This window comes from Pongo abelii, chromosome 20, assembly GCF_028885655.2.
Source record: "Pongo abelii isolate AG06213 chromosome 20, NHGRI_mPonAbe1-v2.0_pri, whole genome shotgun sequence".
Lineage (NCBI taxonomy): Eukaryota > Metazoa > Chordata > Mammalia > Primates > Hominidae > Pongo > Pongo abelii.
The window spans coordinates 51,982,265-52,048,479 of NC_072005.2; the positions used below are offsets into that span (position 1 = coordinate 51,982,265).

Sequence of the window (66,215 nt, forward strand, 5' to 3'; positions counted from 1 at the left end):
TTTGTCTGTTTTTTGAGATGGAGTCTCGCTCTGTCTCCAGGCTGGAGTGCAGTAGCACGATTTCAGCTCACTGCAATCTCTGCCTCCTGGGTTCAAGCGATTCTTCTGCCTCAGCCTCCCGAGTAGCTGGGATTCCAGGCGCACGCCACCATGCCTAGCTAATTTTTGTATTTTTAGTAGAGATGGGGTTTCACCATGTTGTCCAGGACAGTCTCGATTTTTTGACCTCGTGATCTTCCTGCCTTGGCCTCCCAAAGTGCTATGAGTCACTGTGCCCAGCCTTAGTTCTATGTGATGTAATTTATTTCCCAACAAAAGATATTGAAACTTTTTTTTTTTTTTTTTTTGAGGCGGAGTCTTGCTGTGTCACCCAGGCTGGAGTGCAGTGGCGCGATCCCGGCTCACTGCAATCTCCACCTCCCGGGTTCAAGCGATTCTCATGCCTCAGCCTCCCGAGTAGCTGGGATTACAGGCACACACCACCACGCCCAGCTCATTTTTGTATTTTTAGTAGAGATGGGATTTCACCATGTTGGCCAGGCTCGTCTCAAACTCCTGACCTCAGGTGATCCACCTGTCTCGGCCTCCCAAAGTGCTGGGATTACAGGGGTGAACTACTGTGTCCCGCCGATACTGAACATTTTCATTACCCCAAATGTATTAAGCCACCGTTCTCGCATTGCTATAAAGAAATACCTGAGGCCGGGTGCAGTGGCTCACACCTGTAATCCCAGCACTTTGGGAGGCCGAGGAGGGTGGATCACGAGGTTACGAGTTCGAGACCAGCCTGGCCAACACGGTGAAACCCCATCTCCATTAAATATACAAAAATTAGCCAGGTGTGGTGGCGGGTGCCTGTAATCCCAGCTACTCGGGAGGCTAAGGCAGGAGAATTGCTTGAATTCTGGAGGCGGAGGTTGCAGTGAGCTGAGATCATGCCGCTGCATTCCAGCCTGGGCGACAGAATGAGACTACATCTCAAAAAAAAAAAAAAGAAAGAAAGAAATATCTGAGCCAAGTGTGACTGTAATCCTAGAACTTTGGGAGGCCAAGGCGCGACTGCTTAAACCCAGGAGTTCAAGACCAGCCTGGGTAACAGGGAGAGACCCTGTTTCTACAAAAGATACAAAAAATTGGCTAGATGTGGTGGCACACTCCTGTGATCCCATCTACTCAGGAAGCTGAGGCAGGAGCATCATTTCAACTCGGGAGGTAGAGGTTGCAGTGAGCCGTGATTGTGCCACTGCACTCCAGCCTGGGTGACAGGGCAAGACACTGTCTCAAAAAAAAAAAAAAAAAAAAGAAAAAAGAAAAGAAATACCTGAGACTGGGTAGTGTATAAGAAAAGAACTGCTCACAGTTCTGCAGGCTTGGTGGGGAGGTGCCACTCAACCTCATCTCAGGAGAACTCACTGTCATGACAGCACCAAGCCATGAGAGATCCACCCTCATGATTCAGGCCCCTCCCACCAGGCCCCACCTCCATTGAGGACTACATTTCAACGTGAGATTTGGCAGGGACATAGATTCAAACGATATCACCAAGGATCACCCATGTGATCCTTCTATTACCACACCCTCTTCTCTCCTGGCCCCTACTTCATCCCCAGCACTACTCTATTAACGATTTCGATAATTCTGTTATTTTCAAGAATGTTACATGGTATGGTTTGGCTGTGTCCCCACCCAGATCTCATCTTTTTTTTTTTGTGCGACAGACTCTTACCCTGTGATGCCCAGGCTGGAGTGCAGTGGTGCGATCTCAGCTCACTGCAACCTCTGCCTCCCAGGTTCAAGCGATTCTCTCACCTCAGCCACTCAAGAAGCTGGAATTACAGGTGCATGTGCCACCATGCTTGGCTAATTTTTTTTTTTTTTTTTGAGATGGCGTTTCACTCTTGTTGCCCAGGTTGGAGTGCAATGGTGAGATCTTGGCTCACCTCAGCCTCAGCCTCCCAGGTTCAAGCGATTCTCCTGCCTCAGCCTCCTGAATAGCTGGGATTACAGGCTCACGCCACCACTCCTGGCTAATTTTGTATTTTTAGTAGAGATGGGGTTTCTCTATGCTGGTCAGGCTGGTCTTGAACTCCCAACCTCAGGTGATCCACCTGCCTCGGCCTCCCAAAGTGCTGGGATTACTGGCATGAGCCACCGTGCCTGGCCCATGTTTGGCTAGGTTTTTTGTATCTTTTGGTAGAGATGGGCTTTCACCAAGTTGGCCACCAAGTTGGCCACCAAGTTGAACTCCTGACCTCAAGTGATCAGCCCACCTTGGCCTCCCAAAGTACTGGGATTACAGGCATGAGCCCCAGATCTCATCTTGAATTGTAATCCCCATAATCCCCACATGTGGAAGATGGGAGGTAATTGAATCACAGGGGCAGTTTCCCCCGTGCTGTTCTCGTGATAGTTAGTTCCCAAAAGATCTGATGGTTTTGTAAGCGTCTGGCATTTCCCCTGCTCCCTCCCTCCTGAGGCCTTGTGAAGAAGGTGGTTGCTTCCCCTTCACCTTCTGCTATGATTGTAAGTTTCCTGAGGCGCTTAGCCATGTTTCCTGTTAAGCCTGAGGAACTGTGAGTTAACTAAACCTCTTTCCTTTGTAGTTACCCAGTCTCAGGTAGTATTCTTTTTGGCAATGTGAGCACAGACTAATAAACTACAGAAGTAGAATAATACAGTATGCAACCTTTTGGGATTGGCTTTTTTTAATACCATAGTTCTCTGGAAATTCATCCAAGCTGTTGTAGGTAACCAACCCTTCTTTCCTTTTTATGGCTAAGTAGTATTGCATAGCGTGAATGTACCACAGGCTCTTTGAGATAGAGTCTCTTTCTGTCACCCAGGCTGGAGTGCAGTGGTGTGATAACGGCTCACTGCAGCTTCAACCTCCCGGGCTCCAGCAATCCTCCCACCTCGGTCTCCTGAGTTGTTGGGACCACAGGTGTGTGCTACTATGCTCAGCTAATTTTTGTATTTTTCGTAGCGACGGGGTCTCTATAGGGTCTTGCTATGCTGCCCAGGCTGGTCTCGAATGCCTAGGCTTCAGCGATTCTCCTGTGTCCTCAGGCTCCCAAAGTGTTGGGATGACAGGTGTGAACCACCCACCATGAAGGCCACTCATCTTTCTTTACAATTACACACATAAATTTGACACCCTGATAGCATCCTGCCCCTCAGCTTCCCGCTGGGTAGCTTCCATTCGCTCCCGCAGACTCATTTTTCTCTTCCCAGTGCTCTCTGTCCTCGGTGCTGACCTATACAGATCGCATCAGCAGGATCCAGGCTTTCTAGGGTTTCAGCCAATGCTCACCACCTCACGAGATGGGAGGGAGAGGGGAGAGAGAGAAGCAGACAGGGAGGGCCTCCAGGAACTATAGGAATCTAATCAACTTGAGCAATCACTTTTTTTTTTTCCCTCAGACGGAATCTCGCTCTGTCACCCAGACTGGAGTGCAGTGGCACGATCTCGGCTCACTGCAACCTCTGCCTCCCAGGTTCACGCCATTCTCCTGCCTCAGCCTCCTGTGTAGCTGGGACTATAGGTGCCTGCCACCATGCCTGGCTAATTTTTTGTATTTTTAGTAGAGACGGGGTTTCACCGTGTTAGCCAGGATGGTCTCGATCTCATGACCTCATGATCTGCTCGTCTCGGCCTCCCAAAGTGCTGGGATTACAGGCATGAGCCACCGCGCCCGGCCACACCCGGCTAATTTTTTAAAAATATTTATTTATTTATTTTTGAGACGAAGTCTCATTCTTGTCGCCCAGGCTGGAGTGCAATGATGAGATCTCAGCTCACTGCAACCTCTGCCTCCTGGGTTTAAGAGATTCTCCTGCCTTAGCCTCCCTCAAGGGTAGCTGGGATTACAGGCGCCTGCCACCACGCCTGGCTAATTTTTTTGTATTTTTAGTAGAGATGCGTTTTCGCCATGTTGGCCAGGCTGGTCTCAAACTGCTGACCTCAGGTGATCCACCTGTCTCGTCCTCCCAAAGTGCTGGGATTACAGGCGTGAGCCACTGCGCCCAGCCCTGTCTTCCTCTAGGTATTTATTCATATGTCACATTTTCAGTGCCGCCTTTCCTGTGTACGTTATTGAAAGCTGTAGTGTCCCCTCTTCCAGTACTTTCAATTTCCCTTCTCTGCCTTATTTTTCTTCATAACATGTATTAATCATCTAGTGTACTCTATAAGTTATTCATTTATTTTGGTTATTGCTTCTTTTCCCCAGTACTGTATAAGCTCCCCGGGATAGGGAAATTTGTTTTCTTTTGTTTTCTGGTGAACCTCAGTGTTTATAATAGTCCCTGGCACATGGTGGGTGCTTAATAAATTTTTTTTTTTTTTTGAGATGAGTTTCACTCTGTCACCCAGGCTGGAGTGCAGTGGAGCAATCTCGGCTCACTGCAACCTCCACCTCCTGGGTTCAAGCGATTCTCCTGCCTCAGCTTCCTGAGTAGCTGGGATTACAGGCGCCTGCCACCGCGCTCTGCTAATTTCTGTATTTTCAGTAGAGACAGGGTTTCACCATCTTGGCCAGGCTAGTCTTGAACTCCTGACCTTGTGTTCCACCCGCCTTGGCCTCCCAAAGTGCTGGGATTACAGGCGTGAGCCACTGTGCCCGGCCAATAAATGTATTTTTTTAAATGACTAGGTACTTCCTGAGAAGGATGCAGCTCCATTTCCCTACAGTTGGAAGCTCATTGGTTAAGAGAAAGAACAGTGAAGAGAAAATGCGGTCGAGATGGCCGCAGCTTTCTGGAAAGTAAAGCTGAGTGGTCAATTACTTCTGGCCAACTGAGGGCCCTACTCTGCTCCAAACCGAAACCATAATCCCCACCTGTGGTCACTCCAACTCTAGCCAGTAACTCACCGGTCTCTTTTGGTTCACGTTGCCTACCTGGAGGTGCTTGATCTTTCCACCTGCAGGGAAAGCAGCTGAGAAATGCCAAAGCATGGGTCCTGTTCCTGGCTTGTCTGTGGAGCTAGGGGACACCCATGTCTTCCCTCTCCTTCCTCTTCTTCCTTAGGGCTCTGAGCCTCTGGTTCAGCTGAGAATGGGGTGGTCAAGAGGGAGATCCCCGATAGTAAGGTTGGAACTGAGGATGAGGATGATGGTGAGGCAGGGGGCTATGAGAATTGGCACTGGTCATACAGGCGGTGACCAAGAAAAAGGACAGAGAAGGCCATAGAGATGGAAGAACTGAAATACAACGAGCGTGGAAGCCAGGCACCGTGGCTCGCCTGTAATGCCAGCACTGTGGAAGGCCGAGGCAGGTGGATCACCTGAGGTCAGGAGTTCGAGACCAGCCTGGCCAACGTGGCAAAACCCCATCTCTACTAAAAATACAAAAATTAGCTAGGCGTGGTGGTGGGTGCCTGTAGTCCCAGCTACTCGGGAGGCTGAGGCAGGAGAATCGCGGAGGTTGCACTGAGCCGAGATTGCGCCATTGCACCCCAGTCTGGGCGACAGAGCGAGACTGCCTCAAACTAAACAAAAACAAAAACAAATCCTGGAGAGTGAAAAAGATGGGGGGAAAAAAAACAAACCAAGGAGACAGAACACACACAAAGACAGCAAGTGAGATATACATGCACGTAAAAACAGAGATGGGCAGAGAGAGAGGGCGTGCAACCACGGGGAGAAGGTGTGGCGCCTCTCAACATCTATTCCACTCTCCTAGCGCACCTTCCCGCGACTGCAGCGGCTGGAGGGCTCAAAACTACGTTTCCCAGAATGCCTTGTGGCTGCGCATGTGGACGAAGGTTAGGTTCCACCAATCAGGTGCCTCCGCGGGAAGCTTGAATTTCTTACCGGAGTAAGCTGGGCCAGAGGCAGCCCGGAGGCCAGTGCAGATCCCGGCGAGACGCTGCGGCGGTGGAGCCGGCTGGCGGCTTCCTGATCGCGCAGGAGGAGCAGCGGTTCCTGGACGGCCCTTTCTGAGCGCTGGATTTGAGAGTGCCCTGGAGGCTCGGCCTAGATTCTGTTTCTTCTGAGAGGCTCTGTGTCCCTTAATAAGTCCTTTTTGCTTACACTGTCCCAAGTGAATTCTGTTCGCTGCCTCTGAGCAACGATGGGTACACAGACAGGGAGAAATAGATGCAGACACGGACAGAGACAGGGAAAGTGATTCAGGGAGACACACAGAGATCCCATCCCTGCGAAGAGACAAGGAGAAAGACAATTCTGCAGAGGTGGGGTGGAGATACAGGAAAAAAAAATCAATGGGAGAAGGAAGACCTGGTTAGACAGACACTCAGAGAAATACAGAAGATAACAGGCAGAGAGGAGTGAGAGGCAAGGGCAGGTGGGCCAGAAACAGGGACACGGAGACCTCACTAGAATGCTGGCGTGAAGGTGTTGGTTGAGAGGCCTCATTTTAAATATTTATTTATTTATTTATTTATTTATTTATTTATTTAGGGACGGACTCTCGGTCTGTCGCCCAGGCTGGAGTGTAGTGGCGCAATCTCCCCTCACTGCAACCTCCACCTCCGGGTTCAGCGATTCTCCTGCCTCAGCCTCCTGAGTAGCTGGGATTACAGGCGTCCGCCACCTCGCCTGGCTAATTTTTGTATTATTAGTAGAGACGGGGTTTCACCATGTTGGCCAGGCTGGTCTCGAACTCCTGACCTCAAGTGATCCACCCGCCTTGGCCTCCCAAAGTGCCGGGATTACAGGTGTGAGCCACCGCGCCCGGCTGGAGGGGCCTCTTTAGAGAACAGACTTCTCTGAAGGCATGGCAGTTGAAGGCAGGAGAATGGAGGGGACTTTGGAGAGATCTCTGACTTGCTAGACTCTGATTTTGGTGGCAGCGAGCATTTGCCTGGCAGAACATCTCTTTGTCCCAGCACCTATTCCCAGCCCAAAGCTTCATCAGCTCTGACTGCGGAGGGAGTAGTGCCCCTGAAAGTGTTTCCCATTCTCCATCACTTGCCCCTCAGGCCTTGTCCCCCCAAAACCAGCCCCCACTTGACAGCTTGGTAGGGGTGAGAACAGTGACTCAACTGGTTTTAATGTATGAGGCAGATTCCAGGAGTAGTGACTGACTGAGGAACTAAGAGGAGTTGGGGGTGGCGGGAGGGACAGAAGGACTGCAAAACAGGGACACCAACGGAAAAAGAGAGGGAAACGTAGGGACAGAAAGCAGGGAGAGTGTGAGGCAGGGAAAATGTAGACTGAGAAACTAGGGGCAGAGAGAGGGAGGGATCCGGGGCTGAGAGAGGGGACAGAGGGGAGACAGAGGTGGGGGCAGAGGGACAGAGAGGAGGGGCAGAGGAGGGGGACAGAAGGACAGAGAGAGGGAGGATGAACAGAGAGAGGGAGACAGAGGGACAGAGCGGGGATAGAGGGACAGAGTGGGGGGCAGAGGGACAGAGGGAGGGAGGATGGAGGAACATAGGGGACAGAGAGATGGGGGGCACAGAGGGACAGAGAAAGGTGACAGAAGGGCAGAGAGGAAAGGGATACAGGAGTTATGGGCAGTAAGCTGGGCATGCCCCAGTTGGGATTCCAGATGGTGGACGCCTCGGCTCCTTTAACCAGTTCTCCTGGCTTTTTTTGTTGCCCCTCAGATTTCTTTTTGTTTTCCTCCACCTAAGGTTGCCAGGTAAAATACAGGATGTCCAGTTTCATTTGAATTTTAGATAAGCAACAATTTATATTGTAGCATACGTATTGCCCAAATATTGCATGGGACATTTTTACACTTTTTTTTTTTTTTTTTTGAGATGGAGTTTAACTCTGTCACCCAGGCTGGAGTGCCGTGGTTCGATCTCGGCTCATTGCAACCTCTGCTTCTTGGGTTCAAACGATTCTCCTGCCTCAGCATCCCGAGTAGCTGGAAGTACAGGCGTGTGCCACCACGCCCGGCTAATTTTTGTATTTTTAGTAGAGATGGGGGTTTCACCATGTTGGCCAGGCTGGTCTCAAACTCACTCCTGACCTCAGGTGATCTGCCCGCCTTGGCCTCCCAAATTGCTGGGATTATAGGTGTGAGCCACCGCGCCCGGCCTAAAAAGTTCTTTTAATCTGGAATTCAAATGCCACTGGACACACAGTATTTTTATTTGCTAAACCTTGGCAACTTTATCTCTGTCACCTTCCAGTTTCTGCCTCTTTTTCATTTTCTGTTTGTGTGTGCCTGCCTCTCCCTCTCTTCTAGTTCATCTCCACCATCTCTATTCTCCTTCCTCTGTTTTTTATTTTTGTTTGAGACAGGGTCTTCCTCTGTTACTCAGGCTGGAGCGCAGTGGTGTGATCTCACTGCAAACTCTGCCTCCAGGGATCAAGCGATCCTTCCAACTCAGCCTCCCAAGGAGCTGGGACTACAGGCACGCACCACTACACCTAGCTAACTTTTGTGTTTTTTGTAGAAACAGGGTTTCGTCATGTTGCTCAGGATGGCCTCAAACTCCTGAGCTCACGAGATTCTCCCACCTCTGCCTCCCAAAGTGCTGGGATTACAGGCATGAGCCACCGCGCCTGGCCTCCCAGTCCCCTCTTAATGACCTGGCTCCTCTGATGTGTAGAGACCTCTCTTGAGACACCCCCACCAGGTCCCTGCCTAGGCCCCTTCCTCCCTCCTTCCTCCTTCCCAGCCCTCTTTCTAGGGCTGTCTCTGTGCTCCAGGCAACTTCTCTGTCTTCTTTCTTCATCTCTCTTCTCATTCAGATCCCCCACCTTTGCAATTCTCTCTACACCCCACTCACCCCTGCCCAGAGGAGGTTTGGGAGCTTTGAGGGAGCTAGGAATCTCCCATTACTCACCTTCATCCTGACCTCATCTCCTTTCCTTTCCATTTCCTGGGCCAGAGAGGTCATGAGGGTTTTCCAAAGCTACACAGCAGAACAGAAACACCCGCCCTCTCCCTCCAAATCCCTTCCAACTTCCCAGCTTCTTGGTGGAAAATTCCTTTACTCTTCCTGAAAATGGCCTGGCTTGGCAATGTTTCTGAATACCAGGCAATGCTTGAGGGTCACAGGCCAGGACCAGAGGAGCCTGTGGCTCATGGGATGGTAGACTTTTGGGCACCTACTATGTGCTGAGAGTGAGGGATATGGCCTGTGGGCTGTAAATACAAGAACAGTGATGTGTCCTGGGCATCACCGTATCCTTAGGCCCAGAACACAGTAGGTGTTCAATAAATACCTGTTGAATGAATGAATGAGTGGATGGACACATCCCCAGCAGTTGCAGCCTCATCTCCATGTCTGCCCTCCTCTTCATCCGTATCGCTCTTGCTTACTTTATCCTAGCCTGAGTCCCCCTTCTCCTTCCATCCCCCTCTGTTGGGCTTGTCCTTTTCTGGAGTCCTGTTATTGTTATTTTTATCAGCTGGAGGGGGTCTCTGGTGACTACCATGCGCTGAGTGTTTTCTCTATGTCAGGTATTGAAGGGGTGAGTCACATGTAGAATCCTTCTGGAAGATTCCAGAAGGCAAGTACAGCTTTCTAGGGCGTTCTCCAGATGTGGAAATTGGGAGCCAGGGAGAGGAAGCGAAAGTGCCTTGGGTCACACCAGAATCCAAGCGTCTGGCCTCACCCCACCCAGCCTCCTTGTCCTTGGTCTCTTGTTTCTCTGTCATTATCTGCCAAGCTGCATCTCTGACACCTCCAAAATGTAAGGCAATTACTTATCTTTTTTTTTTGTTTGTTTTTTGAGACAGGGTCTTGCTCTGTTGCCCAGGCTGGAGTGCAGTGGTGCAATCACAGCTCACTGCAGCCTCAACCTCTCAGGCTCAAGCGATCCTCCTGCCTCAGCCTCCCAAGTAGCTGGGACTATAGGCATGTACTAACACACCTGGCTAATTTTTAAGTTTTTTTGAGACAGAGTCTCAAACTCCTGGGCTCAAGTGATTCTCCTGCCATGGCTTCCCAAAGTGCTGGGATTACAGGTGTGAGCCACCACCTCCAGCCAGGCTAATTTTTTTTTTTTTTTGAGACGGAGTCTCGCTCTGTTGCCCAAGCTGGAGTGCAGTGGTGCAGTCTTGGCTCACTGCAGCCTCCGCTTCCTGGGTTCCAGTGATTCTCCTGCCTCAGTGTTCTGAGCAGCTGGGATTACACCCACCTGCCACCATGTCCAGCTAATTTTTGTATTTTTAGTAAAGAAATGGTTTCACCATGTTGGCTGGTCTCGAACTCCTGACCTCAAGTGATCCGCCCGCCTCAGCCTCCCAAAGTGCTGGGATTACAGGTGTGAGCCACCACACCCGGCCAGGCTAGTAATTTTTAAATATTTGCTCGGGACATCTTGCAAATGTCCAGAGCCTAGGCATGTGACATAAATGAGCAGTGCAGGTCAGGAAGGGGCTAAGCCTCTCTGCCCTGGGTGAGTGGCAGTGGCTGCCCCAGGCCAGCCCATTATGCGCAGGTGGCAATTGCAATCAAAGCTATCACATGGCATTTCTCAAGAGGGTCTTGAAACCCATGTTTTCAAAAGTCTCCCAATGTTTAAATGCTGGCAACAATTCCACAAAACACTGTTCGGGTCAAATGAAATTATGGGTACCGCACCTGCCTGTTGGCCGATGGTTTGCAACCTCTGAATTCATTTTAGTCCCACGTGTCAGGTTTTGTGTTAAGAAGAATTTCCCAATTCCAGTAGACTGTATGCTCCAAAAAGCCAGAGATACCTGGGTCTGTTTTGTTCATTGCTTTATCTTCAGCACCTAGAACGGTGCCTTATGCATCATAGGTCTTCAGTAATCATTTTTTAAAAAGTGAATAGTGTATTGATCCAAGCATAAGCCATATGATGTAGAAATAACAATTTTAAAAATCCCCATGTTACAGATGGGGACATGAAGGCTCAGAGGAGCAAAGGACTGAGGGTAACACAGCAGCACTGGGATCTAAACCCGTAGCTCACCTGACTCGAAAACCTGTACCTTGGCCTATCCTGATTCTACCTGGTGTTGTGTATTTGCAGGGCTGTGTGTGGGGATGTGCGTCCAAGACAAGAGCCTGTTTGTGGGACTGTGGCTCTGCATATGTGTGTGGTGGTGGTGGTGTCGGTTCTCCTGACTGGACACTGAGGCCCTGGAAGCTACATTATTATTATTTTTTTTTGAGACAGTCTTGCTTTGTTGCCCAAGCTGGAGTGCAATGGTGTGATCTTGGCTCACTGCAACTTCCGTCTCCCAGGTTTAAGCAATTCTCCTGCCTCAGCCTCCCAAGTAGCTGGGACTATAGGCACGTGCCAACACGCCTAGCTAATTTTTTGTATTTTAGTGGAGACTGGGTTTCACCATGTTGGCCAGGCTGGTATCGAACTCCTGAGCTCAGGTGATCTGACCGCCTCAGCCTCCCAAAGTGCTGGGATTACAGGCGTGAGCCACTGCGCCCGGCCTCTGGAAGCTAAACTTGAGCACCTGCTTCTCTTCAATCACAGTTACTCCGGATGCTCACCCCGTCCAGAGAGAACAGTCCTCCCTCCCCAGCTCCCCCATCTGGGACCATCCTTAGGGGTCCCCCCACCCTCTTCCCCTAAATGCCCAGAGCCCTGGGGGAAAGGGGGAAAGAATTTAGGATGAGGGTGGAGGTGCAGGGAGGAGGGAGAGGGAAGGGGATGGGTTAAGAAGGAGTGTGTGATGTCAAGCAAAAAAGACAACATTAGACACAGATGCTGAGATGGCGTTTATCGCGGCAAAAAAAGGTGAAGTCGCCGAGGGGGAAGGGGTGGGGAAAGGGGGTGTGGTGGGGGCTGGGGTGGGGGCCATGGAAGCTAATACATGGTGCACTAGGTCACACAACGGACACTGGGGGTGGGTGAGTGGGTGGGGTGGGCGTGGCCCAGGCATGGCAATGTGGGGAGTGGGAGGAGACGGCAGTGCACCCCAGCCAGGAGCTTCTGGAGGTGGTGGGGAAGAGGCGGGCGGCGTCTCTGGTCGCAGAGGATGGAAGGAATCAGTTAGAGGGGGTTGAATGGAGGCACTGGAGGCATGGCCACATTCCAAGAAATGGAATGAAGGAGTGGGACAGCAGGCAGGGGGCCAGCCTGGGGCCTGGGCCTTTTAATCTAAGAACTGGGGAGAACCAAGGGACCTTAGAGGTCCTCCAGTCCTCCCCATATTCCAAGAGGGAGAACAAGCCTGGAGGAGAGGAGGCTACCTTGAGGTCCTAAGAAGGATTTAGCAATCGGTTCTCCAAAGATGGCCCTGCAGCCTCCCCGGCCCCCCGTTCTTCTCCTACCCTGTCTCCAACAGAGAAAGGGGGAAGAGAGGTTCTAGCTCCTCTGACTCCACCATTGTCTCACTGAGGCTCCTCAGGGAAACTGGAGGATGAATCCATTTCACAGAAGGGGAAAACGGAGGCATCCTCCCAGACTACACCTTTCCACACCTCTCCCACCTCCCTGCTGGGGAATCTATGCACCCCATCCCTCTACAGTAATACTGATAGCTTGAAATCCTTAGCGATGGGGGCAGGTGAGGGGACATACCTTAAAATTCTCCCAAATCGACCCGGGATGTGGGCCATGCCTCCAGTGGCCTGAGATGCCAACATAAAGAAAAGAAAAATGACTCCCCACGTCCCCTGGCTCAAACCCAGTACAAAAGTGACTATTTACAATGAAGGCGTGGGGAGTGTGTGGGGGGCACTGGAAGGAGGGGGTCAGAGTGAGCGCTCCATTTGAGGGAGGCCACGCCCCTGGACCCGCCTTTTAAAGGGACAAAGCCAAATAGCATAGATATTTATAGAGGATCTCAATCCCCAGGGTGGGGCAGACCCTAGGGGTGAGGGATGGGGGTGGGGCATGGGATGGGGTGCGGGTGGGGAGGCATGGGTGGTGGGAGGAGATGGAGGAAAGGTAGCAACTGCCCCTAGCCTCCCCCCTCCCCCCTGCCGGACACACAGTTTTCCGTGGGATGAACACAGAAAGGGTTAATCAAAAAGAGTTCGATGAGCGAGTCTGACGGTCGAGTGGGGCGGGCTGGAGCAATGAGGCCGCAGGTCCCGGTGGCCGGTGGTGATGGAGTCACTTAGAAGATGAGAGGTTGGTGGTTTTGAGGGGAGAGGTGGGGTAGGGAAAGGGGTGGGGGAGGGGGGTTAGGCAGTCCCCCCTAGTTATCTGTGGGAGACAAGTGTCCTGGACTGGTTGAGAAGGGATTAAAAACCAGCAGCCTTCACCACCATGACCCCACAGATTCTTTTCCCATTTCCCTCCCTGCCACCCAGCAATCTCCAATGCAACTTACAGGGGACACTAAGACGGACCATACACACCAGCAGCGGCGCCCGGAGAGAAGCCTTCTCCAACCACGGCGTGGAGACAGCTGACCACAGTGCAAAGGGATCGCGATAGCAGGGCTGGGTGTTGTCACCCCAGTAAACCAGTGTCCCTGTGCCCCAACTTGGGTATCGCGATCCCGTTCTCCTCATCGTGACATCCAGTCCAGGCTTTCAGGACAGCCAGCCCGGGTTCCAGGCAGGTGCTCGTCGAAGGCCTGGCTGGCTGTACCGACAGGCGGGCACTCAGTCAGCAGCCTGGACGCCCCTACTGCCATCCTCATCGCCACTCTTGTTAATACTTTTGCCACTGCACAGTCTATCACAGCCTCTAATCCCGGTCCTGAAACAGCAATCATCCATTCAGGGGGACTCCTCTCATTTTCCAAACAATTGGCCACCAATCAAAACAAAGTAAGAAGGAGGATGTGGGATGGAGGAACAGGGAGGAGAAACAGAACGAGGGGATATTGAAGGATTTGGTGGTCCAGAGGGGAGAGGAAATACACCTCAGAGATAAGCGTCACCCTAGTGTTCCAAGTAGAGGTCCCCAACCATCTATAGGTCGGCTTTTATCAACATCCACTTGGGATACCCATAATTCCCACCTACAAGTCCAGGGTAGGCGTTAGGGCAGATAGAAACGGCAAAATCCCTGTCTTCTGATCACCACCCCTACTAATTATTGCAGTGAAGCCTCCTTGCCCATGTAGAGATGGCTGGGACAGGGCAGAAGAAGGTGGCTGGGCAGGTTGGCTCAGAGCCCCCTGAGATGGGGGATGAAGGAGGTTAATTTGGCACATCGAACCCCCTCTTCTCATAGGTGCTTTGAGGTCCTTCTCTTGAATCCAGTTGGTACCGCCCCTTGGGCTAGCAGAGGAGGAGTTGAGCTTGTCTCCTCCCCCCCAATTTCCATAGATTTGCCAGGAAGTTGGCAAGTGGGATTCTCCTTGGCTGGTGGAATTTGGGGGGACCCAAAAGGATAGGGGTAAGTTGAAAAGGAGAGCTTTTTTCTGTCTTTTTTTTTTTTTCTTACAAAGATTCTAAGAAAAACTCAGGGTGGGAGGGCTGTGGAAGGGGGACCCAATTTAGCTCCATGTCCACACTTTTTCAATGCCTCTTAGGGACCTCCTCAAAGAGAAATGGTCCCATTTCCTCCCCTCTATCCAAGGTCCTCTCCCCCCAGAGCGGCTCAGTTCCAAGGAAGTTTGGCACTTTTTTTTTTTTTAAATGGGGAAGTTGGGGAGAGAGAGTTGAGACATTTGAGGAGAGGAGGAAGACAGACAAAGACTAAGATAGAGACAGGACAGAAAACAATGGGAACCACACGGAGGGAAAAAAAAAACAGAAAGTCATAGGGAGCCAGACAAAGAAAGGCAGGAAGACACTTGGAGAACGTATGGGAAGCTAGAGGGCAAATGAGAAGGAATAGGGAGATAATTCAATGCAGCAAACACTTATTAAGCACCTACTGGGTGCTGAAGAGAAGGGTGCAAGGAGGCCACTCAGAGACTCTGAGATCGGATTGGCTAATAGGGAGACGGGGCAAAAAAAAAAAAAAAAGAGGTGATGGGTTTTTCAATAATCCTCATCCCTGACCCCACATCTGTGTCCCCCCTGGACAAACTGCAGCACAAAAGATTGAGGTCAGATTGCAGAAGGGACTTTCAAGAGATGGCAAAGATGGTGGAGTGAGTTTCCCAGGGTAAAATGGGGAAAGGTGTGTGGCTCTCCGCTCACCAACATGGTGAGTGAACTAGCTCACTGAGCTAGCAAAGTATACCTTTCAGATCATCCTGGCTGGCTGGGTAGGGGGTCCCTAAGAAATATGAATAGGGAGGGGTTGTTACACAGACACCCCAAGCAAACACTTTTCAGGAGGCCCAGCCTCCGGAGATGTGTCTGTGTGAGAGGAGTCCTGGACCCGGCTGATTGGGACCCAGACTCCAGTGAATGGGTTTGTAGAAAGCGGCTGCCAAGCGGAGGATGCAAATGATATGCAAATGAGCTCATTCAGATCCCACCTCCCCAGTCCCAGACCTTACTTCACCTCTCCCTGGCTCCTTCCCCTCCTCATAGGGGCCTGGGGGGCTGTAGGGGGATATTCCAGCTAGATACTGTAATACTCATGTGCGGGTAGAGATACTGTGAAATACTGTAAGGTCTTTTGAGAGGTGGAGGGGAGCAATGGCCCACAGAGCCGCCCCCACCTCTAACCCCAAGAGCCCCCAACGGTAGTAGAAGATATGTACAAAGTTACATCAAGAATTGTTTTGGCACTCAGATCTCCATCTGGGTTCAGTCTGGAGATTAGGGGTGGGGCAACAATAATGGGAAGTGGGGGATAGGGGAGGGGAAGTGGGGCCTGCCCCCCACCCTGGAGATGACAAGGGCATGGAAAAAGTCACCCCAGTGCCCAAGTTACAGCCTCCCATCAGGTGGAAGGGCCGGGGTGGGAAATTCAGTGCAAGGTACCTCGAAGGCTATTGCTTTCTAGGGATTTTCACATTTTGATTTGGAGGTGGCTCTCTAGCAAGGGAGAGGGATCTCCTAGGCTTTAGGGGCAGGAATTGTCTCTGTGGCTTTTCTTCCCTCCTTTTTTAGGAGAGAGACAAGGAGGCTGGATTTCCCCCAAAGCCATAGAGAAGAGAAGGGTTTGGAAGACCTAGGAGGCGGACAAATGGGGGAGAGGGTGGGCATGGGGCGCCCCTCCCCCAGAGATGCTGATGATGGAACCAGGGCACTGGGCGCCCTGCTTTGGGTTGGAGAAAGTGGAGGTGGTCTCCAAGGAAGAGGGGGAGATGGGTGGGGGTAGAGGGAGGTCTCAGCTATCCTAGTCTATATGGTTGTCAGGCCCTGAAATCTCAGTCTGCCAACAGGTCCTTAGAGCTGACCACAGCCACAGCACTCAGGGAGCCACTCCTAAACCAACTCTCAAGGCCGCCTGGCTTGTCAGACTCCATCAGAACATTCTAGTTCTCCAGAGCCCCTGGTGAGCACACCAAAACGTTCTGATCCATCAGACATCACCAAAGTATGCCAGCTTGCTGGAAGCCACCAAACCAATCTAACCTATCAGACCACACAAAGCATTCTGGCCCAAGGGACCCTACTATGGCTCACTGAACTCTACACCTGGCCATACTGGCCTGACAGAGCCACCACACATTTGGCTCACCCGATTCAATGAAACAAAGCCACGCAGACACAGGCATGCACACAAAAGGCAGGGGTGGGAAGGGAGGTCTTTAACAGTAGTTTGCACTAGGTCCATCTCCCACCCCTCCCTCCAGGGCGAGTTCGCAGACTTGACTTGTTTGAAAGGAGATGACCCTGACAATATTGGGTTTTTTCCATTAGAGTCCTCCAGATTGGATTCAAGTCCCGTGCCTTATTCTCTTCCTAGGAAGACCCCCAGGCCAACACCCACCAAAGAAGGGTGTGGAGGGAGAAGGCAGGTCAGAGACTGGTCACTGTCCAATATAGGAAGTACACGCTTCAGCCTAATGACATCACAGGATGTGACCTCTAGGCACCACCGGAAGTACATCTTCCCATGATATCACCAAAGTGACCTTCAAGGAAGAACTCATTGAGACATCACAGGAAGTACCTGCTCTCTTATGTTCACAGGAAGTAACCTCTGGGGAACTGCTTCCTGTGACATCATAAGGGGTGCCCAGAAGCACCCCAGAAAGTACTCAGTGACATCACAACAGAGACCCTCATTGCCATTACTCTAAGCCATCAGAGATACCACACGAAGTTGATCCAGCCTCTTGCAAGTCTTGCCCACAGGACTGGCCCAATCCCAGAGCTGGCATCCTTCCCAGCAGCACTGTCCCTGCCCCCCCATACAACCTGACAACAAAAGAGTGAACATTCCCACCTAGGAGGGACAGCTCCAGTGGGAGGAGAGTAGCTGAGAAGATCTGGGAACTCTGGGATCCCTGCTCCAAATGCCCCATTTCAGCTCAGACGCCTCTGCTACCTCTATTCCCATGACTTCCCTCAGATCTAGAACTGAAAGCAGAGAGGTGGGGTGTTGTGTATTGGGAAGGCCCCTCATTCTGGGTGACCCAGAGGCTCCCTCCCCTCCTCCCATATGGAAACAAAAACTTATAAAGGGGGAAAAAATCCTTACCAAAAAAAGAGAAAAAAAAAGGAGGGAAAGAAAGAGAAAATAACGCTTTGTTTTCTATTAAAATCAACAAAATGCAATATATACAGATATCACACAGACCTGGGCCCTGGGACAGGAAGGGTCAGGCCCAGCCAAGCACAGGGAGGGAGGAAGGAGGGGTCAGTTCCGGGCCGGGGAGGGGGCTTCTGAGCCCCCTTCCCAACCGTCACTCAATCCTGCCTATGACTACCAGAAGGGGAGGGTGCAGTCGGGCCTACCCCAGCCCCATCCCAAGAGGAGCAGGACTACACCAAGCTGAGGTCAGGAGTTGGGGCGGTGGGGAGAGGAGGAGAGGAAAGAGGAGGAGATGGGAGGAGAGAGAAGGGTGGGAGCACACACCACAGGCCTCATCCCACTTTCTGGGGGTTTGAGGCCCTCACTCCCTGCTCGTAGGTGACCCGCTGACTGATGAGGTATTGAGCGGCTTGCGTGGCCGCGGGGCTGCCCGTGATGGTGACCCGCCGGTTCCGCGTGCCTGGCAGGAACTCGCCCTTCTTGGAGATCTGGATGCGAGCGCCCGTCAGCTCCTGGTACTCCACCAACGTCTTGCCCCCCTTCCCCAGGATGGCTCCCACCAGGTTCTCAGGCACCGCAATCTCCACCAGCTCCTTGGCACTCTCAGCCGCCAGCTTCTCCGCTGTCAGGAAGCCCCCGGCCGCCCCGGCCGCGGCTGCAGCGGCCACCAGCGGGCCGCCCCCTCCGCCCGCCCCGCCGCCCGCCCCGGCCCCGAGGTAGCCGTTGGCGGCTGCGGCCAACGCAAAGGACCCCAGGGCTCCGGGAGGCGGGGGCGGCGGCGGGGCGGCCCCTCCGGCTGGCCCGGCCCCGGCCTCGCCCGCGTAGGATGCCAGGAGGTTGGCGGCGGCGGCGGCTGCTGGGTTGGCCCCGGCGGCCACGGCGGCCAGGACGCCGGAGGCTGCGGCCGAGTTGAGGCCCAGGCCCAGGGAGTTGGTGTTGTAGCCGTAACTGGCCAGCGTGTTAAGCGCCGTGCTGATGGCCAGCAGGTCGGTGCCTGAGAAGGCGGGCAGCGCGGCGGGAAAGGCCCCCACGCCAGCCAGCCCGGCGGGGCCCAGCAGGCCGGAGGCGGCGGCGGCCGACGCTGCGGCCGCGGCTGGCAGCACATCCGCGGGGCTGGCGTACGGAGAGCCGGTGGGGTTGGAGTTGGCAACGGGGCCTGCCACGTTGGCGTAACTGATGTTGAGGCAGCTGCTGCTCTGGGGGTCTTCTTGTACCTTCTGCACAATGGCGCTCACGGCCTTGTGCACCTGCTCGGGCTCGCCGCTGACCGTCACCACGCGCTCCTGCAGATTGATGCCCTCCGGCTTTTGGGACAGCTGCACCCATGCTCCTGACTGTTCCATCACGGCTTTCACCGTGGCGCCCCCCTTGCCGATGATCAGGCCCGCCGTGCTGTTGGGGACGATCAGCTTGGCCTGCGTGGGGAGCAAAAAGGAGGGTCTTTAATTTTATTTTATTTTTTAATTAAATTAAATTAGGCTGGGCACGGTGGCTCTCGCCTGTAATCCCAGCACTTTGGGGGGCTGAGGCAGGCAGATCACTTGAGGTCAGGAGTTCCAGACTAGCCTGGCCAACATGGTGAAACTCCGTCTCTACTAAAAATCCAAAAATTAGCCAGCTGTGTGTTGGCACATGCCTGTAATCCCAGCTACTCAGGAGGCCGAAGCAGGAGAATCGCTTGAACCCAGGAGGTGGAGGATGCAGTGAGCTGAGCTCGTGCCAAATTGCACTCCAGTCTGAGTGACAGAGGGAGACCCTGTCTCAAAATAAAATAAAATAATATATATATATATAATTTTGTCTATCTATATTAGTAGAGGCGGGGCCTTGTGATGTTGCCCAGGCTGGTCTTGAACTCTTGGCCTCAAGGGATCTCCTGCCTTAGCCTCCTAAAGTGTTGGGATTACAGATTTGAGCCACCAAACTGGCGAAGGGAGGGTCTTTACAGTGGCTGGAGACTGAGAAGCCTCAGGTCATTCCCTACCCCTCCTCTCCAGCGTCCAAAATCAGGCCCGGCATGGCCTTTTGATATGCACCAGTATGGTCCAACTGGTTGTTAACAATATTGAAATATTTCAGGTCAGGTGCAATGGCTCAGGCCTGTAATCCCAGCACTTTGACAGGCTGGGGTGGGAGGATAACTTGAGCCCAGGAGTTTGAGACCAGCCTGGGCAACATAGCGAGACCTTGCCTCTAACATTAAAATTTTTTTTTAAAAATTGAAATATGTCCACAATGGTTGGTTAATGAATAGCCAGTATTCGAGGTCCCCTCAGTAGCCACTCAACCACCCTGTCCCATGTACCTGGGACTCTTAGTACTTCCTCTGCATCCAGCATCTAAAAGCTTAATGGCTGATCCAATGAGGTCCTCCAGGATCTCACTCCAAGCTTGCACCATGGCCCACCCATGCCTTCTAGTGTTACGTACTCTGACTTCCAGCCCTGGAAAAGCCTTCATTAAGCCTTACTTTACAGATGAGCCTCTTGAGGCCCAAGAGGTGAAAGGACTTGTCCTAAGGTTCCCCAGTTAGTGACAGAGCTGAAATCTAGGCTCTTGGGTTCCTGATCCATTGTGCTCCCCTAGACATGGTCTTCTCGTTTAACTCTCTGTTGTTATGGGCTGAAATTGTGTCCCCTTCAAATTCATATGTTGAAGGCGTAACTCCCAGTACTTTAGAATTTGACTATATTTGGAGAGAGGGTCTTTAAAGAGATAATTAAGGTAAAATGGGGTTATTAGGGCGGGCCCTAATTTACTGACTGGTGTCCTTATAAGCAGAGGAGATTAGGACACAGATGCACACAGAGGGAAGACTGTGTGAAGACACAGGGAGAAGAAGGTCAAGGAGAGAGGCCTCAGAAGAAACCAACCCTGCTGACACCTTGATCTTGGACTTCTGGCCTCCAGAATCATGAGATATAAATACTTGTTGTTTAGACCATCCAGTCTCTGGCACTTTGTTATGGCAGCCCTAGCAGACTAATCTAGTTGTCCTATCTGTAAAATGAAGATAACATGAAGGCTTTTGTCTGAGAAGGCAGACGTAAGTGGATGTCTTGGATGTCACACAATGGATCAGGAACCCAAGAACCTAGATTTCAATCTCCTTCTAACTCCTGGGGCGAGAACTCTCCAGGATGAAGAAGTTGGTCATTTGAATATGGTGACCTCCCCTTTCTCAGTTGCAGAGCAGCCATCCTTCAACCACCCATCTGTCCAAGCATCTGCAAGTCTGATCAATCTTAATTCCTGTGGAGACATTTCAAAACCAGTTATCTCCTTTTGCACCTCTGAGAGCATTTCTACACATAAATTCCTCCCTCTCAAAAATCCTTCCCATGTCCCCTTAAACCCTGGGGGTGTCTGAGAAATTCGTAGGGGTGGCGGTTTTGGTTGTTGCAAGGACTGGGGGGAGATGTGGACTGTCAGTGGGGAGGACCATAGGTGTCTGTACCCCACAATGGAGAGTCAGTCCCTCACAAGAAAGAGCTGTCCCAGGCCCTATATGTCTACTTTTTTTTTTTTTTTTTGAGACGGAGTCTCACTGTGTCACCCAGGCTGGTATGCAGTGGTGCGATCTCGGCTCACTGCAATCTCCACCTCCTGGGTTCAAGGCATTCTGCCACCTCAGCCTCCCTAGTAGCTGGGATTACAGGCGCCCACCACCATGCCCAGCTAATTTTTTTGTATTTTTAGTAGAGACAGGGTTTCACCATGTTGGCCAGGCCAGTCTCGAACTCCTGGCCTCAAGTGATCCAGCCGCCTCAGCCTCCCAAAGTGCTGGGATTACAGGCGTGAGCCACCGCACCCGGCCACTATATGACTACTTTTGAATGTCCTGTTGGACATTCATGCTGATGAAGAGCCTGTTTTTAAATCTCTGAGCCCACGTCTGGGCACAGTGGCTCACGCCTGTAATCCCAGCACCTCGGGAGGCCAAGGTGGGAGGATCACTTGAGCCCAGGAGTTGTAGACCTGCCTGGGTAACATGGCATGACCCCATCTCTACAAAAAAAAATTAAAAACATTAGCTGGCCTGGTGGCACATGCCTGTAGTTCCAGCTACTCAGGAGGCTGAGGTGGGAGTATCACTTGAGCCTGGGAGGTATAGCCTGCAGTGAGCTGTAATTGTGCCACTGCACTTCAACCTGGGCAACACAGTGAAACCCTGACTCAAAAAAAAAAAAAAAAAAAGAAAAGTCTCTGAGCCCAGAACCCAACCGACACAGTGAGACCCTATCCCCCCCAAAAAATAAATAAATAAAATAAATAACAAAATAAAAAAAATCTCTGAGCTCAGAGCCCAACCCCATGATACATGTAAGTACCAAGTATTGTTTGCATGGTTTTAAGAGCTACTGAAATTTCCAGGAATGCAACTACCAGTAAATCAAGAGCAGACTGTGCTTTGTTTTGCTCTGCACTTCACTAAAAGTTTTCATCATTTTAGAAAACCCGGCATCAGTAACAACAGCATTTGTATTATTTAAGTCTCCAGTATTATACTCTGGATCACTTTACATTTGTAGTTGTCTCTCTTAGCTATGCTTAGGTGTGAGCAGCTGCCTAATTCATTATTCCTTCTATTGTGGTCCCGACTATTTATTTACATATTAAAATTCACCTTGGCTGGGCACGGTGACTCACACCTGTAATCCCAGCACTTTGGGAGGCTGAGGCAGGGTAAATCACTTGAGCCCAGGAGTTCAAGACCAGCCTGGGCATCATGATGAAACCCCGTCTCTAGTAAAAATACAAAAAATAGCCAGGTGTGGTGGCATCTGCCTGTGTTCCCAGCTACTTGGGAGGCTGAGGTGGGAGGATCACTTGAGCCCAGGAGGTTGAGGCTGCAGTGAGCTGTGATTGTGCCACTGTACTCCAGCCTGGGCAACAGAGCAGACTCTGTTTCAAAAACAAAACAAAACAAAAAACAAAAACAACAAAGAAGCAAAAAATAAAATTCATCTTGTTTTATAACAAATCACCTTCCTTTTATTTCTTCTTTATTTAAAAAAGTCTCATAGGATAAATAAAACATGGTATATCCATACAATGGAATATTACTTGGCAATACATTGAATGAACAAAGTACTGATACATGCTATAGCGTGGATGAATCTAGAAAAAATTATGCTAAGTGAAAGAAGCCAGTTACAAAAGACCACAGCGAGTTCATTTACAGAAATGTCCAGAATATGCAGATCCACAGAGCCAAAAAGGTAGATTAGTGGTTGCCAGGGAATGAGAGGAAGGGGATTGGGGGTAACTGCCTACAGGTGTAGGATTTCTTTTGGGTAATAGATACATTCTGGAATTCAATAGTGTTGATGATTGACCACATACTGTGTGATTCCTTTTACAGAAATGTCCAGAATAGGCAAATCTATAGACACAGAAAGTAGATTTGTGGTGGCTTGGGGATAGGGAGAGGGTGAGCTGAGGTGGGAGATCGAGGGGTCATAGCTAAGACAATCAAGATTTCTTTTGGCAGCCAGGCTCGGTGGCTTATGCCTGTAATCCAGCACTTTGGGAGGCAGAGGCCAAAGGACTGCTTGAGCCCAGGAGTTAGAGATCAGCCTGGGCAAGATGGTAAAACCTCATCTCTACAAAAAATAAAAATGAATTAGCTGGATGCAGTGGTGTGCACCTGTAGTCTCAGCCACTTAGGAGGCTAAGGGATCGCTTGAGCCCAGGAGTTTGAGGCTGCAGTGAGCTATAACAGGTGCCACTACACTCCAGCCTGGGTGACAGTGCAAGACCCTGCCTCTAAAAAAAGAAAGAAAAAAAAAAAGGATTTATTTTGAAGGCAATGCAAATGTTTGAAAATGGATTGTGGCAATAGGTGTACAACTATGTGACTATAATAAAAGCCAATGAACTGTACACTTTATCATGTATTTTATGTTTCTTTTTTTTAAAATAGGGTCTTGCTCTGATACCCAGGCTGGAGTGCAGTGGTGCGATCAGAGCTCACTGCAGCCTTGTACTCCTGGGCTCAAGTGATCCTCCTGCCTCGGCCTCCTAAAGTGCTGGGATTACAGGCATGAGCCCCCATACTGGGCCTAGAGCTGTATACCTTAAAAGGGTGAGTTGTATGTATGTGAATTATATCTCAATAAAGCTGTCAAAAAGTCTTACGAGTGTAGGTATGTCTATATGTGTATATATGAATATGAACAGTATTTCAGAGAGTCAAGTGAACATGACAAAATATTTGTAGGAGAAAGGGGGTGTTGCTGTGACAGAGCTCCCCATGCTCTGTTCCCTATTGGTCTCCCTGACTTTATTATTATTATTATTTTTTTTTTTTGAGACACAGTCTTGCTCTGTCACTCAGGCTGGAGTGCAGTGGCACCATCTCAGCTCACTGCAACCTCCACCTCCCGGGTTCAAGCGATTCTCAAGTGAGCCGAGATCGTGCCACTGCCCTCCAGCCTGAGTGACAGATTGAAACTCCATCTCAAAAAAAAAAAAAAAAGGCCAGCCGTGGTGGCTCATGCCTGTAATCCCAGCACTTTGGGATGCTGAGGTGAGCAGATCGCTTGAGCTCACAAGTTGTACTGCCTGGACAACATGGCAAAACCTCATCTCTACAAAAAGTACAAAAATTAACTGAGTGTGGTGGTGCATGCCTATAGTCCCAGCTACTTGGGAGGCTGAGGAGGGAGGATGGCTTGAGCCCAAAAGGTGGAGGTTGCAGTGAGCCAAAATGGCATCACTACACTCCAGTCTGGATAATAGAGCCAGACCTTGTGAACAAGAAAAAAGAATCTTCATTTATTCTAGAGTAAAAGAGACTAATGAGGTGTAACAATCAAATGCAAAGCACGAATGTTGACTGAATCTCAGATTGAAAAATCCTCTATAGCTATAAAAGATATTTTAGGGCAATTTGAATATGGACTTTCCAATGAGACAATAGTATAGAATTAGCATTTTTGTTTGTTTGTTTTTGTTTTTAGGTGTGATGACAGTAATACAATAATGTAGGAGATTGTCCTTGGAAGATACATGTTAAAGTACTTAGGAGTAAAGAGTCCTGAGGTCAGCCAGGCACAGTGGCTCACACCTGTAATCCCAGCACTTTGGGAGGCCAAGGCAGGCGGATCACAAGGTCAGGAGATCGAGACCATCCTGGCTAACATGGTGAAACCCCATTTCTACGAAAAATACAAAAATTAGCCAGGCGTGGTGGCGCACGCCTGTAGTCCCGGCTATTCGGGAGGCTGAGACAGGAGAATTGCTTGAACCTGGGAGGCGGAGGTTGCAGTGAGCCGAGATCATCGCACCACTGCATTCCAGCCTGGTGACTGAGCAAGACTCCATCTCAAAAAAATAAAAATAAAAAAAATTAAAAAAAATCAAGACAAAAATTGTGTGTGTGCGCGCTCATGTACACACATGCATGCACGTGTTCATGCATGCACAAATGTTAACAACTGGTGAATCTAAGTGCAGTGTATGGGGACTATTCCTTAAACATTTTCAAAATAAAAAGGAAAAAAATCTATGCCCTAACATTCCCTTTTCCTCTTCTCTGCTTTATTTTTCTTCATAGTATTTTTCACTCTCTAACATCCTCTATATTTTACTTATCTCCTTATTTATTTTGTGTTTCTCTATAAAATAATTTCAAATCCACGAGGTTAGAGATTTTTGCTTGTATTATTACTGCTGGGTTCTCAGCGCCTAGAAAAGTGCCTGGAACACAGTAGATACTCAGCAAAGGGACTGAAGGATGACACGCCCACAGGCCCAAGCAGGAAGGCGAATGGGTGGAGGCAGCAGGTGTATCTTACCTGATGGGGGTGGGGAGTGGTAGAGTACTGTGCAATTGGGCAGCCAAACTAAGCCTGATGGACGTTTTCCAGATGAGTTGGAAATGCTGATTTGTAAAATGTGAAGCATCCTAGTTTTTTTTTTTTTCTTTTTTTTTGAGACGGAGTTTCGCTCTTTTGCCCAGGCTAGGGTGCAGTGGTGCAATCTCAGCTCACTGCAACCTCCGCTTTCCAGTTTCAAGCGATTCTCCTTCCTCAGCCTCCTGAGTAGCTGGGATTACAGGCACCCATCACCACGCCCAGCTAATTTTTGTATTTTTAGTAGAGATGGGGTTTTACCATGTTGGCCAGGCTCGTCTCGAACTCCTGCCCTCGTGATCCGCCTGCCTCAGCCTCCCAAAGTACTGGGATTACAGGCCTGAGCCACCACACCCGGCCAGCATCCTAGTTTTTAAATGTTGGCAATCTCTTCAAAATGTCTAAGATTTGTGTAGTAGAAACAATACAATGTACTAGCCAGGCTACCCATTTGCAATCTGTGCATACCAGTCCCTGAAAAGCTGCCTTGGACTCTGGACCTCACCTGCTTGGGTTTAAATCCTGGCTCCCCATCTGATGCTGGGCAAGGGACCTAACCTCCTTGAGACTCAGTTTTCTCATCTGTAAAACAAGGATATTCAGACCTCCTCATAGGACTATGATGAAGCTTAATTGAGCTTATGCATGTAGCGGTGGGCTTGAAATCCAAGCATGACCACAAGTAGCTGGAACTGAGTGTGAGTGCCCTTCAGGTGACTCACAACTGCTACCATTGGCAGATTACACCTCAGTCCCCATGTTTCTGCTTGGCCGTGTGGGTGAAGTCATCATCTATTCATTCAAATAAGCAACATGTGCTGAGCACCTACTATGTGCCAAGCATAGGGCATCATGTATGTGTGCAATTAATATAAGCCCATAGAAGCACTCAAGAAATGATTATTGTCAGCTGGGCATGGTGGCTCATGCCTGTAATCCCAGCACTTTGGGAAGCCAAGGTGGGCAGATCACGGGGTCAGGAGATCAAGACCATCCTGGCTAACACAGTGAAACCCCGTCTCTACTAAAAATACAAAAAAATTAGCCAGGCATGGTGGCGGGTGCCTGTAGTCCCAGCTACTCAGCAGGCTGAGGCAGGAGAGTGGTGTGAACCCAGGAGGCAGAGTTTGCAGTGAGCTGAGATTGCACCACTGCACTCCAGCCTGGGCGACAGAGCGAGACTCTGTCTCAAAAAAAAAAAAAAAAAAGAAAAAGAAATGATTATTGTCATTGTTATCCCCATGGATGGAGCTGGATTTAAATCCCACGTCTGTGGTACAGCTATTATGGAAAACAGTCTGGCAGTTCTTCAAAAAGTTGAACATAGATTTATCATATGTCCCAACAATTCCACCCTAGGTATCTACCCAAGAGAGCTGGAAATATATATCTACAAAAAGACTTGTACATGAATGTTCAGAAGCATTATTCATCATAGCTAAAAAGGAGAAACAACCCAAATGTCTATCAACTGATGAACAGACAAGCAAAATGTGTTCTATCCATACAATGAAACATTATTTGTCTATAAAAAGGAGTAAAGTTTTGACACATGCTACAATACAGATAAACCTCGAAAGTATTACGTCAAGTGAAAAAAGCCAGACACAAAAGACCGTATATTATATGATTCTGTTTATATAAAAGATCCAGAATAGGCAAGTCCACAGAGACCAAAAGTAGATTAGTGGCTGGAAGAGGTTGAGATTGGGATCTGAGGGAATGGTGAGTGACTGCTCATGGGCACAGGGTTTCTTTTTGGCATGATGAAAATGTTCTGGAATTAGATGGTAACTGATGTACGACTCTGTGAACATACAACAAAACTACTAAACTGTACACTTCTAAACAGTAAAGCTTATAGTATGTGAATTACAGCTCAACAGAGCTGTTATTTAAAAAAAATCACCAGGAAAAACAAACAGCCTGACAAATCAAGAAGATGGAACAGCATGTTCACAACCACAACCAGGAGTGGTACTTAGTCTGTGATGCAGTATTTTAGAGCAGTGAAGAAAGGATAGATTGGCCAAGAAAAGGTTTGAGGACAAGGGGTTAACCATGTGGGAAAAATAAAGTTAGGTTTTAAGAAAATTTCTACCTCTTCCACCTCCTAGCTGGTGGCCTATGAGAAAGTCCCTTTACTTCTCAGAGCCTGTTTTTCCATATCTGTAAAATGGGCATACTATTCCTGATCCATATGATTTGTGCAAATATTCAGTGAGACACTGGCAGCCTGCTCTCTGGTAGTCACTCAGTCAGCAGGGTTGCTGTTTCTACAACATAGCAAGGTCCAAATTGTAGGTTGTTTTTGTTTTTGTTTTTGTTTTTTTTGAGGCAAAGTCCTGCTCTGTCAGCCAGGCTGGAGTGCGGTGGTGCAATCTTGGCTCACTGCAACCTCTGCCTCTCAGGTTCAAGCGATTCTCCTGCCTCAGCCTCTGGGGTAGCTGGGATTACAGGCGCCTGCCACCATGTCTGGCTGATTTTTGTATTTTTAGTAGAGATGGGGTTTCACCATGTTGGCCAGGCTGGTCTTGAACTCCTGGCCTCAAGTAATCCGCCCACCTCGGCCTCCCAAGGTGCTGAGATTACAGGCATGAGCCACTACGTCCAGCCTCCTAGTTTATTCTTTAGTAACTGTGTGACCTTAGGCAAATGCCTTCACCTCTCTGTGCCTTACCTTCCTCATCTCCAGTATTAGCATAACCACACCTACCCTATATTATTATTGGAAACATTCTTTTTTATTTTTTTTATTTTTTTACAGAGTCTTGCTCTGTCACCCAGGTTGGAGTGCAGTGGCGCGATCTTGGCTCACTGCAACCTCCGCCTCCCAGGTTCAAGCGATTCTTCTGCCTCAGCCTCCTGAATAGCTGAGACTACAGGTGTGCACCACCATGGCCAGCTAATTTTTTGTATTTTTAGTAGAGATGGGGTTTTGGCATGTTGGCCACGCTGGTCTCGAACTCCTGACCTCAGGTGATCCACCCACCTTGGCCTTTCAAAGTGTTGGAATTACAGGCATGAGCCACTGCTCCCGACCTGTTATTGGAAGCATTCAATGACTAAAGTGATGCCCAGTGCCTGGCACATGGGAAGCGCTAAGACAATGGCAGCTGCCTTCATGATAGACCCTGAATTGTAGAACCACAGCATCTTAGAAAGATCTGCAGATGCAGACTCATAGAATCTTGGAATCCCAGGACATTAGAACAGTAGAATCTTAGATAATACATGCTTAGAATCTTGGAATCACAGAGCCATAGAACTGTTGAAGTTTTAGAGCCAGAAGGACCAGAGACCGTCTGCCCCAGTGATTTGCAAGCCCATGGAAATTTGCAAATACTACTACACCACCGCCAACAATAACAACAAAAGCAGCATCAACAGCTAACAGTTTAATAGAGTAACTTATCTAGGTTCCACCACAGCCCTAAGATAGGTGTTATTATTACCCCATTTTCTAGATTGGGAAATGGAGGCACAAAGAAAGAACTTACACAAGTTCTTTCTTTTTTTTTTTTGAGACGGAGTCTTGCTCTGTTGCCCAGGCTGGAGTGCAGTGGCGTGATCTCGGCTCACTGCAAGCTCCGTCTCCCGGGTTCACGCCATTCTCCTGCCTCAGCCTCCCAAGTAGCTGGGACTACAGGCGCCCGCCATCACGCCCGGCTAATTTTTTGTACATTTAGTAGAGACGGGGTTTCACCATGTTAGCCAGGATGGTCTCGATCTCCTGACCTCATGATCCACCCACCTCGGCCTCCCAAAGTGCCGGGATTACAGGCGTGAGCCACCACGCCCAGCCTGCACAAGTTCTTTCACAGGTAATGAGCAGTAGAGTCAGGATCTGATCCCGGGCCAGAGTTTATGCTCAGATTCCTAAGCCTTACCAGAAATATTGATTCAGTGGTTCTGGGACAGGACCCATGAATCTGCATTTTAAGCTACCCAGATGACTCAGATATCAGCTAGGGGTGAGAGCTACTGGTATAACCCAGAAGTGGCAATCTGGTGATCCTCAGGCCCCAGTCAGCCTACAGCCATATATATTTTTTTGACCTTCATAGTGTTTTAAAAACAGAGTTGGCCTGGTGCAATGGCTCATGCCTGTAATCCCAGCACTTTGGGAAGCTGAGGCAGGTGGATTGCTTGAGTCCAGGAGTTTGGGAACAGCCCGCAACATGGTGAAACTCTGTCTCTACAAAAAATACAAAAATTAGCCAGGGGCCGGGCATGGTGGCTCATGCCTGTAATCCCAGCACTTTGGGAGGCCGAGGAAGGCAGATCACCTGAGGTCAGGAATTCGAGACCAGCATGGCCAACATGGTGAAACCCCATCTCTACTAAAAATACAAAAAATTAGCCAGGCGTGGTAACAGGCGCCTGTAATCCCAGCTACTTGGGAGGCCAAGGCAGGAGAGTCGCTTGAACCCGGGAGGTGTAGGTTGCAGTGAGCTGAGACCAGGCCATTGCACTCCATCCTGGGCAACAAGAGCAAAACTCTGTCTCAAAAAAAAAAAAAAATTAGCCAGGCATGGTCATGTTCACCTGTAGTCCCAGCTATTCAGTGGGCTGAGGTGGGAGGATCGCTTGAGCCTGGGAGGTCGAGGCTCCCAGTGAGCCTAGATCATACCACTGCACTCCAGCCTGGGTGACAGAGTGTGACTCTGTCTCAGACAAATATATATAAAATAATAATAATAAAAACATTTTAAAATCAGTTGATCTAAAAAATTTATGGCTTCTTTTGAAAAATTTGGAAGATGTGGTAGCACTATGTTCATGTTCCCAAAGTGCAATAATTCGGTGGAGTTGAGTGGCAGCTTCTCCCTTTAAAGATGGCATACCCTCTCCAGAGAGCAACAACCCTCAAGGCTTTTGTTACCTTTTTCAATACTTTAGTTATTTAATTTATAATCCCTGGTTTGGCCCAGCTGCTGCACTGTAATAAAAGAGAAACTGAGGTCTACAGAAGGAAAGGGGCTCTGAGTAACACAGCAAGTCCAAGGCAGAAAAGAAGTAGACCTGTTTCCTGACTCAAAAATCCCATAATAACAACAGAGAATATTTTTGGGGCTAACTTTCTATGCATTATACATACAAGTTATGTGCTTTTCAAACATCAACGAACACTAACCATCACCCTTAAGGAGGCATCATAATGAATCTCATTTTACAGGTGAGAAAAATGAGGCTTGGAGAAATCAAAGTCACTTGCTCAAGGTCACATAGGACATAAGTACTGTACGGAGAAGGATTCAACTAAACAACAGAGCCCAGAGCCTGAGTCTTCAGCTATGATCTCCCTCAGTCTTTGGAACACTCCAGTAATAAGGCAGAGAATAAATCCTGGTTCTATAACCTTTCGACTCCACTGTCTCAGAGCTCCTGTGGATTAGGGGGAGGCGGTAGAAGGCTCAGGCACAGATGGTGCTGACCCCATTTTCCTTGCAACATTCACAAACTCCTGATGAACCCTGAGTCCCTTGTGGCCACGACCAAGGCGGAGGGAAGAGGCAATGCCCTCGCCTCCCTGTAAACTGTGAATAACTTGTGCCCTGCTGGTGGGAAGGGATTCGGGAGAAACCTGGCGGGGAGCGAGGAGCTTCAGCACCAAGGACAGCGGCCGCGCTCCAAGCCCCAAGCCTTGCTGTCTTTTTTGGGAGCGCTCCACCCTGCAGCGCTCCTCCAGGCTTCTCCGCCCACCGTTTCCCCATGAGCTTAGGGGAACTCAGGCCTGTGCTCTGCCCCACCTCAGGGCAACGACAGGACCCAAGAATTCCAGATTCCTTTTACCGACGCCCTCTCTCCTGTCTTTGCCTCTAGGTAGACGTTAAAGAGCCCTCGCAAGGGGCCCTCCGGTCAGCCCAGGGGTTCTCGCCCCATTGCACCGAGTACGCATGCATAGGGGAGTTGGGACGGGAGAGAAAACGGGAGCCAGCCCCGCGTTTCCGTTCCCTTACGCACTTCCGGGTCCGGACAGCGCAGCCCGCAGCTTTGATGGGCGCCCACCTGCCCGGTGCGCGCCGTCGTCATGGCAACCGGAGAGGCCCGGGAAGCGATTGGCCACTCCCTGCCACGCCCCTACGCCACTGCTTCCCCGTAACTGAGGCAACGGAGGGGCGCTGCCTTCCCCCTTCCATTCCTTCCTGGAGAGGGCTGTGTAGGAGAGGGACCCACCTCTTCTCTCGCTAATGAAACACCACCTCTACCCCCATACGTTAATTATGGAGGGAAGGAGGATGAGAGGCCATTTGTAAACTCTTCTGGATGTGGCTGAACTGTCACTGAGGTCACTTCCGGTGATAACAGGAAGTGGGAGGCAGGTCGTTCAGAGAGACAATGGGATGAGGTGGAAGGGAGAAAAGGAACTAGAGAATCCTAGGAAGAAAGGATTGAACAGTAGGGAATCGTGCCACATTCTCCCAGACCTTCACTCCCTCTCTGAATCAAGCCCACTCTAAATGGTCTGGAGTCCTTTCTATTCTATTAGAGCTGACTCCCTAAGAATAATACTAACCACTACCATGTGGTCTTTGACTGATGAGATTTTTATCAGCTTTGTCCCATTGAACCTCACAGTAAGCAGTGATGTGGGAGGGATGTTTCTTTGTGAATGTCAACAGCTTTGCAACCCAGTCTCTGCCCCAGCTGACCTGCTTGGCTCTGTCGGGGTTCATCGTGGTTTGGGGTTGAAGGATGTTGACCACCTCAGGCTTGGTCATCGCTTGTGGGATTTCTCGGACCTTCTCGGCAATAAAGCTGTGCACAGCATTCAAGGCCTCTGCCGTGCCCTGTACTAGGCATACCCGCTCTGTGGTTCCTGTTGAGCAAGGGAGAGAGAGGGCACACTCATGAGACAGGAATGGGGACATTCCTGAGAGACAGGCCCCATTTAATGGAAGAGGAAAGCTGAGGTCCAGAGAGTGTACCTGACTGATCACACGGTGAGCCTGGAGGAGCGGGCATGGGCTAGCAGGCCATGATGGGCAGCTGGGAGAATGAGTGCAATCCTGTTTTATAATCTGCACTTCATCTCCCTCCCCTACAACAACCTCTAGGGATGGAAGAATGATGCTTAAATGTTTTGCGATGCCCACAGCAGCTCTGGGCAGGGAAGACAGGGCTCAGCTGCCTCTTCTCAGTTCTTGCGGCTCCCTGGTTGCTTTGGCAACCATTCACTCACTCCACCCCCCTCCCCTTCTGGAAGCAGAGAGCTCAGGCCTGCAACGGTTGCCACAGTAACTGGAACCCCCTTATCGGTCTGGCTGGCCGGGTCCTCAGCCCACCCCCAGGGGGACGAGGGACGAGGCCCTGTTGTCATGGCAACCCCTGAAAGCCTGCAGCGTCAGCCTCTGGGCTTTTTGGAGAGGATGGGGGAAGAGCTGGGGGATGGGGGAGGCAAAGGAGAGGCCTGAGTGCCTGTCTGAACCCACCAGATGGAGGGCTGAGGGGTGGGGGAGGGCAGGGGTGTGGACAGGGAAGAGCAGGGTGGGTCAAAGACTACTCATGGAGGAGTGGGGACCAAGGAACTGGGGAGGGAGGAAGGTGGGTGTCTTTCCTGTCTCCAGATACTGGCTGTGGCCCTGTCCTGGGCATCCTTCTCATTTCTGCATGAGAGTGTTAGGGAGTGGGGGCACAGGGGAGAGAGAAACTGGGGGATGTTGGGATATGTGTGTGAAAGAGATTCTGGGTGACACTGTGACCAGTGTGTGTGTCTGCGAGGCTGTTTGGTGAGTGGTGTGTGTGTGTGTGTGTGTGTACTTGAGCAGGACTGGCTAGATGATCCTAATCTGTGTTTGTAGAAGATAAAGTGCAGAGACTGCCGTATGAACAGACTATGTGACACAGTGATTCCAGTGAAGATGTTCGTGTGTGCCCTTGTGTGTGGGACAGACTTTGGTGTCGCTTTGATGATGAAGGTTATGTAGACTCTGTGAGACAGAGCTGAGAGTATGTGAGAGTTTGACAGAAAGAAACAAAAGAATCTCACAAAGTGGGATCAAGGCTGTACAATGAATATATACCACTTTGAGACTGGATGGCAGTGTATGTGTCTGCATTTGTGTGTGTATGTGTGTTTGTGAAAGTGAAAGAGAGACACACTTCTGGATGTTTCTAAGACTATTTGGATGACCAGTGTGTATATACACATATGTATAGGAGACAGGAAAGACCCTATGACTGGTGTGTGTGAACCTGAGAAGGAGAGAGAGAGACAGACAGGTAGACTCAGGTGTCAGTTTGTAGGACTTTTTGGATGACTGGTGTGTTTGTGTATGTGTGTGTGTCTGAACATGTGAATTACAGCGAGACAAAGAAAACTTGACTTGTCAGTGTGAGAATGTGCGTGCCTGGGTGAGCCGGGATGTGTGTGATGTGTGGAGTGTGAGTGTGTCTCTCTCTCCTTGAAGGGGATTCTGCCCCTGAGAATGCAAAAGGTCTTGAGCGTGTCTGGGTGCGGTGGCTCACGCTTGTAACCCCAGCACTTTGGGAGGCCGAGGTGGGCAGATCACGAGGTCAAGAGATCGAGACCATCCTGGGCAACATGGTGAAACCCTGTTTCTACTAAAAATACAAAAATTAGCTGGGCATGGTGGCACCCGCCTGTAGTCCCAGCTACACGGGAGGCTGAGGCAGCAGAATCGCTTGAACCTGGGAAGCGGAGGTTGCAGTGAGCCGAGATCATGCTACTGCACTCCAGCCTGGCAACAGAGCGAGACTCCGTCTCAAAAAAAAAAAAAAAGAAAAAAAACAAGAAGTGTCTTGAGTGTGCACCAGGCGCCGTGTGGCTGTGTACCTGTGTGTCTGGGATACCTGGGGTGTGTGTCAGTGTCCAGCAAGCACTTCAGTGCAGCACGCTGGTGCCACGACCCTGACTCCTCAATTGCCATTTCCCAGTCTGGCAGGCCAACCTTGCCATGTGTCTGGGCGTCACTGTCTGTGGGTCACTTGTATAGCTGACATCCCCCACCCGCTTTGGGCCATGTTCCTCACTCTTACTACCCCCCCTACCCCAGAACAATGGCTTGGTCTGAGCCAAGGGTGAGTCAGCCTGCAGTCTGCCTCCGTCTGGTGTAAATAGGAAAGGGTGTGGGTTGGGGTGGGAACTAGCGGGCGGGGTAGGGGGAGGTGGATGCCCCAGGAAGAGCTGGCCGAGGGTTTGCCTCTCTGTGAAGCTTCCTTCCAACTCAGGAAGTCTTTGACTTTCCATCCCCTTGTAGTTTTTACAAGGGGGCCCACAGGGGCTTTTGGGGAGGTTGGTTAAGCCCCAAAAGAGTGTCTAATAATAGCTGACCCTTATACAACCCAAGCGTCAGGCACCATTCTAAGCACTTTTTTTTTTTTCCTGAGACAAGAGTCTCACTCTGTCGCCCAGGCTGGAGTGCAGTGGTGTGATCTCAGATCACCGCAACCTCTGCCTCCCAGTTCAAGTGATTCTCATACCTAAGCCTCCTGAGTAGCTGGCATTACAGGCATGTGCCACCATGCCCGTCTAAGTTTTGCATTTTTTTGTAGAGATGGGATTTCACCATGTTGGCCAGGCTGGCCTCAAGTGATCCACCCGCCTCGGTCTCCCAAAGTGTTGGGATTACAGATGTGAGCCATCACACCTGACCAAAGCACTTTATACATACATGTTCACTTAATATATGAAGTAGGCAATATTATTATTGTCCCTGATTCCCTGCTAAGGACCCCGAGGCACAGAGAGGGCTCAAGATTTGTTCAAGTTCTCTTAGATGGTAGTGGATGTTCAGAGATTTGAACCCAGGTGTCTGGCTTCAGAGTCTGTGCATTCTGCTAAATTTGGGGTGCATGGAGTGATATCAGCTCTATGTGTGTATCTTGGAGGGAGGCATAAAATGATGACAGTTTTATTTTTGTATTTTTGATATTAAAAAGAATATGAATGTACTGAGTAGTCATTCAAGAGTTTGCACTTTGATGGAGGTACGTTATAAAACTTTAAAAATGTTTTTTAAAGTGTGTGTGGTGGGGCACAGTGGCTCATGCCTGCAATCCCGTCACTTTAGGAGGCCAAGGTGGATGGAGGGCTTGAACTCAGGAGTTCAGCCTGGGCAATATAGTGAGACCCCATCTCTACAAAAAAAATATACAGGCCAGGCGCAGTGGCTCATGCCTGTAATCCCAGCACTTTGGGAGGCCAAGGCGGGTGGATCACCTGAGGTCTGGAGTCCGAGGCCAGCCTGCTAACATGGTGAAACCCCGTCTCTACTAAAAATACAAAAAATTAGCTGGGCATGGTAATGGATGCCTGTGATCCCAGCTACTTGGGAGGCTGAGGCAGGAGAATCACTTGAACCTGGGAGGTGGAGGTTGCAGTGAGCCGAGATCGCGCCATTGCACTCCAGCCTGGGCAACAACAGCGAATCTCTGTCTCAAAAAAAAAAAAAAAAAAGGAGCTGCTGGGCCTGGTGGTGCACACCTGTAGTTCCAGTTACTCAGGAGGCTGAGGTGGGAGAATCACCTGAGCCCAGGAGGTTGAGGTTGCAGCGAGCCACGATTGTGCCACTGCATTCCAGCCTGGGTAACAGAGGAAGACCCTGCCTCAATATAAATAAATAAATACAAAATAAAAAGTGTGTGTGTGTCTGTGCTTTTCTTCAGCAGTTAGGGTATAAAGCTTCAAGCAGATGTTCAACATCAGATGGTGTTTTAGAATCCCTAGGGTGGCCGGTCGCGGTGGCTCAAGCCTAGCACTTTGGGAGGCCGAGGCGGATGGATCACGAGGTCAGGAGATCAAGACCATCCTGGCCAACATGGTGAAACCCTGTCTCTACTAAAATACAAAAAAATAAAAATGAAAACAAATTAGTCGGGCATAGTGGCACATGCCTGTAGTCCCAGCTACTCGGGAGGCTGAGGCAGGGGACTCGCTTGGACCCAGGAGGCAGGGGTTGCAGTGAGCCGAGATCACGCCACTGCACTGCAGCCTGGTGACAGAGCAAGACTCCGTCTCAAAAAAAATAGAATCCCCAGGGTGGATCTGGGCTGACACAAGGGAGTCTGTGTGGCCCTTGGGCAGGTACTTGCCTTTTTCTGCATTTCAGTTGCTCCATGTATGACCTGGATGGATTGAATCTAGGGCTTTGGGATCCACCACAAAGGAGGGGAGGTTATTTGTGTGTTCTGCCCTTCCCTTGGAGTTAAGTGCCAGGTAGGTTATTATTTCATGTAGTAGACACCCAAGTGCAGTGTGTGTGTGTGTGTGTGTGTGAGAGAGAGTGTGTGTGTGTGAGAGAGAGAGTGTATGAGTGTGTGGGAGAATGTGTGTGTGTGAGTGTGTGGGAGAATGTGTGTGTGTGAGTGTGTGGGAGAATGTGTGTGTGAGTGGGGTGTGTGTGAGTGTGTGAGTGTGAATGAGTGTGTGTGAGAGCATGTGTGTGCAAGCGTGTGTGAGTGGGGTGTGTGAGCGTGTGTGTATGTGTGAGTGTGTAAGCATGTGTGACAGTGTGAGTGTGTGTGAGCGTGTGTGACTGTGTGTGACCATGTGTGACAGTGTGAGTGTGTGTAAGCGTGTGTGTGAGTGTGTGTGAGCATGTGTGAGTGTGTGTAAGCGTGTGTGGGTGTGAGTGTGTGTGTGAATGAGTGAGTGTGTGAGCATGACAGTGTGCGTGTAAGCGTGTGTGTGAGTGTGAGCGTGTGAGAGTGCGTGTAAGCACGTGTGTGAGTGTGAGCGTGTGAGACTGTGTGAGTGTGCATGTGAGAGTGTGAGTGTGTGAGAGTGTGTGTGCATGCGAACCTACTAGGCCCAGAGTGCCCTTTCAGTTTCTCCACTGTCATTTCTCACATGTTCTGTCTGCTTTGGCTACATTGACCAAACTGCTCAGCAGCCTCTGAGTATGCCATTTTGTCTTCCTGGGCACACTTCCCTGCACTTTACCTCGCTCATCCTTCCCTACCACTCTGGTCGTCTCTTCCAGGAAGCTCTTCCTGACCTCCCTGGGCTGGGTCCTTTGTGCCACCTGGGCTCCAACTACCAACCTCTGGACTCCCGTCCCAGCCCTGACCACTCTGGGTCATCACTGGTGTGACGTCTGCTTCCCTGACTGGGATGTGAGAACCAAGGAAGCAAGGCTGGGACATTTCAGCCACTGCTATTGTCCCCATTTCTGTCCAGCACAGGGCTGGCATAGAGGAAGTGCTCAGAGAATGTGTGTTGAATGAATGAGTGAATGAATGAATGACAGGGTGTCACGCCAGGAGTGGAGGGAAATGTTTTTTTGTCTCCTGCAGTAGCTTTTCCATTTTCCTACATTCTTGTGGGGTTCTGGGGACAGGACTAGGACGTAGGGGGCTGTGTCCTGCTTCTCTGAGTCAGCAGCCGGCTCATGCTGTATGATCTGGAAGTTGCACGCCAGGAGTGGGGATGGGGGCTGACCACATGTCCAGGGGCTGAGGAAAGACGCTGGCTCCTGTTGCTTGTCTGAATACTGTTTGACCTGGTAGGACCAATGTCTGTCCCGCCTTCTGGGTTTCCCAGCTGCCTGGCCTGTGCGGTGTTATCAATGGGCTGGGAGGGGACGACATGTCTTGTGGCACAGAATGTGATCCAGGAGCAAGGAACCAAGTGTCCTCGGAGGAACATTCCGAAGAGAGGTCTTATGCATATCTTGTGGGCTACAGGGGAGTGGGGAAAACTGGGCCAGGGTGGAAGAGAAAAGGAGGAGGTGTGCCTGGTTCACTCGATTTTTCTCTAAACCTCTTGCCAAAGCTGCTTAGTGAGATGGGAGGCTGGGGGCGGGGTGGATGGTGGAGAGAGAGAGAGAGAAGAGGAGAGAAGAGAGAGAGACAGCAGAGAGAGAATGAGAGAGAAGAGAGAGGGAGGAGAGAGGGAAAGATAGGAAAGAGGAGAGAGAGGGGGTGGGGAGAGAGAGAGAGACAGAGAGAGAGAGAGAGAAAGAGAGAGAGAGAAAATGAGCGCGTACTGACCCTGGGCTCCAGCTCTGGTGTTTGACCTAAAAAATCCAAGGGGATTAAGGATGAACTAGAACCAGCACTGGACCAAAGATGCAATTCAGGAGGCCTTCCCTGGAGTCCTAGATGTCGATGCTTGTCGGGCATTGGTCTTGGGAGGGAGATAGGGAGAGGTGAGAGATTTTGGAGGGAATAGAGAGAGTGGAGGGGACTTGGAAAATGTATGGTTGGGGGAGAAAGATGGAGCAGGGGGAGAGGCAGAAAAGGGACTGGGTTTGGAGGAAGGGAAGAAAAAACCAGGAGGGAGCTGAGACTTAGGAAAAAAGACACAGGAAGGGAGAGACAGACAAGCAGAGGCAGAAAGAAATGGGTGACGCCCGCAGAGGAGGACCCCAGTGAGAGGGGGCTAGTAGATACTGGTTGAATGGATGATTGAACAGAATTCAGAGAAAGAGGAGGAAAGGAAAAACGTGAGACTATGAGAGGTGGAGGGAAGGAAAGGATGGGGAGAGAGACAGGAAGACAAAAGGAGAACGAAAGATGAGGGGAGGGACAGGGAAAGCAGAGGACAGATGAAGAGGACAAGAGATGGGGGGTATCCAAACAGAACCAGAGAGATGGACAGAGAGAGGCAGAGGGGAGCAAGAGACGAGAAGTCAGAAACAGAATGAGAGGGAGACACATAAAGAATGACACCCAGACAGAGAAAACCAGTGAGACTGGGCAAGAGGGGGTGACAGAATTCCAAAGGGGGGAGCACGTGTGTGGAACATGGCTGGCTGGCCCCCAAGCCCGGAGGGACGCCCTGACACCTGCCTCCCTCCCCACCCTCGCTCCTCCAACTGACCAGAGGGGGCAGGTGTGTGGGAAAAGACACATCTGCCAGCGCATCATGCAAATGAGCTCATGAATATGCAGCAGGCCCATTGTCTTGCCCTGCCCCCACCCCCATCTGCTCGGCCAGGCCCCTCGGGCTGGGGGCAGCTCTGTCCCCTTAGGGGGAGGGGAGGCCCCCTCCCCACCACTGTCACTGCCCTTAGGGCAGACCTTCCCCCTCATCTAGGTCCCAGGTGGGAGGGAGAAAGGGAGAAAGGCGGGGGGGGGGGCGCGGGGGGGGGGGCGCGGCGGGGGGGCGCCTAGGGCAGAGACCTGGGCAGGGGCTCACCGGGGTAGAAGTCTTTGGACTTGGAGAGCTTGATGGTGGCTCCCGTCTCCTTCTGCAGCTGCACGATGGTCTGCCCGCCCTTGCCAATGATAGAGCCCGCCGCGTAGCTGGGGATCAGCACCTTCAGGAAGTATTCGCCTTCCTCTGCGGGGGCACACAGGGTGGAGGGGGGTCAGTGGGGGAGCGGTCTTCACCTTTGGAGGGGGTGAGCAGAGGAAACCCCAGGGGTCACAGTAGCAGTATGGAGAATAATACAAATAATGATCTTCATTCACTCATTCATTCAACAAATAGTTATTGAGCACCTGCTACGTGCCTGGCACTGGTCTAGGGAAACAGCCAAGAAGAAAATAGACAAAGCTCCCCGATTTGTGGGCAAATGAGGCAAATAAGGCCGAAAGAGTTTTAGTGATTCAGCCAAGAGCTCGCACAGCTAGCTACATTCTTCTAGGTGGGGAAGACAGACAGTATATTTCATGTCAGATGGTGGGACTCCTAATGACACAAAAAAGGCAGGAAAAGGGGGTCAGGGAGGGTGGGAGGCTGCAGTGTCAGAGAGGGAGGCCAGGGAAGCTCTTCTTAAGAATGTGGCATGCTTTATTCATCATCACACACTTTTGCAGCACCTGATAGGTGCTACACTGTTCTAAGTACTTTCCAAATACCAGTCCTTTGAATTTTCACACTTATCCTATGAAGGAACCCATCATACAGATGAGGAAACAAAGGTGAAGAAATCACCCAAGGGCATTTGTAGGTGGCAGAGCTGAGATTTGGAGTCCATGCTCTGAACTATTATGATCACCAGGATATTAAGGAAGGAACGGAACCACGTGGCTATGTGAAGGACGAGTGAGTGCAAAGGCCCTGAAGTGAGACTGTGCCTGTGCTCTTCCAGAGGGACTAAGGAGGCCCCCGTCCCTGGGGCTGAATGAGAGAGGGGAAGAGTGGGAGGAGATGAGGACAGAGGGGTGCTGGTGGTGAGGGGTGATGGGGCTCACAGGCCACAGTGAGGTCCTTAACTTTTACCCCAAGTGAGATGGAGCCATGGCAGGGATGTGGCCTGACTTAGGTTTTAGGAGGATTCCTCTGATACCCATGAGGGGAGCAGACCGTGAGAAGCAACGGTGGGAGAGCTGGGGGCCCAGTGAGGTGGTGACTGCAATGGTCCAGGCAGGAGGTGAGGGCGGTCTGACAGGTGGAAGCGGTGAGCGGGGAGGCAGAGGAAGGCCGGACGCTGGGGATGCTCCGAACACTCACTTTTGATCAGGCGCTGTGCTGAGTGCTTTGTGAGCTTGATCTCGTCCGTTCCTCACAACCTCCCGGTGAGGCGGGTGGAATGAGCTCCATTTTTACACAAGAGGAAACTGAGGCATAGAGGGGCACAGAGAAGTGAAGGCACCAGCCCATGGTCACCACCAGCCCAAGGACAGGAACACAGCTACTGGGCTCAGATACAAATCCAATTCTGATTCAGTCTCCTCCCATCATTGCTTAACACCCTCCACTCCTGGGGGGACCAACACGATGAAGGACAGCCTCGAAGACCTAGATGCAGTGCCAGTGGCAGCTTGTGGAGTTTTGGCCATTCTTTGTTATAGGCCAATTTTTCTGTTCCTTTTCTTTCTTTCTTTTTCTTTTTTGTTTTTCCTGAGATACGGCCTTGCTCTATTGCCCAGGCTGGAGTGCAGCGGTGCAGTCTTGGTTCACTGCAACCTCCACCTCCCGGGTGTAAGGGGTTCCCCTGCCTCAGACTTCAGAGTAGCTGGGACTACAGGCGCCCGCCACCACACGTGGCTAATTTTTGTATTTTTAGTGGAGACGGGGTTTCACCATGTTGGTCAGGCTGGTCTCAAACTCCTGATTTCAAGTGATCCACCCACCTCGGCCTCCTAAAGTGCTGGGATTATAGGCGTGAGCCACCGCACCTTGCTTATTATAAACCAGTTTTCTTGATCATGTGAAAAGCATTTTGTTAATGCAGTCTCAAGGCAAGTATCTAGCCTCCCCTGCCCCCTGTTGCCCCTACGTGCTTCCAGGGTGGAAATTCTGGACCCCTCTCAGTATAAGAAGACCCTTTGCGGCCGGGCGCGGTAGTTCACGCCTGTAATCCCAGCACTTTGGGAGGCGGAGGTGGGCAGATCACGAGGTCAAGAGACGGATACCATCCTGGCCAACATAGTGAAACCCCGTCTCTACTAAAAATACAAAAATTAGCCGGGTGTGGTGGCGCATGCCTGTAGTCCCAGCTACATGGGAGGCTGAGGCAGGAGAATCGCTTGAACCCAGGAGGCAGAAGTTGCAGTGAGCCGAGATCGCGCAACTGCACTCAACTCCAGCCTGGCGACCCTTTGTGACTTGGCCCCACCCACTTTTCCAGCTTCACTTTCTCATCTTCCTCTGTGGGCCTCAGGCTCAGTGCGCTTTTTGTTCCTTAAACGTGCCCTGCTCGTTCCCACCTTAGGGCTTTTGCGCATGCTCTGTGCCTGGCAGCTTCTCTTCCCCTCAGTCCGTTTCTTTTTATTTTTTTCTTTTGAGACAGAGTCTCGCTCTGTCACCAGGCTAGAGTGCAGTGGCGCGATCTCGGCTCACTGCAAGCTCTGTCTCTCCGGTTCACGCCATTCTCCTGCCTCAGCCTCCCGAGTAGCTGGGACAACAGGTGCCCGCCACCACGCCCGGCTAATTTTTGTATTTTTAGTAGAGACGGGGTTTCACCATTTTGGCCAGGATGGTCTCAGTCTCCTGGCCTCGTGATCTGCCCGCCTCGGCCTCCCAAAGTGCTGGGATTACAGGCGTGAGCCACCGCGCCCGGCCCTCCTCAGTCAATATCTTTTGTCCTTTAGGATCTCACTCAAATGTTGCTTCTTTTTGTAAGCTTTCCTTGAACCCCAAAGATGGGATGAATCCCCCTGTTTCATGCCTTCAGAGTAACTGATCACAGAGATCCACTGTGGATCACATCCATAGAGCTCACTCATGTCCTAGGGACTTGAACAGTGTCCCCAAAACTTGAACAGCACATACTAGGTTTGCAATAAGCACTGGGAAAAGAAAGGGAGGAGTCAGGCCATCCTGCTTCCAAATTTTAAGGTCTTAAACCATCTCCCAATGGTTTTTCCACTTTTTATTTTAAGCAAAGGAAGCCTATTTTCTTTTTTTTTCTTTCTTTCTTTTTTCTTTTCTTCTTTTTTTTTTTTTTTTTTTGAGACAATCTCGCTCTTGTCACCCAGGCTGGAATGCAATGGCGCGATCTTGGCTCACTGCAACCTCCGCCTCCCGGGTTCAAGCGATTCTCCTGCCTCAGCCTGCGGAGTAGCAGGGATTACAGGTGCCCACAACCACGCCTGGCTAATTTTGTGTGTGTGTGTGTGTGTGTATTTTTAGTAGAGATGGGGTTTCACCATGTTAGCCAGGCTGGTCTCGAACCTTGGCCTCTCAAAGTGCTGCGATTAAAGGAGTGAGCCACAGAGCCCAGCCAGGAAGCCTATTTTCAATGTCTCATGTAAAACCTCAACATATAGAACAGATAAAAGAGAAACTGCTCCAATGCTGTCTGATCTCTCTCTCTCTCTGTTGCCCAGGCTGGAGTGCAGTGGTGCCATCACAGCTCACTGCTGCCTCGACCTCCTGGGCTCAAGTGATCCTCCTGCCTCAGCCTCCCAAGTAGCTGGGACTACAGGCGCATGCCACCACTCCTAGGTAATTTTAAAATTTTTTGTAGAGACGGAGTTTTGCCATGTTGCTCAGGCTGGTCTCGAACTCCTGAGCTCAAGGGATCCACCTTCCTCGGCCTCCAAAAGTGTTGGGATTACAGGCGTGAGCCATCATGCCCGGCCTCTGCCTGGTCTCTAAAGATGAAAGTTCTGTGTTTCCTTATGTGTGTAAGATGGGGGTGTGGGAAGAGGGGCTAGATGTGGCTTTGCAGGCATGGGGAAGGGTCCAGAATTAAGGAGTTTCCTGACACCAAGGCAATCCTCTTAAACTTGCTTAATCAGACCATTAAGCCTATTAGGTAATTAACCCCTCTCTGGTGCCTTCCTACCAATCATTGTGACCCCTACTGAATTCATTCTCTTCCATGGACTCATGGATATGTCCTCTTCCCCACCCTCACCCTAAACTTGTCACAGATATGGGGTCCTTTATCTCCGGAAGGCTCAGAAACATGGGGAGGGAATTCTCACTAATCCCTAGGACTCCATCCTCTCTCTGCTTCTTCAATTTCACTCCCCATCTTCTCTCCAGCCAGAGCATCTTCCCTGCTTCCCTCTGAGGGTAGAAGGTATTCATCTTCTCTGAAGAAAACTGGGGTCACCCTCTTCCCCATTTTCTGCCCCCTCTCTCTTGTACTTCTTCAAACTGTCCCTGAGAATTTTTGTATGAAACAGCAGAAGCAACTCTAGACTAAGAGTGATGTTTGTGGTCGAGTGCAGTGGCTCACACATGTAATCCTAGCACTTTGGGAGGCCAAGGCGGGTGGATCACTTAAGGTCACGAGTTCGAGACCAGCCTGGCCAACATGGTGAAACTCCCGTCTCTACTACAACTACAAAAATTAGGCCTGGTGGCACATTCCTGTACTCCCAGCTACTCGGGAGGCTGGGGCAGGAGAGTCGTTTGAATCCAGGAGGCAGAGGTTGCAGTGAGCCCAGATTGCGTCACTGCACTCCAGCCTGGGTGACAGAGTGAGACTGTGTCTCAAAAAAAAAGTGAATTTTGCCACTGATGGGCTCTATGCCCTTGGGCAAGTCGCCTCACCTCTTTGGGCCTCAGTTTTCCTCATCTATACAATGGGAATCATGATAGTGCTACTTCATGGGGTTACTGTGATTAATGAAGTGAGGAAATGTAAGGAAAGGTACTTCGGATGGTCCCAGGCACATAGAAGATTTGAGAAATGTTAGATATCATCATTATCAGTATTGCCTACACCATGAACACAAGTTCAGTGCTTATCACAGCATCAGACACACAGCAAGCACCCTATACGTGGGGTTTGGGGGTTGGGTTGAAAGGTAGGAGAAGGAGGGGCAATCCTACTTTGTTAATCACCCATTTCCCTAGGGGGCTGTCCCAAACTTTTCCCTCCTTCTTGGAGGAGGAATGTCCTCTCACTGATATAAGTGAGACCTTGTCTCCATTCTCTGCACTCAGCCTCTCTCTAATTCCTGTCTTTCTCATGCCACCTTCTAGAATTTTGCCCCTTTTATGTCCTTCTGTACTGGAATTATTCTTTCTTCTCTTCTTCTCTCCCTCTTCCTTCCCTTCGTCCAACAAATCCTTCCTGAGCACCCATGGCTTTCCAGTCCTTGGTTCAGGTGCTGGGGATGCAGCAGGGAACAGACAAGGTCCCTTTCCTTTAAATTCCTTTTAAATTTTAAATGCATTTATTTACTTATTTATTTATTGTATGTTTAGTAGAGACGGGGTTTCACCATGTTGCCCCGGCTGATCTTGAACTCCTGGGCTCAAGGGATCTGCCCACCTTAGCCTTCCAAAGTTCTGCGATTACAGGTGTGAGCCACCGCACCTGGCCTAAATGCATCCATTTAAAGAAGAAATTAGGCCGGGTGCGGTGGCTCACACCTGTAATTCTAGCACTTTGGGAGGCCGAAGCAGCTGGATTGCCTGAGGTCAGAAGTTCGAGACCAGCCTGACCAACATGGTGAAACCCCCGTCTCTACTAAATACAAAAAATTAGCCAGACGTGGAGGCGCATGCCTGTAATCCCAGCTAGTTGGGAGGCTGAAGCAGGAGAATTGCTTGAACCCGGGAGGCGGAGGTTGCAGTGAGCTGAGATCGTGCCACTGCACTCCAGCCTGGGCAATAAGAGCGAAACTCCGTGTCAAATAAAAAAAATAAAGAAAGAAGAAATTTAAAAATTGTTGTTAACAATTGGAGCTTGAAGGGCTGGTTATGTTTTTGTTCTCCCTAACATACATTAATATAAACATACAATGTTCAAAAATGAAAAAAATGTTTGTCCATGGACCACCTTAAATCATCTTGTGGGTGGCTTGATGGTCCCTGTATCAGACTAGTGCGAATCTGATGCCTGGAGCCCCCTCTTCAAGTGAGTCTCCTATGGACAGTGATTGGCTAAGACCTCCCACCTGTAGAGACTCAGAACTTGAATTCCCAGGAGTCCCCTATTGTGAGCATCAGTCTGTGCTGGTCCTTTCCAGAATTTTATGCACATCTTTTCTGTTTGGGGAAGTTTCCCACCATGTGAGTCCTGCCTCCCCAGAAAGAAACTAGGTCTCTATTAACCAGCCTTCCTCGCAGCAAGGGCAGACACGTGACCTCAGCTGAACTCGGAGCCCTCAGCCATCACGCACGCCCACCCTGTTTGAACAACCAAGGCACTGCTTGTGAGAAAGTTCTCCCTTCCAGTGAGGCAGAATCTACATGCCAGAACTCCGCACCCACCCATTCCCATCCCACTCTTCACTCTTCCCTTGAGTCCAGGCAGCTCCCTCTACCCGATGTCAGAGTCTGAAGAACTGAAGATAGCAAGTTCAGGTCTCCTGATTAATTTCCTGCTGCAATTTCAAACATTTCCACCTTGGAAAGGTGCCGTCTTTCCCCTTCTAGTCACTGAGTCTCTGCTCTTGCTCCTTTGGTATCCACCCCCTCAGGGATGCTTCTGACGGCTTTCAAAAATCCCAGCACTTTGGGAGGCCGAGGTGGGCAGATCACCTGAGGTTAGGAGTTTGAGACCAGCTTGGCTGACAAGGTGAAACCCTGTCTGTACTAAAAATACAAAAGTTAGCCGGGCATGGTTGTGGCATGCCTGTAATCTCAGCTACTTGGGAGGCCGAGGCAGGAGAATCACTTGAACCTGGGAGGCACAGGTTGCAATGAGCCGTGATTGCGCCACTGCACTCCAGCCTGGGTCACACAGCAGGGCTCCATCTCAAAAAAGAAAAAAAAAATCAGCCAATACTCCCTTCCCCCTTCCATAAATAACAATTGCCTACCCAAGAAATTTGGGGTGTTGTAGTAAGAGTGGCCCATTTTAGTGTCAGAGAGTTCACCCTCTAAGGTGGCTTTGATCTTGGGGGTCATGAATGACAAAGGTAAAGCTGAAGTTGTGTGGGTTGTTGAGGTGTTTTTTTGGTGTTAGTGTGTCCGGATGCAACATCAATGTTGGGTGTTGTCCTCATGGCACCTCATGGTTTTGTTTGGGGGCTGGGGATGGGAGAGCTGGCATGTTCTATGAGGGTACGAGGAGGCTGGGATTTGACATCGGTATTGTCATCAGGAGCCTGTGGGGATGCTGCTGGCAGAGAGGGTGTGGGGTGGGAGCAGTACTGCCGAGGAGGGGTGGGACTTCAGGCATGTGATGTGTTTCTGTGAATGGCGGTGTTGCCTATTTGGTGTGAAATGCAATACAACTAGAGTGTGCTTATGTAGGGATGAGATGCTGAAAGGTGTGATGCTGCCTTGAGTTGTGACTGTCTCTAAGTGAAAGAAAGGCAGATGGGCCACGGTTTTCTTGGAGTGAATCACCATTGGATGGTGGATGGTGAAAAGGGAAAATGACATACTCAATGACACTTATATAATAATAATAATGATGATGATGATAGCGACTGTTTACTGAGCACTTACCATCTACCAGCCTTACGCTACGTGCTTCACATACGCAATCTCATCTAACGCACACAACCCAGAGAGGTAGATCTTCCTGCCTCCATGATTCAGACAAGCAGGCTGAGGCTCAGAGCAGTAAAATAACTCGCCTGAGGATTCCACACCAAGCACATGACAGTGGCAAGATATGAATCCTGAAAGAGCTCATTCTAGGAGGGGCTCTTAACCCTGGTGATGTTGACTTCGTGATAAAGAATGTGGCCGGGCATGCTGGCTCACGCCTGTAATCCCAGCACTTTGGGAGGCCGAGGTGGGTGGATCAACTGAGGTCAGGGGTTCGAGATCAGCCTGGTCAACTGATGAAACCCCGTCTCTACTAAAAATACAGAAGTTAGCCAGGCATGGTGGCACATGCCTGTAATCCCAGCTACTCGGGAGGCTGAGGTACAAGAATCACTTGAACACAGGAGGTGGAGGTTGCAGTGAGCTGAGATGGCGCCACTGCACTCCAGCCTGGGCGATACAGCGAGACTCTGTCTCAAAAAACAGAACAAAACAAAACAAAATAAACAACAACAACAAAAAACAAAGAATGAGGGATGTGGCTGGGAATGGTGGCTCACACCTGTAATCCCAGCACCTTGAGAGGATGAAGTGGGTGGATCACCTGAGATCAAGAATTTGAGACCAGCCTGGGCAACATAGTAAGACCCTGTCTCTACAAAAAAATTCAAAGAATTAGTCAGGCGTGGTGATGCACACCTGTAGTTCCAGCTACTGGGGAAGCTGAGATGGGAGCATCGCCTGATCCTGAGAGGTCAAAGTTGCAGTGAGCCATGATTGCACCACTGCACTCCAAGCCTGGGTGACAGAGTGAGACTCTGTCTCAGAAAAAAAAAAAAAAAAAAAAAAAAAAAAAAAAAAAAGAGGGATGTTAGGAGCAAGATCTGGCTGGTGTAAGCTATGTTGAGGGTGTGAGATATGTATGTGTGTCTGTATATGGGTTTTTATTTTGGGGGGGTTGACAGAGGCGGGAATATAGTCAGGAGTACGGGGGTCATTATTGCTGTAGCTTAAGAGTTACGATCTCTACCAAGGGGGCCACTGTTTGTTATTGTCCTGCCAGACTGGGGTCATTTATTTCTGCAAAGAGTCCCTGACTAGAGTTTCCGTCCAACCTCTTCACCCAAGTCTTCCTGCCCTTAGTGCCTTGTTTTCCTCCCAGCAGCATCTGCCAGCCACTCACAGTGCCCAGAAGCAAGTGTGAACTGCCACCATCTCCTCCACTTCTCCCATCTGCTCCCAGAAGCGGGCAGGAGTGGGGCAAGAATCTCATCTGTCCAGTAGGCCACTGCTTGCTGGGACACCCAGGAAAAGCCCTCACCCCTCTGAGCCTCAGTTTCCCCATCTAAAAATAGGGTCCATTCTAGTGTCTCCCCATACAATGGAGCCAGCCGCCTAAGTTCACATCATGGTTCTGCTGCTTATCAGCTGAGTGACGTTGGGCAAGTGACTTAACCTCTCTGTGCCTCAGTTTTTCATCCGTAACATGGGTTAACATGATAGAATTGTTGTAAGGATTAAGGAATTGATCCATGTCAAGCACTTCCCATGATAGTTCCTGGCATACTGTAGTATCATAAGTCTAGCCATTATTATAACTGATTATTATCATTCCATCATAGCGTGTTGGGAGAATGATATGAAATTGCATGTAAGGCATTAAACAATAATATAGGTAGCTATTGTTAGTATTATCCTTGTGGGTTTTTTTTTTTTTTTTTTGAGATGGAGTTTCGCTCTGTTGCCCAGGCTGGAGTGTGGTGGTGCGATCTTGGCTCACTAAAACCTCCACCTCCTGGATTCAAGCGATTCTCCTGCCTCAGCCTCCTGAGTAGCTGGGACTATAGGCGCCCGCCACCATGCCCCGATAATTTTTGTATTTTTAGTAGAGATGGGGTCTCACCATGTTGGCCAAGCTGTTCTCGAACTCCTGACCTCAAATGATCCACCTGCCTCAGCCTATCAAAGTGCTGGGATTACAGGCATGAGCTACCGTGCCCAGCCCCTTATGGTCATTTTTATGTGCCCACATGGCAGATGAGGACACTGAGGCTCAGAAAAGGTGATGGGTTGACCCAGCATCCCCCAGCTATGAATGTATATTATTGAAAGAAGCCCTCAATTTTGGGATCAAAGTCCTGGACCCTTGCCCAGCCCTGCCCCTGAGTACGTTTCTGTCGATGGAGGCCTGTCCCTCTGCATCTCCCGGCCTCAGTTTCCCCATGAGTAAACAGAAGTGGGGTGGGAGACAGTCTGGAGGAAATGGTCCCTAAAGGCTCATCCTAGTTTCCCCGCTGTGGAGGGAGGCAGGATAGCACAGTGGTTATGTCCAGGAGCTCCGGAACCAGGCAGCCCAGGGTTGGGTAAATTCTAGCTCCATCACTTAGAAACCGTGTGACCTTGGGCAAGCGGTTTCATTTTGCTGAGCCTCAGTTTCCCTCATCTGTAAAAAGATGCTCAAATCATCTCTCCCAGGGGTTGTACTGAGATATTAACCCATATCTCAGAGTAGTAGGTGCCAAGTAGGCAGATGTGACTGTTATTAGCAGCAGTGGCGTCAGTGTTAAGTTGTGCTGCGAAGTGATCAGATTCTAAGCATCTCAGTTCCTTTAAGAGAAAGGCGGGAACCCCCTACCCTCTGGAGGTCGGTGGGTGGAGGGCTAGACAGTCTGGCTGGGCTCAGGGACCTCCTGGGTCCCTGACCTCTCCAGGACTGGGAACAGCAGTGGGGCGGGAAGGAGGGAAGGAAGTCGGGGACATATTCATGTGTGTGCTGGGGGTGGGGGAGCAGGAAGAAGGACAGGAAACTCCCTCCCATCCCCTCCCCCAACTTCCCTTTCCTCCAATTTCTGCTGGACACCCTCACAGGCATCCAGGGGGTCCCTGATTCCTGTCCCACCTGGATGGAGGTGGGGGAGGGCTAGGATGGGAGGAAGAAAGTCGGCTTGTATTCATCTGTAGGGAGGAGGTGGGAGGTCCCCACCCCACCCACTGCCAGGCCTGGTGGAGAGGAAAGGGTGCACTCTGCCTGAAGCCATCCCTCTCCCATCCGGAGGAAAAGGCCAGAGGAAGTGGAGATTTTGGCAAGGTGACCGCGGGGAGGGGCTTGTCCGCTGCAGGGTCTCCCTCCTACCAGGGAGCTAGAGGACTGGGCTCTGAGGACCCCAAAAAACCCCACCTCTTCCCTGAGCCCCCCACGGCAGGGCATGCACCTAGAGTTCCCAGCTGGGCTTTTCTTCTCTGGTACACACACCTCCTTGGGTCACACACCCAGGGAGAGCCCCTCTCTTCCCTCACACCGCGTTCCGTGGTGTCAAACATTCGGCAATCTCCAATACACAGGGACACACACACAGCCTCCCTTGTCAAACACATGCAGAATCATCCCCATATCTCTGGTGTCACACACTCAGCCATTTCACACACACACCTCTCCTTGTTACACCCATACACACAGCTGGGTGTCATATGCACACGTGCCCTGTCACATGGGGACCCATCCTTCCTTCTCCTTTTTACACACCCTCGTGCGTTTCACCCACAAGCCCCAGCCTCTCCCTCGTCATACACCCACCTTCCCTGTTGCACACACCCCCTCTGATGTCACTGTTGCACACCTCCATGTGTCACACCCAGCCACAGCCTCTCTGGAGTCACACCCACACCCTTTTCTTGTCACATCCCCTCACCAGCTTCTCTGAGTCCCACCCCACCCCAGCCACGCCTGTGTCACACACATTGGACCCCTTTCCTCTGAGCTACACGGCCTATTCTGGCTCACGCTCAGGGCCAGCCCATTCGGCGTCCCCCACACACCCCCTTGCATGTCACACACACCCTCTCATGTGTCACACTCTGCTACAGCCCCCTCGGGGGTGACAAGCACACACCTTTCCTTGTCACACGTACCCGCTGGAGGGTCTCAAACATGGAGCCCAGCCCCTGTCCACTGTCTTTCTCATACAGCCCCTCTATGCTGTCATATTCCTGATCCCTAATGTCACACATCCAGGCCGTAGAGGGCACACATACACACACACGCACACACATACACACCTGTCCTAGCCTCACATTCTCCTACCTAGCTTTACACACCCACCATTTCCTCCATTTCACCCCACACACCCACCCAGCCTGTCCCCACGCACGATCCGGCCAGGGCCACACAAGCCTCCCTCTGGGACAACCCTTGTTCAGGACATCCCCAGGGAGGGAGGCTGGGAAGCTCCCGGTCCACAGGCCTCTACTCCTTCCCCTCCCCCAGCCAGGACACACGAGCCCGGGGAACACCCCTGCTCCGAAAGGGTCACATCACACACCCCTCAAGGACACACAGACACCTGCCCTGAGGCTCCCACGCCCCCCATCTTCTGCGCCCCCCAAGGACACTTATCACCCCCTCCCCCCCACCCCTCTCCTCGCAGACAAAGCTCCCAGCCCCGGGCCTCAGCGAGAGGAGGAGGGGGTCCAGCCCCCTCCTCAACTCCCCGCTCTGTCCCCCGCCTCGGGGAGGGGTGTCTCTCCCCTCCCCAGAGCCCTTGCACCTGCCACGGGAGGGGGGGGAAAGGATGGAGAAAGGCGAGGCCCCCTGCCCGCTCCCCCGCCCCGAGCCGCAGCCCTTTCTCACCTCCCGTGTTGCTGCGCTTGGTGCAGACCACCTCGGGGGGCGTTTCGAGGGGCCTCTTGCGGGAATCCGGGGCCTCGGGCTCCATGGGGGGGGCCTGGGGCGGCGGCTGCTGCTGCTGCGGCGGCTGCGGCGGCGGCGGCGGCGGCTGCTGTGGCGGCGGCGACGGCTGCTGGGGAGGCTGGGGTTGCGGCGGCGGCGGCGGCGGGGGCGGCGGCGGCTGCGGGGCCGCGGAGGCCGTGAAGAGGCCGTGCACCGCGCCGGCGGCCATCATCCTCATGTTGGGGGGGGCGGGGGGCGGGGGGCGGGGGAGGGGGAGGGGAGGGGACGTGGGAGGGGGAGGGGGCGGTGGAGGGGTGGGGGAGGGGGAGCCCCGGAGAGGGAAGGCGGGGGTAGGGGGGAGCCGGTTCTCGGGGGGCTGACAGAGCCTGGAGAGCGGCCGTGAGCAGGATGGCAGGGCCGAGGGGGGTCTCCGATAGGGCCGGGAAAGAACTGAGGGGTGGGGTCTCTCCTGGGACCACAGAGGCTGGGGACTGGACGCGCCACTGGGGGGACGGGACTCCCCCCTTCTTCTTGGCTCCCTGGGGCAAGAGGGCCGAGCCCCCCAGACCCTGCTCGGGGTGGGGGGCCGGAGGAGCGTGGCCGGAGTGGGAGGCGGAGGCGGCCGCTAGTGGGGGCCCGGGGGGCGGCGGGCGCGGGCGGCGGCGGCGACGGGGCTGGCGGTGGCTGCTGGCCCGAGCATCTTCTTCCCGGAGGCTCCCACAGCGCCTGGCCCCTCCCACCCCACGAGGTCACGCCCATGCCGGGTAGGGCCACGCCCTTCGGCGCCCCCATTGGTCCAGCCTTGAAGCCTGGACCACTTCCCTCTGGGTTGGCCACGCCCCTCCCGGCGGCAGAGAGCTGGACCGGACTCCCCCAGGCTGCTGGGAGGACCCTGGGCTCCTCCAAGCCGTCCTCACTCCTCACCTTGAATGAACGTTTATTGAGCACTTACTGTGTGCCAGGTCCGGTTCCAAGCAAGCGCGTCACAGACGTTATCGCTTTTAATCCCTAGAGCGACCAGCTCTGTGAGTTACACTTATTATCCCTATTCTACAGATGAGGAAACAGCCTTAGGAGCTTACTTTGACTTCACTTGGTCAAGACAAGAAATTTCGACTGGGCGCGGTGGTTCACGCCTGTCATCCCAGCACTTTGGGAGGCCGAGGCGGAAGAATCACTTGAGCCCAGGAGTTTGAGACGAGCTGGGCAACAATATAGTGAGACCCCCATCTCTACAAAAAAAATTTTTTTTTTTAATTAGCCAGGCGTGGTAGCACATGCTTGTAGCCCCAGGTACTCTGGAGTCTGAGGTGGGAGGCTCTCTTGAGCACAGGAGTTTGAGGCTGCAGTCAGCCATGATCAAGCCACTAGATTCGAGCCTGGGAGACAGAGCAAAACCTTGTTTCAAAAAAGCAAAAAAAAAAAAAAAAAAAAAAAGAAAGAAAGAGAAAGAAATTTCACTTCACTCTTTTTCAATCCTTTCAGCTGGGAAATTCCTCTTCAAATCTTTCATCCATCCTTTGAAGAATCAACACCGTGGTGCTGAAAGGGCTCAGAGGATTGAATTCACTGAGCTGGAGTTGCAGCCTGCAGCACCTGCCCTGGGGCACAACTGGCTCTCCATTCAAACAACAGTACTTAGGGCCTACCTACTAAGTGCCAGGCACTGTCCCTGATGCTGCGATACAATAGAGAACAAAACAGCCTTGGCCCTTGTACAGTATTACTACTCATGTCATTAAGAAAAATTTGTTTTCAGATGACAAAGTGGAGGCCTGGGAACATCGAGGGTGGCTTCTTCAAGGGCACACAGCTTGAGAGAGAGAAACTGGGATGAGAACGCAGGACAAGTCCCATTTCAGAGCCCAAAGTCATTGGAACTAGGGTGCCTTTCTTTGGAATGGATCATTGCTATTATTCTGTGTTCCTTGATACAAGAATTTCCTTTTTCCTGGGTTCTTAATCTCCAAGGAATCTTTCCTTCCTGTGTTGGTCAGAGGCAAGATTAGGCTCAGAAGGGGTCTGGATGCAGGTAATTGTGGACACTGTGTGATCTGCGGCAGGGGGATCGGCTCCAACCCACCCCCTGCTCCTCCCTTGCCATGCTCTCAAGTCCTCAGGATGGGGGTGGGTAGCAGATGGCCTGGGGTGGATGGGGTGGCTACCCATCTGTCCCCTCCCCCACATTGTCCCCAGAGCCAAGGGGGATGGGAGGGGGCTGTGGTCCACTGCAGTCTGGATCCTCCCCCTCCATCTTCCTGGAGGGAGCTGAGGAGCTGGTTGCCATGGAGACGGGGAAGAGGCTAGAGGGATGCAGGGAGATACGGGGGTCAGGCTGAGTACCACACCTTAGACCCTTTGAGTCAAATAGCCTCACACCACACAGGTACATATCCCAACATCCATGAAGTTAGCTGTGAATGTTCCCCCTCTGTGTGACACACACAGAGTCACACTGGCCCTGCTGCAGGTGCACGGTCTCAACACAATCTCACACAGACACACTTACAGGGGATAGGCGCACGTACACACACATACACACTCATCTGCAGTGCACATTCAGTCATGCAGTCACAAAGCCACAACACAGGCTGTCATCCACAAATAGAAAGACACACATCTAATATGCAGGTATGTCCCAGGTGCACACATTCAGAGCCACGACAGCTCCACACTTGGCCCCGCACACTCGGAAAAGTTACAAATCCATGATCAAAGCCACAGGACATCCATGGCCTATGTTACATAAGACATATCAGCGACATGTGATGTATAGACTGACGAACAGACTCAGTCATTCCTTGCACACAAATCGGGTAAATACACACATTTAGATACACGGCCCACATAGGTTAACGCACACAATAACCGGACTTCACGGGCCACTCAGTGACACGCACAACACACATGGAAAGCTGTGTGCCTCTCAGCCCCCACCCCCGAGTCATGCCTGTAGCCCCAACCCTGCGATCCCCCCATCGAGCCCTCCCGTTTGGACACACACAACAGCACGGTCGGTCACGCACTCACACTCACACACAAACACAAACCTCCTGCTAGATATTTTTAAACCCAGGCTAGTTCTGCTGCCATGGCAACCGCCCCAAACCCATCACCATAGCAACCCAACGTCAGCTTTCCAAGCACCAAATCCTGGGGGACTGCAGGGCCCCAATCAGAGGCTGGCGGAGGGGGCTGCTGCACCCTTTGCCATCATCCATGCACCCTTGTACCCCCACCCCAGAGCTTTCAGGGGAGCAGTCACCCTAGTCTGGGCAGGGGCCAGAGTCAGGGACATCAGAGACCCAGACCAAGCTGGGGCAGGGGCATCCCCGAACCTGCCTTTTCCTTCCATCCTGGCAGAGCTATATGGAGGGGCTCGTTGGAGTGAAGGTCAGCCTGCACAAGCCTGGGTTTGAGTTCTAGCTCTGCCACTTACATGCTGTGTGACTTAGGCATGCCCTTACCCTCTCTGAGTCTCATTCTTTAATTTGGAAGATGTTGCTGCTGCTGTTAATACCCCCTTTATTTTTATTTTATTTTTAATTTTTTAATTTTTTGGTATTTTTAGTAGAGACAAGGTTTCACCACGTTGACCAGGTGGGTCTTGAACTCTTGACCTCAGGTGATCTGCTTGCTTCGGCCTCCCAAAGTGTTAGGATTACAGGCGTGAGCCACCGTGTCTGGCCAATATCCCCTTTAAATGACTGTTATGATTTGGTGGTTAAAAGCCCAGACAGATCTACATCCAGATTCTGGCTTTCCCACTTCTTAGCCATGTGAACTCAGGCAAGGGCCTTCTCCTGTCTATGACAAGTCTCAGGGGTAAATAGTCCAACTACATAGGGCTGCTGGGAAGATTCCCTAGCAAAGGGGAATGGCAACCGTCCTAAGAACTTTGCATGTATTCTAACTTATTTCAGTCTTAAACATGGTCTTATGGGTGGATTACTGTTCTTATACCCATCTTGCAGAAAAGGAAACTGAGATCCAGAGAGCTTGCCTGGTGTCACGTAGCTACAAAGTTTAGAAGGATGGGATTTGGGCCGGGTGCAGTGCCTCACGCCTGTAATCCCAGCACTTTGGGAGGGCGAGATGGGAAGATCACTTGAGTCCAGGAGTTCAGGACCAGCCTGGACAACATGGTGAAACCCCATCTCTACTAAAAAATATAAAAATTAGCCAGGGGTGGTTGTGCACACCTGTAATTCCAGCTACTTGGGAGGTTGAGGCACAGGAATCGCATGAACCCAGGAGGCGGAGGTTGCAGTGAGCTGAGATCGTGCCACTGCACTCCAGCCTAGGTGACAGAGAGAGACTCTGTCTCAAAAAAAAAAAAAAAAAAGAAGAAGAAGAATGAATGGGATGGGATTTGAGCCTGGGCAGTCAAAGACACATCTTTAGCCATTTCTCTCTCCTGCCTCTCAAAGAGGGCAGTTTGGAGAAGGGTGACAGAATGGTGCATCCTTGGAAAGGCTTTCTAGCTTTGTTTTCTGGGATGAGATGAAAGGCCTCAGTCTTCCAGCCTACAGAATGGAGATTGAAATGATACTGCTGGCTGGAGTGTCAGGGGGATCGATAAGGCAGTTTGTACCTGTTGGGCTCTGAGGACAGGCTGGCACCCCTGAGTGCTCTTGTAGGTGTGGAGCAGATCAGGAGAGGCTGGGCGAGTGGTCAAATGGGCAAGCATTACCTGTGCAGACTCAGGAGGGAAGCTCACTGGGGCTCAAGCCTCAGCTTTCCCACCCTGGTGATCTCAGGCATGGGATGTCTCTAGCCTAAGCCTCAGTCTTACCATCTGTCAAATGGGAATCATGACCATACTCAGGGTGTGACAAGGAGTCCATGAGCCAAAGCAGGCAAAACCACTTGGCAAGGATCTCAGCAAAGAGATAAATCTGAGCTGCTATTAATATCTTTAGGAGAGGCAGGACTGCAAACTTTTTTGTAGGGTTTTTGCAAACTTTGTTGACTCACAGTGAGAAACACACATCATGATGCAATGCATATATTAGGTTGGTGCAAAATTCATTACGATTTTTGTCATCAAAAGCAATGGCAAAAACCGCAGTTACGTTTGCACCAACCTAATACAACTGAAATGAAAGTTTCATGAAACCACGCTTCATCTCCACCTTAGTCTACATTATGTCGACACTATGTCCGCAGACTCTGATCTATTCTTTTTTTTTTTTTTTTTGAGACGGAGTCTTGCTCAGTTATCCAGGCTGCAGTGCAATGGTGCCATCTCGGCTCACTGCAACCTCCACCTCCTGGGTTCAAGCGATCCTCCCGCATCAGCCTCCCGAATAGCTGGGATTACAGGGACCCACCATCATGCCCGGCTAATTTTTATAGAGATGGGGTTTCACTATGTTGGTCAGGCTGGTCTGGAACTCCTGACCTGAGGTGATCCATCTGCCTTAGCCTCCCAAAGTGCTGGGATTACAGGTGTGAGCCACTATGCCCTGCTGACTCTGATTTATTCTATGCTATTGAAAAAACTACTGGTTGATTTTACAGCCTGCTAAGCAGTTGTGACCGACGGTACAGAAAATCCTGGTGTGGAGATTACAATGTGGAATCCTTGAGTCCCAGGAGGATTTTAAGCAGGGAAGTGACATGGGCATCATAGGGACGATGAAGGGGAGGGGGCTAGATGGGGGCTGGGATGAAGCCAGAATGGACTCTAGGGAGGAGGGATTCTTTGCCTTTACCCCCTGGCAGAAGCAGGGGAGATGGAGATCTTTTGAGCCTGGGAATTCAAGGCTGCAGTGAGCTGTGAGATGGAGAGGTGTGGTCATATACCAACACCAGAAAGCAGCTATCTCAGCGCTTTGCATAAAAAGGTATAGTGGGGAGGAGCATGAACCCCAGACACTCATCTGCTTGGCAAATATTTACTGAGCACCTACTATGTGTTGGGCACTGTTCTAGGTGCTGGGAATACAACAGTGAACAAAACAGATACAAGTTCCTGACCTCATGAGCTCACGTTCCAGGGAGACAGATAATCAAGTAAAAAAGTAATACACAGAGTGTGATAGATGAGGGTAAGTACTGTGAGGAAAATGCAGCAGGTGAGAAGGAGGAAGCATAGGGTATGGGGACGGGGGGATGGCTGCAATTTTATTGATTGATTGATTGATTGATTGATTGATGGAGTCTCACTCTGTCGCCCAGGCTGGAGTGCGGTGGTGGGATCTCAGCTCACTGCAACCTCTGCCTCCCGGGTTCAAGCGATTCTCCTGCTTCAGCCTCCCAAGTAGCTGGGACTACAGGCCTGCACCATCATGCCCGGTTAATTTTTGTATTTTTAGTAGAGATAGGGTTTCACCATGTTGGCCAGGCTGGTCATAAACTCCTGACCTTAAGTGATCCACCCACCTCGGCCTCCCAAAGTGCTGAAATTATAGGCATGAGCCACCACACCTGGCCTGTAATTTTGAATAGGGTCGACATAGAGAGAGAAGGCCTCATTGAGGAGTGACATTTCAGCAGAGACCTGAAGGAGGTGAGGGAGTGGGCCGCATGGGTCTGTAGGGGAAGCAGCAGGTGCAAAGGCCCTGAAGCAGGAGCATGTCTTGTGTGTTGGAGGAAGAGCAAGAAGCCTAGGGAAGCTGGACGACAGTAGGGGAGGGGAATAGTGGGAGGAATAAGGCTAAAGAGCTAGTCAGGGAGCCAACTGTGCAGGGGGCCTTGAGGACCACCATAAAGACTTCAATTTGTATGCCTGTAATCCCAACACTTTGGGAGGCCAAGGCAGGAGGATCATTTGAGGCCAGGAGTTCGAGATCAGCCCGGGCAACATAGTGAGACTCTGTCTCTACAAGAAATTAAAATAAATTAGCCAGATGTGGTGGCATATACCTGTAGTTCCAGCTACTCTGGAAGCTGAGGATCGCTTGAGCCCAGGAGGTCAAGGCTGCAGTGAGCCAAGATCATGCCATTGCGACAGCCTCATTGACACAGCGAGACCCTGACTCTAAATAAATGTTTTGTTAAAAGGCTTAGATTTGACTCTGATTTAAGTGGGAGCCATGGGGGTGAGGGAGCAGTTTGAACAGAGGAAGAACTTGAGCAGACTTAAATTTTATCACAGGATCCTTCTGGGTTGGATGCAGTGGCTCATGCCTGTAATCCCAACACTTTGGGAGGCCAGGGTGGGAGGGTTGCCTGAAGCCAGGAGGTTGAGGCTGCAGTGAGCTGAGATCGCACCACTGCACTCCAGTCTGGGTGACAGAGTAAGATCCTGTCTCAAAAAAAAAAAAAAAAAAAAAAAGTTGGGGAGGCCGGGCATGGTGGGTCATGCCTGTAATCCCAGCAGTTTGGGAGGCAGGCAGATCATCTCAGGTCAGGAGTTTGAGACCAGCCTGGCCAACATGGCAAAACCCCGTCTCTACTAAAAATGTAAATATTAGCAAGGTGTGGTGGTGGGCACCTGTAATCCCAGCTACTCGGGAAGCTGAGGCAGGAGAATCACTTGAACCCAGAAGGTGGAGGTTGCAGTGAGCCAAGATAGCCCCACCGCGCTCCAGTCTGGGCGACCGAGTAAGACTCTGTCTCAAAAAAACAAAGAAAAAAAAAGACTGGGGGGAATCCTTCTGGTTGTGTATGAAGAACATGGTATCAGGGATGGGGCAGAAGTAAGGAGCCCAATAAGAGGTGACTTGGACCATCCAGGTGAGAGGTGCTGGTGGTTGGACCAGGATGTGAGACAGCAGTGCTGGTGGGGAGATGTCTTGGAATCCCAGTTCTCCCCTGTGACTTTGGGCAAGTCATTTCAGACTCTGTTTCCCTATTTACAGATGAGGATGATAATAAAGCTCCCACCTCACAGGGCTCCTGTGTAGTCTTCATTTCACTGAGCATAAATAGCCCCTGGCACAAGTCCCGCCTGCCATTGTCACTAATTTTATCCTCGAGGCTCCTGGATCAGGGCACTTCTGTACCCTGCCCAGTGGTGCACAGGTGGGCTTTGGGGAGGAGGATAAGGAGAAGAGATTTAATCTTGTGTGCTGATTGTGTGTTTATCTGATCCTGGGGATATTTGAGTCAGGGCTTTCTCTTCCTAACAGCCTCTCTGTAGTAGGGAGTACTGAAGTCCAGTGAGGGGTGTTAGCTTGCCCAGGAGCCCACAGTGAGTTGGGGGCTGAGCCAGGGCTAGAAATCTATCCCTGCCTCCTGTTTCTCAGGCCTGTGTTCCCGGTCCTGGCTGCCACCTTGGTGATTTTGGCAACTGACTGAGTCCCCTCCCCCGCTCCAGCCTCAACATCTTCCTATGAGTCCCTGCTGCCTCTGGGAGAAATTCCAAACTCTCCCAGTTGCTCAGGCCAAAACCTTTCAGTTGCCCTTGACACCCCTTTCTTCCTCACACCCACATCCACTCCATCAGCAAACCCTTTCTGCTCTACCTCAAGTTCCAAATCTCACCCCATCTCCCTACCTCCAGCGGCACCACCTAGCGGGGGTCCATTAGCTCCCACCTGGACTCTCCCAGGAGCCTCATTCCTCAGCCCCCCACTTCCACACCAGCCCACCCTTTCCCACCAGCAACCAGAGTCATCCATTTTTTTTTTGAGACCGAGTCTCGCTGTCTCGCCAAGGCCAGAGTGCTGTGGCTCAATCTCAGCTCACTGCAGCCTCCGCCTCCTGGATTCAAGCTATTCTTCTGCCTCAGCCTCCTGAGTAGCTGGGATTACAGGCATGCGCCACCACACCTGGCTAATTTTTGTATGTTTAGTAGAGACGGGGTTTCACCATGTTGGCCAGGCTGGTCTCAAACTCCTGATCTCAAATGATCTACCCACCTTGGCCTCCCAAAGTGCTGGCATTACAGGCATGAGCCACCGTGCCCGGCCCAGAGTCATCCTTTTCAAAGGTGAGTCAGATCACACACTGTGCTATATCTAAAAGAAATAAAATGGGATTTCTGGCCAGGCACAGTGGCTCATGCCTGTAATCCCAGCACTTTTGGAGGCCAAGGCAGGAGGATTGTGTGAGGTCAGGAGTTCAAGACCAGCCTGGGCAATACAGTGAAAACCCATCTCTAAAAAAAAAAATTCAGCCACGCACAGTATCTTCCACCTGTAGTCCCAGCTACTTGGGAGGCTGAGATGGGAGGATCTTTTGAACCCAGGAACTCAAGGCTGCAGTGAGCCTTGATGGCACTGCTCGCACTGCAGCCTGGGTGACAGAACAAGAGCTTGTCTCAAAAAAAAAGTGTGCGTGTGGGTGATTTCTGTAAGAACTTTGAGGAACAATCTATACTGCTCTATTTCTTGGCTTAGGTTGTGGAAGAAGAAGGCACTTTCTGTGCATCTCTTATGACTACAAATAGTATGAATGGGTCGGGCGTGGTGGCTCACGCCTGGAATCCCAGCACTTTGGGAGGCCGTGGAGGGTGGATCACAAGGTCAGGAGCTTGAGGCCAGTCTGGCCAACATGGTGAAACCCCATTTCTACTAAAAAATACAAAAATTAACTGGGTGTGGTGGCATGCGCCTGTAGTCCCAGCTACTCGGGAGGCTGAGGCATGAGAATCGCTTGAACCCAGGAGGTGGAGGTTGCAGTGAGCTGAGATCACACCACTGCACTCCAGCCTAGGCCACAGAGCGAGACTCTGTTTTAAAAAACAAAACAAACAAACAACCCCAGTGGAACTGTGACAGAGCTGGGCTTTGAACCCTGGCAGCCTGGCTACAGGGGCTGTTCTTTTAACTGCTTCACCAGCTGCCTCCCTTTCTCACGTGTCCCCCTCCCTCAGCTGCAACGCCTCCCCACCCCGTGGTCCTCTCTCTCCCCGGGGATCTCAATGCTTCCCTGATTTAGAACTGCAAGTGCGTAGACTTATGCTGATTCTATGCAATCATCTTCGGTTACATTTAATTTTAGTAATTTCTCCCCTTCATCTGTCCCCCCACAGTCACCCACTCTTATGTGTTTAATTTTTGGCCTTCCAATCCTTCTATTCTTTTATCAAGATCCCTGTGTATCCTTGCAGTTAGTTTTGCTGTATGTGTGTGTGTTTTTTTTGATACGGAGTCTCGCTCTGTCGCCCAGACTGGACAGTCACTGCAAGCTCCGCCTCCTGGGTTCACGCCATCCTCCCACCTCAGCCTCCCGAGCAGCTGGGACGACAGGCGTCCCCCACCACGCCCGGCTAATTTTTTGTATCTTTAGTAGAGACGGGGTTTCACCATTCACAGGATGGTCTCGATCTCCTGACCTCATGATCCACCCTCCTCGGCCTCCCAAAGTGCTAGGATTACAGGCATGAGCCACCATGCCCGGTGCTGTATGTGTGTTTTAAATTTGTAGAGTCGTTGTTAAGCTACAAACCTCATTCTCTTTCTTTCTTTGTTCTTTTTGAGAGCTCTCTGGGTGGCTATGCTTATTTCTAGCTGGAGATGAGTGCCAGAGTCTTCCCTGGTTCAAGTTCCATCCTCACTGCTTATTGGATGAATGACCTTGGGCAAGTTACTTAACCTCTCTGGGCTTCAGTTTCTCCATTTGTAAGATGAAAGTTGTTAAATAATGGTCACTTTCTCATAGGATTGTTGCAAGCTGGTTTTTTGTTTGTTTTTTAGAGATGGAATCTTGCTCTGTCACCCAGGTTGGAATGCAGTGGTTCCATCATAGCTTACTGCAGCTTCAAACTCTGGTGCTTATTTGGTCTTGAAACCCACTGGGAAACAGTAGAACAGTGAGTTTTGCAAAGGCAGGAACAAGGAATTGAGTAGAGGGTAACTCCTTATGCTGGAAGGTCCTGAGCTCCAGCAATCCTCCTGGCTTGACTTGCTAAAGTGCAAGCTGATATCCTTTTTTTTTTTTTTTTTTTTTTCTGAGATGGAGTCTTGCTCTGTCACCCAGGCTGGAGTGCAGTGGCACGATCTCGGCTGATTGCAACCTCTGCTTCCCGGGTTCAAGCAATTCTCCTGCCTCAGCCTCCCAAGTAGCTGGGATTACAGGCATGCACCACCATGCCCAGCTGATTTTTGTACTTTTAGTAGAGACGGGGTTTCATCATGTGGCCAGGCTGGTCTTGAACGCCTGACCTCGTGATCCACCCACCTTGGCCTCCCAAAGTGCTGGGATTACAGGTGTGAGTCACCACTCCCAGCCCAAGCTCATATCTTAAAGCATTCAGCATTGGGCATTTACTGAGCAATACACTGATGTTAGTTTCTCCCTCTTTTACATTGCCGTGTAGTATTCCACTATGTATTCCATATTCTACTTGTCCAACCCTAATGATGGACATCTACTTCCCTCCAACTCCTTGCTGCCTAAAGTGCACTCCAATGGACATCCTCACACAGATCTCATTTACGGGCCTGTTGGATAGTGTGATCATTGGGTCATCAGGCATCCTCACATTTAATTTCTTAAAGTATTGCTGGATTGTTCGCCAGAAGGGATGCACCTATTTGGCCTCCTACCATCCGTGGCAAATGATCCATTCTTGCATATATTCCTCCAGAACTTGATGTTCTTAGACTGTCTAATTTTTGCCAATCTGTTGGATGTCAGAGAATGAATGTATTGCTTTGATACTTTTTTTTTCCTTTTTTTTTTTTTGAGATGGAATCTCGCTCTATCGTCCAGGCTGGAGGGCAGTGGTGGGATCTCGGCTCACTGCAAACTCCGCCTCCCGGGTTCACGCCATTCTCCTGCCTCAGCCTCCCGAGTAGCTGGGACTACAGGCGCCCGCCACCACGCCTGGCTAATTTTTTGTATTTTTAGTAGAGATGGGGTTTCACCGTGTTAGCCAGGATGGTCTCGATCTCTTGACCTCGTGATCTACCTGCCTCGGCCTCCCAAAGTGCTGGGATTACAGGTGTGAACCACCATGCCCAGCCCTTTTTTTTTAAAGATGGAGTCTCGCTCTGACGCCCTGGCTGGAGTGCAGTGGTGTGATCTCAGCTCACTGCAATCTCTGCCTCGTGGGTTCAAGTGATTCTCCTACCTCAGCCTCCCAAGTAGCTGGGATAACCACACCTAGCTAATGTTTTTGTATTTTTAGTAGAGACGGGGCTTCACCAGGTTGGCCAGGCTGATCTCGATCTCCTGACCTCAAGTGATCCACGTGCCTCGGCCTCCCGAAGTGCTGGATTACAGGCCTGAGCCACCGTGCCTGGCCTTGATACTTTCTTATGTAGATCAGCTTAGCTTCTTCGGGTTTCCTCGGTCTTCATCTCTACCCAGAGTTACCACAAACTAACGTGTGTGTGTGTATAAGGCTTTCAATATGAACCCTTCAATATTATATATATACATTATATATATACACACACATATATATACACATATACACACACACACACATATATATGTATAGACACACACACATACACACACACATATATATAATATTTTGGAGACAGAGTCTCGCTCTGTTGCCGAGCCTGGAGTGCAGTGGTGCAATCTCAGCTCACGGCAGCCTCAACCTCCTTGGCTCAAGCAATCCTCCCACCTCAGCCTCCCGAGTAGCTGGGACCACAGGCATGGGCCACCACACTTGTCTAATTTTTGTATTTTTTGTAGAGTCGGGGTTTTGTCATGTTGCCCAGGCTGGTCTCAAACTCCTGAGCTCATGCAGTGCACCTGCCTTGGCCTCCCAAAGTGCTGGGATTACAGGCCTGTGTGACCATGCCTGGGCCAGACACTTTGATATTTTAATTGCTGTCACAGTAGAAAAGGAATCATAATAGTACATCCCTTCTAAACTATTATGACGATTCAATGAATGGTAATAGCCACCGTTTATTATGTGTTTACTACACGGCTGGTGCTGTGCTAAGCTCTGTATATATTTACTCACTTATTTCCTCTAAAAGCTCTGGGAGGTCCCTGCTGCTGCTATCGCCCCCATTTTATAGATGAGAAAACTGACACATGAAGAAGCTGACTGCAAGAAGCAGAGCTAGGATTGAAACCCAGGCAGACAGGCTAATTAACCATCTCACTGCCTCTCAATGAGCCTATGCAGGAAAAACACACAGGGCTTCACAAATATTTCGTATCATCCCACCTGTGATACTCAGGCAGGGCAGTCCAGAAGGGCTTGGGAAATGTTTGCTGATTGCTTCTGCAAATTTCTTTTTTCGAGACGAGGTCTCGCTCTGTTGCCCAGGCTGGAGTGCAGCGGCACACATAATCATAGCTCACTGCAGCCTCAACTTCCCCGGTTCAAAACATCCTCTTGCAGCAGCCTCCTGAGTAGCTGGGACTACAGGCACACACCATCACACCCAGCTAATTTTTTTTATTTTTATTTTTAGTAGAGATAGGGTCTCACTATGTTGCCCAGGCTGATCTTGAACTCCTGGGCTCAAGCGATCAGACTGCCTCAGCCTCTCAAAGTGCTGGAATTACAGGCATGAACCACTGCACCTCCTCCACAAATTTCATAATGGGTTGAGCTATCGGGACATTTTCCGAGCATAATAATAATTGCATGTTACATTTGGGAGAAAAACATCATTTTAGAGCGTATAAAACCTGAAAGGGACCTCAGTGGGTTGTTGCCGCATCTGTAAAAGGTTCGGGTAAGACCCATGGTCCCTCTCCTTTCCAGAGCCCCTCTGTTTACCACATCAAAGCATTTATAACCATAACCATCAGAGCCAGATTATTTTATTTTTATTTATTTATTTATTTATTTATTTATTTTGAGACAGCGTTTTGCTCTGTCGCCCAGGCTACAGTACAGTGGTGCAATCTTGGCTTGCTGCACCCTCCACCTGCAGGGTTCAAGCGATGCTCCTGCTTCAGCCTCCCAAGTAGCTGGGACTACAGGTGTGCACCACCATGTCCATCTAATTTTTGTATTTTCAGTAGAGACAGGGTTTTGCAATATTAGCCAGGCTGAACTCGAACTCCTGACCTCAAGTGATCCTCCCAAAGTGTTGGGATTACAGGCATGAGCCACCACGCCCAGCCAACAGCCAGGTTTTTATGAGAATCCCCAAGAGCAGCACTTCTGCAGGATACACAGCTGTCACCCAACTCTTTCCTACTCTGCACCTGCACCTGCTGAACGTGGCTGGAGAAAAACACATAATACAGTGGTGAGACTGAGCTCACCACAATTTCACGATTGCTCACCTGGGGGCTGGGGACTGACTGCCAACCCCAGTCCTGTCTATTCACTCTCCCACCCTCCTGGGAATCTATTTCCTACCTGTGGTCCCTCCTCCAATCTTGCCCACCTCCTCTCCATCCTCACCCTCACCCTTGACCCTGTTCTTAGTTCCTGGAGAGAAGAGAAGCCATCAGGAAACTTCCTCAGGTTTTCTTTTTTTTTTTCTTCTTTTAATGGAGTCTCGCTCTGTTGCCCAGGCTGGAGTGCAGTGGTGCAATCTCGGCTTACTGCAACCTCCACCTCCCGGCTTCAAGCGATTCTCCTGCCTTGACCTCCTAAGTAGCTGGGACTACAAGTGCAAGCCACCACGCCCGGCTAATTCTTGTATTTTTTTTTTTTTTTTTTTAAGTAG

General features: G+C 50.7%; 1 protein-coding gene and 1 long non-coding RNA gene across 3 annotated transcripts; one reads left to right on the top strand and one right to left on the bottom strand.

Moving 5' to 3' along the window:
* Window positions 1-14,417: 14,417 nt before the first annotated feature.
* On the bottom strand, window positions 14,418-52,362 carry NOVA2 (NOVA alternative splicing regulator 2). 2 transcript variants are annotated; one of them, XM_024237199.3, is made up of 4 exons: window positions 51,679-52,362; window positions 39,393-39,536; window positions 31,942-32,108; window positions 14,418-18,841 (listed from the first exon to the last, which is right to left on the bottom strand). In XM_024237199.3, exons 1-4 carry the CDS (start codon window positions 51,953-51,955, stop codon window positions 17,759-17,761), a joined length of 1,671 nt encoding a protein of 556 aa, XP_024092967.2. In that variant the 5' UTR covers window positions 51,956-52,362; the 3' UTR covers window positions 14,418-17,758. The 2 variants fall into 2 exon arrangements, with proteins under 2 accessions (XP_024092967.2, XP_054396713.1); XM_054540738.2 differs by lacking the exons at window positions 39,393-39,536; window positions 51,679-52,362 and adding an exon at window positions 32,218-34,011.
* On the top strand, window positions 49,040-53,831 carry LOC129052000 (uncharacterized). The gene is made up of 3 exons (XR_008516643.2): window positions 49,040-50,139; window positions 52,774-52,934; window positions 53,203-53,831. It is a non-coding gene; the product is annotated as an uncharacterized LOC129052000 (long non-coding RNA).
* The last annotated feature ends 12,384 nt before the right edge of the window (window positions 53,832-66,215 follow it).

What these genes read in the sequence shown, in the direction of transcription:
- NOVA2 (XM_024237199.3), bottom strand. Translation starts at nt 51,955, where the DNA reads ATGAGGATGATGGCCGCCGGCGCGGTGCACGGCCTCTTCACGGCCTCC. An exon ending in CAAGCGCAGCAACACGGGAG is followed by an intron (nt 39,537 to 51,678) that starts GTGAGAAAGGGC and finishes GTGCCCCCGCAG; the next exon opens with AGGAAGGCGAATACTTCCTG. An exon ending in GTCCAAAGACTTCTACCCCG is followed by an intron (nt 32,109 to 39,392) that starts GTGAGCCCCTGC and finishes CTTGCTCAACAG; the next exon opens with GAACCACAGAGCGGGTATGC.